Below are 72089 nucleotides of genomic sequence, written 5' to 3'. Positions count from 1 at the left end.
TTAGGTCCTGCTGTGTTTGATCCCTATGTCTGAGTGTGCAGGAGCTTAGGAGCACAGGAAGTCGAGCGGAAGACGCAGCTAGCGAGAAGGACGTCACGGGAAGGGAGCCGACGGGCTCGGTGCGTCCGAAGGACGAGAGAGCTGCGGAAGAGTACTCCGGTGGGCGTGAAGAGCGTGCGCGGCGTTCGAGGGACGTTAAGCCGGGACGGAAGGCTGCTCGAGGAGAAGACCGGGAATTGGGTTCGGGTGAGCCCTATTCCGGTTGGCCGCAATCACCCAAAAGATCGGAGCGTCGGAAGTCAAAGTGGAGCAAAGAAACAAGCTGGAATGTTGAGCTGCCAGCTTGGAGGCGCCTCCATCAGGCTTGGAGGCGCCTCCAGCTTGAAGGCGCCTCCAAGGGCGCCTTCAGGCTTGATGAAGGTACCTTCAACAGTCTGTTTTGACCGTTTGCGCTACGAATAAAGTTTTATCCCCTGACCGAGCTGGAGGCGCCTTGGACCCTCGGGATAGACTTTCCAGGAGCTATAAAAAGGCCCCTGGAGCTAGGAATTTACAGACAACTCAAGCAATCAATCTGTAATAAATTCCTAGCAACTAAGTGAGTGTTCTAAGTGTAAAAAGGTTTCTCCGCCTACAGTAAATGAGATTCTGATAGTAGAGCTTTTTCATCGCCCTGGATTAACAACCTCCTTGTTTGTAACCAGGTTAAATTCTGTTTCTGTTTCATTTTCTGTCTCTTTAATTTAGTTGTTATTTTATTGCTGATTTAAATTCTGAGTTGAAATCCGAGGAGGGTATAGTTTGTTTTTGTTTTCAGCAATTCACCCCCCTCTTGCCGGTCTCCGCTGCACCAACAGTTAGCACAAAACAACAGTAAATATGATAACATAATATAATGACAGTCTTCGGACTGTCCGGGTCTGACTCCGGATTTCCAACCGGAAACCCTAGGTCGACCCGACGCCTACTGTTCCCTCTGCGGGGAACGCGTCCTCACCTACTACACTCAGGAGATTTACCTGATGTCAGTCCGGTCCTTCAGACCGACTGACCTTTCCGCCTAGGGTTACCACCCCCTAGGACCTAGGGTTACCACCCCCTAGGACCTAGGGTTACCGCCCCTAGGGTTTTTCTCCACCTAGGGTTACCACCCCGTAGGACCTAAGGTTACCCCCCCTTAGGATTTCCTCCACCTAGGGTTACCACCCCTAGGACCTAAGGTTGCCGCCCCTTAGGGTTTTCCGCCACCTAGAGTTACCACCCCCTAGGACCTAAGGTTGTTGCCCCTTAGGGTTTTCCGCCACCTAGGGTTATCACCCCCTAGGACCTAAGGTTACCCCCCCCCCCCCCTCCCCTTAGGTTTTCACCTTGCCTAACCGCAGCTAGGACTTTTGCCTAAGCATCACTTAGGACTTTCCTGTAAGCTTCATGAACCTTGTTAGATAACACCACAGCTTAACTTTGAGCCCTATGACATAATCAAAACTCAGGTTCGATCATCTGGTGCTCACTGCACCAACAATCTCTCCCATTTTGATTATGGCAACCTTGGTTCAAAGTTAAGTAAAAATAACATTAAATAAAGGAATAAATAATGGAAGTTAACCATGAGCATCAATGCAATTTAAAGTTTATGCTCCACCTTTCATTATGTTTAATTTTTTGATTTCTTAACTTTGACTTTTCTCTTCCCCTTTTGACATAAAATCAAAAAGAATTAGCAAAAGAGAGAAATAGTCTATTTAATTTTAAGCTCCCCCTAAAGGGGTAGCATAGTTAAGTACTTAGACTTTGATAAAAAAAAATTTGGTTAAGTACTTAGCTTAATTTATAAGGCTTTTGAAAATAATAGTTTTGTCACGTATTTAGTCTTAAAAAGACTTAGCTTTTCAAAAAGAATTGTTTTGAAAAATACTTAGCTAAATTTGAAATGCTTAGCTATGTTTTCAGCTTAAAAATGATTGCGTTGAGAAAATATCTTGCCAAGTAGCTAAGTTTAGAAAATAATTTAACTAAGTTTAGTTAGAGAAAACTTAATTAAGTACTTAGCTTTGAAAACATTTAGCTTCTAGAGGAGTTATAATTTAAAAGTCAGGTCATAAATAATTTTAATTTTAAAGCTAAGTTAGAAATAACCTGAATTTTTGAAGATAAGGAAAAAATAGTTTTTAATTTTTTTAAGTCAAGTCAAAGATAATTTTTATTTTTAAAACCAAGTAAAAAAAATTTACTTTAATGAAAAACTAACTTGGAAAAACTAACTTTAAGACCAACTCAAAATCACTCCCCCTTAATTAATGCCTTAGGGTCCTAGAGTCCAAGCATGAGAGGTTAATAAACATAAATAATAAAATAATGTTCCTAATTTTCCATCTCACCTATTCTAGGTTGCCAATCATGTTCAGCTTATAAGTGAGTGTTAGATGGAGTTTACTTTTTTTTACAATATTGAAAATATAAGTTAGAATTCCAAATAAGTGACCATTTAATTATTTTGAAAAAATTAATTGAGTTTAGAATTTCAAAGAATTTAATAACTTCTGAAAAAGGGTTTTGAAATTAATTTTTCAAAGGATATTTCAAATGATTTTTCAAATAATTTTTCAAATGATTTTGAAATGATCATTTTTCAAATGATTTTACAAATAACTTTTGAAATAATTTTCTAAAGGATTTTTGAAATAATTTTGAAATTGAGTTTTAAAAGATTTTTAAAATAATTTTTTAAAAGATTTTTCAAATAATTTTAAAATTAAGTTATAATTTTGAAATTAAGTTTTAAAATATTTTTCAAATAATTTTGACTTTTAAAATATTTTTAAAATAATTTTGACTTTTAAAAGATTTTCCAAATAATTTTGAAATTAAATTTTTAAAAGATTTTTAAAATAATTTTTTAAAAGATTTTTCAAATAATTTTGAAATTAAGTTTTAAAAGATTTTTAAAATAATTTTTAAAAGATTTTTTAAAATAATTTTAATTAAAAAACATAATATTCATTACGAATTTAATTTTGAATTTGAATTTTAAATTCCTTAGTCATCTCACCCGATCTAAATTTTCAATCGGGGAATCCTATAATTTTTGTGAGATGAATTGAGGTTCAATTTTAGGGTTATGTTTAACTTTGTGTTAGATTCAGGTTTAGCTTTGGGTTCAACAAGTAAGCATTATTTGGATAAACTTCTAGGCTATGGTGAGTCACAAGGAACTCATTAAAGTAACTATGTCTTCGAGGTTTTTCAAATAGTCCTATCCATTGAACTTAATACTAAACCTTGGTCTAACTAGTTAGGATCCATTTAAGGGTAACTTCGGTCAGTTTCACTTTGCCAAATGCACTAGGTCGAAGCCATATCTTCCTAGACATGCGATGCCCAAGCTTCCCTAACGTACTATCATCCAAAAACTTCACCAGTACCGTGGGTCAAGTTAAACCTAGCCCCTTTTAATCTAACCCTATTTACCCTGCCGGGTAGGTAAAGTTCGGTTACCCTGTCGGGTAGATTAAGTTCGGTTACCCAGTCGGATAGATTAATTTCGGAGGTGTCAGCTATTCTGAATCCTCCTTCTATTTTTATTTAATTTAAGTTGAATTTTACTTTTAATTTTAAATTAATTTTGAATTCTTAATTGTATTTGTAATTTAATTTTGACTTTTTAATTGAATTTTGAATTTTGAATTTAATTTCAAATTTTTAATTGAATTTTGAATTTTTTAATTTAATTTCAAATTTTAATTGAATTTTGAATTTTGAAAATTTTAAATTTAATTTTAAATTTTTAATTGAATTTTGAATTTTGAATTTTTTTATTTAATTTTGAATTTTGAATTTAATTTGAATTTTTAATTATGTTCATTTTATTAATATCGTTTTTTTTTTGCTCCCCTTGGATCATAGCCTCGATAAGGTCTATCAAGGTAATATACTTGATCCTTGGGGACCCAATATTGACCAAGTCCAACTTGATTGACCAAGTTGGACTTAGGTACCCATGCTTGGACTACCTTTCTATTATTTCTATTTACTAATGATAAATACGATTTGTATTTTCTTTTAGTTTTAAATCTAGGTCTGGATTTGTTGTAAACGGCTCGCTGTTTTCCAAGAATCAAATCCAGATTCTTGGAACCCAAAGTAAACCGTTCCAACATGTTCTTGAGTTCTTTAACTTGAGTTTTCAAATTGAAATTTTCTTCCTCAAGTTGTTGGACTTGGGTTGAATTTCCAGTTTGAACTGGCTCAGTTAAAAGACTCAAGTTAGTCACTTCCTTAAGGGTTGTTACCTCCTTTTGGAGTGACTTGACTCGGACGTTGGATTTAGCCAACTTCTTTAGTAAGTAAAGAACTAAATTTTCTAAATTATCAAAGCTAATACAAGAAATTAAAGAACTTACAGTGGGTTTAGAACCTTCGGAAATGGATACGGATCCGTGGCTTCGCTCGGACTCTGTTCCATATTCGCTTTCGGTATCTGTCTCGTATTCGGACTCAATTTCCGCCACAGATGCTAGTACTGGTAGTGCGAGGAAGCTTGTCAGTTCTTCTTCGTCAGTCTCAGATTCGTCTGAAGATTCAAACCATGTTGCCTTCATCATCTGTTTCTTTCTAGCTTCCTCTGTCTTGCTTGTACCTGCAACCAACGTAATACCTTCCTCGACCGAAGTAGTATCATACTGTTCACCTAATTCAAATAAATCGTCTATTAAATTATGCATACTTACTTGGGTACCTTCGTATAACTGAATCAGATTCTCCCACAGCTCCCTGGCGCTTGAGAATGGGCCGGCGCGATTCAGCTCCTTATTCGTTAAGCCGCACTGAAGTGTATACGTTGCTTCTGCGTTTGCTTCTACCTTTTTGATAAGGTTCGCGTCCCAGTTCTCGTACGGTAGTGGCATGTCAGCGCTGCCAGTTGGTATTTCGAGCCCGGTCTTGGTGATTATCCAGACATCGAACTCGGTTTGTAGGTACGACTTCATTCGGCCTTTCCAGTAGCCGAAGTCTTCGCCGGAGAAGAGTGGTGGACGAGTGGTGCTATAGCCTTCTTGGAGAGCCATTGAATCTTGCACGAAAAAGTGAGCAAAAAAAACTTATCTCAGGACTTAATCCTGGATTAGTAGTGTGGTAGAAGGATAGAAATAGAAATTTACGAGTTTCGAGAAAAACTAATAAAATAATAAAATATTATTAAAAAATATTTTAAAAAGATTATTTCAAATTTTGTCAAATTCAATATTTTATCAATACTAATAAACCGTGAAAGGATGAAAATGAATTTTTCGAAAATAATTTTGGAGGGAAAAAACGAGCAACCCCACTCTGATTATGCTCGAACGGAAAAAAAATGCTCGAACGGTAGTTGTACCAATTCAGAGCAATCCCACTCTGATACCAATTGTTGGATCGAGACGCGCTAGAGGGGGGGTGAATAGCGCTCGCGACTATTTCGTTCGATTCATAAAACTATCGGAGTTAAAACACGCAGCGGAATAAAGAAACAAACACAGAGACACAGGAGAATTTACTTCGTTCGGAACCTAGATCGACTCCTACTCGAAGGCCCGCGATCCTTGATCGCTTTCCGTGGGCAACAACTATAAGCTCGTAAAAATGTACAATAAGATATTACAATTGAAAGCACTAAAACAAATTATACCGACAACAATAAAGTAGCAGAATCTGAAGCTTCGGGTTGTCGGGGGCTTGTAACAACACTTCTGGACATTTCTTGAGCAGCTTGTAGCGTAAGGGTTGCTTGGAGTTCGTTGTACTGAGCTGCTGGTTAAACCCTCTTATAAAGGGTGTTCAAGGCGCCTTGAAAGCCATCCAAGGCGCCTCCATGCTGGCCGAGTCATACGCTGAGATAGGGGCTGAACTGGTCGAACCTTATATGGTTCAAGGCGCCTTCATGCTTCCTCAAGGCGCCTTCATCCTCCAGTCCAAGGCGCCTTGAGCCTCCTTCAAGGCGCCTCCAAGCCTGCTTAGCAGCCAACTCATGTTTTGCACCCGAGACGCCTCCAAACTCCATGGAGGCGCCTCGGACACTGTTCATCCGAGGTAAACTTGTGCTCCTTTGCTCCTGCAAAAGTGTTAGTCCTAAACACATACACTACAACACAAAGTTAGCACAAAACAACAGTAAATATGATAACATAATATAATGACAGTCTCCAGACTGTACGGGTCTGACTTCGGATTTCCAACCGGAAACCCTAGGTCGACCCGACGCCTACTATTCCCTCTGCGAGGAACGCGTCCTCACCTACTCCACTCAGGAGATTTACCTGATGCCAGTCCGGTCCTCCAGACCGACTGGACTTTCCGCCTAGGGTTATCACCCCCTAGGACCTAGGGTTACCGCCCCTAGGGTTTTTCTCCACCTAGGGTTACCACCCCCTAGGACCTAAGGTTACCCCCCCTTAGGATTTTCCTCCACTTAGAGTTACCACCCCTAGGACCTAAGTTTGCCGCCCCTTAGGGTTTTCCGCCACCTAGGGTTACCACCCCCTAGGACCTAAGGTTACCCCCCCTTAGGTTTTCACCTTGCCTAACCGTAACTAGGACTTTTGTCTAAGCATCACTTAGGACTTTCCTGTAAGCTCCATGAACCTTGTTAGATAACACCACAGCTTAATTTTGAGCCCTTTGCCATAATCAAAACTCAGGTTCGATCATCTGGTGCTCACTTCACCAACAGTAATTACCGACGGAACACTATTTCCGTCGGTAACTCACGATTTAGGGCACGGAATGGCCGCTTTCCTCTTCGCGCGACCCTCTCTTTCCTCCGATTTTCCAGCGGCGGCGATTCTCCCGGCGATTTTCCGACGGCTCTCTCCAGCAATCTCGGCGCCCTCTCCTCTCGTTCACCCCGTTCCGGCGATCTCTCAGGTATGCTCTTGCTCTTCTCCTCTCTCGTTTTGGTTTTCACACGACCGGCAGCTGCGCCCTGCTCGCGGATCGCTGCCGGCAGACTGTTCGCGGCCGGTAGGGTGCTCGCGGGCGGCAGGATCACTACCGGCTGCCTGCTCGCGGCCGGTAGGGTTCTCGCGGCCAACAGCCTGCTCGTAATTGTAGCTGTGCTTTGCTACTGTTCGTAGCTGAGCACAATCAAAACCCTAGAAAATTTAAGTGTCGTGACATATTTTGATCCATTTCGCTATTGTACTTGCATGAAATCTAGTGGCCAACATATGTTTGATCGATGCTTCTTATATATGTATGATTATTTCATTTGATGATGCTATAAGGAACAACATGTTTATAATAATTTCATTTATTTGCTCTAGTGTAGAGGTGATTTTCGGTAATATGATATGATGATCGTGAGATGAAATTGTGCACATAATTCTTTATTTAAACTTATTTTAAGTGATACAACAAGTTTAATAATGTTTCAATTTATATTCTCTTTAGGTTATAACAATGTATATGAACAAAACTTGGATGTACAATCGATTAGACAATGGTTTTATCAGAGATGATTTTATTGCTGAAGTTGAACAGTTTGTGATTTTTGCTAAAAGTCATCCAGAATGTATGAATGGTGCTGAGTTACGGTGTCCGTGCAATCATAAAAAATGTCAAAATAGAGCATTTCGTGATGAGGATACTGTAAAAATGCACATATGTAGAAATGATTTTGTGCCAAATTACTACAATTGGTATTGTCACGGAAAGCCTTATTTATATGAACCAATTGGGTCATCTGGTGGTTCGTATTCTGGGACTACTGTTACAGCTCTTGAAGCATCAAATAATATTGATATTTCAATGCAATCAATGGTTCAAGATGTGATGAATGCAGTTGATTATTCGAATATAGATGAAATATCAACCCCTGAATATCAGCAACTATATGAAATGTTAAAGGCTAGTGAAAGAGAAGTATGGGAAGGCATTCCTTCTAGTCATTCACAACTATCAGCTACAGCAAGGTTATTGAATATGAAAGCAGAACATCATTTCTCAGAAAGATGTTACGATGACATTTGTCAATTGTTGTCAGAGTTGCTCCCTATTGATAACATAATGACTGATAGCTTCTATGAAACAAAGAAATTGATCAGAGGTTTAGGTTTGTCTGTAGAGAAGATTGATTGTTGTATAAACAATTGCATGATATTTTGGAATGAAGACAGTGATTTGAATGAATGTAAAATCTGTACTCACCCTCGTTTTAAGCATCGTAATCACATACCAGGGAAGAAGAGGAAAAATATTGCTTGGAAAGTGATGTATTATTTTCCGTTAACTGCTAGACTTCAACGCTTGTATGCATCTGCAGCTACAGCTAACCACATGTTATGGCATCATGAGCATGAGCATGAGCACGAAGGAGGTATAATGTGTCATCCTTGTGATTCTCCTGCATGGAAACATCTTGATACTGTGTTTTCCTCCTTTGCAATGGAACCACGAAATGTGAGATTGGGACTTTCTGCAGATGAATTTCAACCATTTGGTCAGTCGGGACAACAATATCATCTTGGCCAGTTATATTAACACCGTACAATTTACCACCATGGATGTGCATGAAAGATAAATTTATATTCCTTACCGTGCTTATTCCTGGTCCAGTCAATCCAAAAGATAAGATAGATATTTTCTTGCAACCTCTAATTGCCAAGCTTAATAAATTATGGAATGTAGGGGCGGTTACTTATGATATTGCAAGTAAAACTAATTTTACATTGCATGCGGCCTTATTATGGACGATCAATGATTTTTCAGCATACTCAATGTTGTCGGGATGGAGCACGGCTGGTAAATTAGCATGTTCACATTGCATGACAGAGTCCGATGCATTTTCATTACCTTGCAGTGGGAAGGTATCTTGGTTTGATAATCATCGTAAATTTCTACCACTGGATCACCCTTTTAGGCGAAATAAGAAAAATTTTCTAAAGAATGTTGTAGTCAGAAAACCCCCCTCAGCAGTCCATGCTTCAGGTGAATAAATCATTGAACAAATAGATAGTTATGGATTCCTCCCAGTATCTCAGCCTAATTCTGATGAGATAAATAAGTATCTTGTGAGGATGTGCAAGTGTGGTTGGAAGAAAAGGAGCATATTCTGGGAGTTGCCTTATTGGAAGTATCTACTCATTCGACACAATATAGATGTGATGCATGTTGAGAAAAATTTCTTTGATAATATCTTTAACACTATGATGAATGTCCCTGGAAGAAATAATGACACTACAAAATCACGTGAAGAATTAAAAGAACTAGTCAACAGACCAGAGTTGCATCAAAATGAAACAACCAATAAGTTTCCAAAAGCTTGTTATACATTGTACAAAGATGGTAAACAAGTTTTATGTAGTTGGTTAAAAGAAATCAAATTTCCAGATGGATATGCTTCGAATATGGCTCGATGCGTTGACATGAACAAATTAAAGATGTTTGGAATGAAGAGTCATGACTGTCATGTGTTCATGCAAAGACTTATTCCAATAGCTTTTCATGATTTACTTCCCAATAATGTTTGGCAAGCACTTACAGAGTTGAGTCTTTTTTTCAGAGATTTGACAGCGAGGTGTATTATGGCGGTTGATATGATTCAGCTAGAGACTGACATTCCTCTCATACTTTGTAAGTTGGAGTGCATATTTCCACCAAGTTTTTTTGATTCAATGGAACATCTACCAGTACATTTATCATATGAGGCATGAATAGCTGGTCTGTGCAGTACAGATGAATGTACCCATTTGAAAGGTTTTTGAGAAAATTAAAAAATAATGTTCGTAATAAAGCAAGAGTTGAAGGGTCAATATGTAATGCTTATCTGGTGGAGGAAACATCTTCTTTCTGCTCTTATTATTTTGCTGATAATGTTAAAACCAGACACCACAAATGTCCTAGAAATTCCGATGATACTCAAAATATAGATCCATCGATGCTTTCTATTTTCAAATTTTCTGGTAAACCAATGGGTGCATCTTGTAGGACCGTTGGGCCGGCTAGAAGGGGGGGTTGAATAGCCCTGCAGAAATCAAAACACAAACCAACCCTTCTCGAACTCTTAAACTGACACTTGTAAAATAATCAAAGCAATAAACTAAGATCAGAACAGAAAACGAGGCACCAGGTTTTGACTTGGTTACAACCGGGGAGGTTGTTAATCCAAGAAAGATGATCGCACTAGAATTTCTCCTTCAGGCGGAGAAGCCTCTTACAAAGTTGAAGCGCACAACAGAAGCTAACTACAGAAAGCGTACAAATGTTTGAAAGAAATGCGTGAGTTCTGAATTGATGAAAAGCTTCTGGACCAAGGCTATATTTATAGCCTTGGTCGGGGCGCCTGGAAGGGTTCCGGGCGCCCTGGGGGAGGATAAATTTTATCCCCCAACGTTCAGATCGAGTTTTGACTCGATCTGGTGAAAATACTGGGTCCGGGCGCCCGGAAGGGTTCCGGGCGCCCCGAGCTGCTCCGGGCGCCCCGGACTGTTCCGGGTGCCACGGAGCCCAAAGTCAACAGCCGTTGACTTTTTCGTCCAGGACCTCTTCTCTGGTTCAATCCCGCCTCGGTCCGGTTCTTCTCCTCCGGATCCGCTCACTTGGGTGATCTCTGCCATCCGGAAAAGGGCTCACCCGAACCCAACTTCCGGTCTTCTCGAGTGGGCTTCCCTCCGGATTCACGTCCCTCGGAATTGCCTCATGTTTCCTTCTCGTCCGCCAGCGTACTCATCCGCAGTCTTCGTCCCTCGGTCGTTGACCTTCTCGCTAGTTGCGTCTCTTGCTGCCCGAGCAATCTTCCGCTCCGGCTTTCGTCCCTCGGAACCACCACGCGCTTCCTTCTCGTCCGCCGGTGTACTCTTCCGCAGCACCTCGTCCCTCGGACTGCCGTCCTTCTCGCTAGCTGCGTCTTCCGCTCGACTACCTGTGTTCCTAAGCTCCTGCACACTTAGACACAAGGTTAGAAACACACAGGACCTAACTTAACATGTTGATCACACCAAACAACCTTGGGGTTCCATTACATCTGTTTCTAGATGGTTAACTCAACAAGAATATCATGCCGCAAGAACATACATACTCTTAAATTGTGATGAGGTCAAACCCTACATAAAGTAAGTTAACTTCTCTAATCAAACTTTTATTTCGTTGTAGTTAATTGCTTGATATCATAATTTTCTTATAATTACCTTCTTTCAAAGCTTGTATGAGCAACAATTACATCTTCAAAATCCATCAATGATTGCAAGTGAGGTTGTTGAAAAGTTAGAGACCGAATTTGCATTATGGTTTCAAATATATGTGAGTTAGAGAAATTTTCATAATTCTTTATTAAAATAAATTCGGTCCTAATTTTTCTTATTACTATTTTGATAGGTGAAAGACCGAAGAATATCTAATGTACAAGATGATAGAATATTGAATCTTGCATCTGGACCCCTACGCCAAATAATGGTCTATTCGGGTTACTATGTTAATGGTCTCAAATTCCATGTGAGACAACGAGATTCGCAGAGATTAACTTTTAATTCTGGTGTCTGCGTTAAAGGATCTATCGACACCAATAACACTGAGTTTGATTACTATGGTAGACTTGAGGAAATTATAGAGGTTGAGTATCCTGCATTACCGATAAAAAGGTGTGTGTTGTTCAAATGTTCATGGTATGATCCAACCCCAAGAACATGTACCAGAATACATCCAAATTATAATTTAGTAGAGGTTAATGCAAACAGAAGGTTCAATAAGTTTGAACCTTTCATTTTTGCAATACAAGCGGGTCAGGTTGTTTATCTTGAATATCCTACGAAGAGAAGAAGAGCTAATGAATGGTTGTCTATTTGTCGATTGAAGTATCGTTCTACCATAGAAATGCCGAATACTATTACTGCTCAAAATCATGATGCATTTCAAAATGACGAAGTAGAGAGACATTTGGTTGATTCACAACTCCAATCTACATCACAATTACTTGTAGATGGTAATGCCACTGACGAGGAGATAGATGATGGAGAGAAATCCAGCAGTGAGGATTTTGTTGAACTAACAGAGTCTAGCGACAACGACTTACAAACTGTTAATGTTGAGTAGAAATGCTTCCAGAGTCTAGCATTGATTAAATTTTAGCATTATTATTCATCTAGTAAGTTATGCTTTAATCATGTTTTGTTGCTTATTTATCATGTTATTAAAGACTTATTATGATGTGTTGTAATATGTTTTTGTAGATATAAGGTATCATGGCAGATCTTCTAGCACTACTCCGTGGGTCCACCGTCCTTAGGGTTGTTGGAGAGTCGTAAATATTTTTTTTATTATTAGTAATTCAAGTTCTTTATTTATAACATATATCTTATGTCTTAATATTGCTTATATGTAGGTTTACTCCCGACGACCATCGAGTATCCACATATATCACACGAAAATTTAAAGAAAGAGTCTGCATATCTGGGACTACATGGAGACATGTAGATACTGCAACTAAAGATTTCTATTATCAAAAATTTGTGGTAAGTAAATTGAATATGTACATTATATTTATCCTTTAATATACTAAAATTTTATTTCTAAATTGCAGAAAAAATATACATGGGAGGAGGGGCACGAGGTAGAATTTGCAAAAACTTGGAATATTTATTGTTCCAAGTTGTACAAAGACCTATTATACTATGTGAGAAAGGATGACACACGGCCTGCTTATGTATCCGACGAGATTTGGAGTGCATGGACGACCACTTGGTCTATAGAAAAATGGCAGACAAAGGCTCTAAAAGCTCGAGCGAATAAGAATACAGAGCAGGTGGCCGGAGTACTGGATCTGCTCGGCATACATCAGGATCTCGATCCATTGTTGAGCACGCGATGGATCTGGTGATTTTAATTTAAAGTTATATAAATTAAATTTTTATTTATTAATGAACTTGTATAATTTTAGCCAAACTTATTTATGCATGCAGGAGCGTTCTTTAGAAAGACAACCCACTTGCTTGGAGATCTTTCTCAAGACTCACCAGAGAAAGGATGACACATATGTTGATGATCGATCAAAGAACATTGGGGTTTGAATTATTAACTTGCAATTTATATTTAATCTTTAATAATGATTAATTAACTTTAATAATTGTGTATAAGATATAAATTGTATATTTTTTCTACACAGGAGGAAATGACAAGCAGGGTTGCTCAGACATCTCAGCCACCAGTATAGGGAGGGGAATCACAGGATCTATCCACCCAGGAAATAAACGAAATTTATTATGATGTTGTGGGTGGAAGGACAAAGAACTCCTCCCTCTACGACCTTGTCTCCCAAGCCAAGGTGGTATTTGATCGCTTGAGGACTCCTAGGGGTCGTGCAAGTTCTTCTTCTTCTTCTTCTGAGGTGGAGTCATTAAGAAAAGAAAACCAAGACTTGAAGACTCAGACGACTTCCATGGATCAGAAGTGGGTTGCACAGGAGCAGGCATTGGCCCAGATGCAAGCAATCATTGCACGATGGGACCCATCATAGCAGCCCCAGTCAGAGGAGACCCCAGACCCATCAGATCCAGACCCCGCTGATGATTAGATTTTTTTGAGGTATGTTTAACTATAACTTGATTTTTTTTAGAATTTTTTAGAAATTCATTAAGTCAAATATATTTATTGTATTGGGATATTATTAGATGCGTATCTTAAAGTGTTTTACATTTTTCAGGAGTTCATACTAATACATTCACCATCACCACTATTATTGGTTATCCAAAATATAATACAGGTATTTTTGTTTACAAGTAAAATTAGTTATATATAACAATGTTTGAGTTATATTACATTTGCATCAATTTATTTTAATCATAATCTATTGTATTTGACTTTTACAGGATTATATTCGGATATATGTATAGGTGATGTATCATGATATGTATTTTGGATATTTTGTATTTGTCGTTCAGTTATGTTTATGTATTTGTTGTATGTTGTATTTTGGAGATTGTGGATTGATTTATATTGTGATCTTGTTGTTGTATGTTGTTAATATATTGTGTGGTTGTGTTTGTGATGCCATCGCTTGTGATGGTTTGTATTTGTATTAAAATTGTATATGGGAAAAGAGCAAAACAGGGGCTGGATTCCAAATTTTTTTCAGTTTTTTACTGGCGGAATTATAGTTTCCGTCGGTAAAATATCGAAAGAACAGTTACTTTTTGCGATATATCGCCGACGAAATCACTGATTTCGTCGGTAAGTCCCGACGGAACCCCTAATTCCGTCGGGAATCTCCGTTTACCACCGTTTGATTTTTTACCGACGGGTAAAAAATGTAGTCGGTAATATACCAACGGAATATATAATTCCGTTGGTACTTACCGACGGAAATACTTTTCCGTCAGTAAAGTGAATGCCGACCAAAATACTTCCGATACCATGAATTCCGTCGGTAATAATAGTATTTTTTGTAGTGGCATAATAGAAAATTGAAACAATAGCTCATAAATACTAACCCGAATCCATCACAAAGACTAATGCTTCTTACTTGTCGCCAGAGTTCTTGCTAGTGCATAATAGTCTTCTATAGGAGTGAGGTGCATCAATCCTTAGTTCTCTCTCAATGAGGAAGAAAAAAGGTTGAAGAGGCTCTAGAACGTGCCTTGATTTATGAGCATATTCCTTTATATACCAAACTCATCCTATAGAAACTATCCAACTTAAAGTCCATCTATCATTAACAACTCATCAATGTTAATGAACAAGATTTTGAATTTACACATTGAATTCACATCTATTTAATCCAAAATCTCTTTATATGCTTAAACCATTAGATCACTTAATTGAGTTTAGTTACTTTAATAATAATTAGTTGTGTATGTGTATTAATCAAGTGTAGGTCCACCTTATGAAGATTAAGTCCACCCATATGGATTAAATTGGATCTAGTACACTCATGTGGACTTAATCATACACATTTTGATGTGTATAATTTTCATATTAAACTTGGAAGATATCTACTTTTTTTTTTAGTACAAACATGAGTAGGACTATTAAAACATCATTTGTTGTAGTGTTGTGTTTTCAACAATCATTTGTAATGCTTACAACATTGTTGTCGACTATTTGAATGGAAGATATGAAGGAGAAGGGAAAATTACACAGAGATGTAGATGACCAGCAAACCAAGCAAAATTGAACCCTCCACTGAATGAAACTTCTACTTGGTTATTTTTATTTTTTTAGTTGAGTATATTTAGCTTACACTGATTAATTATGGGATGATCAATTCAGTTTTATGAAAGTTTTTTATCGGTTATTAGAATAAATCGAGAAGCACTGGGAACGGATGACCCATCAATCTAATATTCTTAGGTCAACTGTCAATTAAGAAAAATTAATTTATTAATTTGTTAAAGTTGGAATTCAATTTTTAAATGTTTAAGAAACCGAGAAGGTATCTACGGTTGCACTATTGCTTTGAGGGCTTCTACTTAGCTATTTGAGATTAGGTAAGAAAACTTCAATTTAGCTATTTGATTGATTGATTTATTTATTTTGCGTCAGCCCACATGAGTAGGAGTTGTAGCAAGCCTAGTGGAGGCTTTTCTTTTTGAACTGAAATCAAATGTATATATTAGTCAAGTCAAGTCAAAGTTTATATTATTCATTTATTACTTTATTTAATAAGTGAGTTAAGTCAAATCTAAATTAAAATGAATTAAATCATTAAAATATTTGTTGAAACTCAACTTAGTTTTTTTTATAAACTTGAGGTTAGTTGAAGTTTGGTTAGCTCTTATTTGAGATTATTTGAAATTTTCATATTTATAATTTTTTTAGTTGGTTAATGAGATTGGTATTATAAACTTATTTGTTTATTTTGAGATCATGTTTGTCTACTTACAAGTTTGATAAAAAAAATTATTAATAAATATGATTTATAAACTTTATTCGTGAATATGGTTAATAAATATATCATAATTTATATTCATAAATATTAATGAACTAATTATATATATGTTTAAATTTATTTATTTAGTTTAATAAATTATTTTATTTAATTATCTTTCATATATTGAATAAACATAAATTAAATTTTATGAAGTTAGAACATTAGACTTATCACAGACGTTTAATTCACTTACTATCTTAGCTGAAAAAGGGGACTGGAGACTTCATTACTATCAAATTAGAAGTGCAATTCCATGAATTTAAGTTGTTGCCATGAATATTGCCTAATTGGTTGAGTCGCTGCGCATGAGTTGATCGGGTTGGCTACCATCAAGTTAGGTTTGATTTCCACCTTTAGGTCCAATTCCATTAGCACAATACGTATTATATCGACGGTCCTAAATTAGTCAGATTGTAAAAAGAGAGTCTTTCACTTCTATCCATTTGTAAGTCATATGTAAACTATTTGTAAAATAAGTTAAAATATTTACTCCAAGGCGTCTTTTAATTCTTGTAGCTTAGTTCTCATAAACTATGATATCAAAATCCGGTTGGATTATTTGATTTTAACTTCTTAATTTGTTATCAAAATTTAAATTATACTCTTAAACAATGACTTTTTTGTTTACCGTAATGACAGGATTAAAGTGGGATTGATCGTGACTGTTGGATTGAGGATGACCGGCCAGGATCAATCCCGTCCCTCTTCAATCGCACAGCTCCTGGGTTTCACGTGATTCTGCGGAAGTCCCTTCACGCCATCCGCGTCCCACCAGACGTGTAGGAAACGAACGATACTCTCGTATCTTTTTTTCCCCTAAATAGCAGTATAGTGAGTCCGCATAGTCGCAACGTTCCACCCATTTCCCCCGCTTATGCAAAGGAAGGGAAACCAAATTTCAAATGCCCTCTCCTTTTTAGAAATCCCGCGCTTTTAGTTCTCTTTAATCACTCAGGAAATTCCAGATCCTTCTTCCCCAAACCCTAACCGGCCCCTTCCCCCTTCCGGACCTCGATGGCGCTCGATCTCCCCTGCGATGGCGATGGCGTCTGCATGGTCTGCAAGGTGGCTCCCCCTGAGGCGGAGCTCGTGCTCTGCCGCACCTGCGTCTCGCCGTGGCACGCGCAGTGCCTCTCCAAGCCGCCTGAGTCCATGGCCGTCGTCGCGCAGTGGCTTTGCCCCGACTGTAACCCGCCCGAGGAGGGCCTCACCGCTGCTCCCGTTAGCGGCAACGCCGAACTCATCGCTGGAATAAGGGCTATTGACGCCGACCAAATGCTAACGGAGGCGGAGAAGGCCAGGCAGAGGCAGGCCCTCGTCGGTGGAGGTAAGGCCGCAGTAGCGGAGAGCGACGAGGAGGAAGAAGAGGACCAGAAGGCGAGTAGAGGGAAAGGGATTGGAAGTGTTCTCGATTTGCTCGACGAGAAGTTTAACTGCTCCTTCTGCATGCAGCTGCCCGAACGCCCTGTCACTGTGAGATATTATTCCTTTTACTTGTGTTAGAATGTGTCACTATGGTCAAATTTTATTGCCTATTCGTACATGCAGAACTAGTAAGCGATCTTAATCTGTTTCTTGATACTTCAAGATTTTCCGTGTGTAGCTTGTTACTCGAATCTTCTTATTTGATAGTATATTTTGCTCCTCTACTTAAATATTATACTGGTTCAAATATTGGTATTTTAACTAATATTATTTTACTCGTTTTGTTAATCTGATCAACTTTATTGTTTGTGTGCTTCTATTTCATATTTTTGAGAGTGCTAGGTTTTGTTTCAACATCCGTTATTTATTTTTCAAGAAAAATTATTGAGAATTGATCTCAACCTCTGCCCTTCTAATCTCTATTGGGTTTCTTGTTGTTGATGTTTTACTGTAACTTCAAACTATTCTAGAAACCGTACCATTTATAGTGATGGGCCAAAATGTTATAAACTTAACCAATTGAAATAAACTTCTATTTCTTCTTCTACTTACTATTTTTTTATTTTAATTATCACGTCTAATATCTACTAAGTATCAGGTCTTTGGTAATCATTTTAGATTTCTTTGTTTAAATTTTTTTTTTTTCAAAAGAACACTGTTATAATGTCTATGCTGGTAAAGTTTCTTACTTTATAAAATTTCACTTTAAGAAACTATTAAATTATTTTTTCCTTTCAAAAGCGCAATGCTATAATGTGTATGCTTGTAAAGTTTCTTGCCCTCTTATAATGTTTGTGCATGTAAAGTTTCTCGCCTAAAAAAATTTCATATTAAGAAACTATTTAATTATTTTTTCTTTCAAAAGCACACTGTTATAATATCTATGCTTGTAAAGTTACTTTATAAAATTTCACATTAAGAAACTCTTTAATTTTGAATTTTACATTCACTTTGTTAGAATTATTTGTAAAAATTTCTATCATTTTTATTGTGAATATTATATTTATTTGTTAGATTTATGAATGTACAGTCAAGATTAGGTTAAGATCTTATTCAGTTTATATGCAAGAATTCAACACAACAATACTAATCCTGATTTGTTGTAAAAATTATATTTTTGATGAATTTTTAATCTATTTTAGGCATTTGTTCATTTGATTAATATAACTAATAATTATTTTGGTCTAATGGAGATTGCTTGAATTGCATTTATAGTATATCAAACATAGAAGTGAATGTCTAACATTTATTTCATGTGTACATTTGAATTTTAAGGCCAAAGAACCATAATGATTTTATTTGACTCAATATGATTGATTATATATGCATTTTATTAAATGTGATTCTAAAGAAAAGAAAGAAAATTTTAAATTGAATCAGTAAAGTAAATCTAACTTGTTATACTATTAAATTAAATTGATTAGATCGAATTTAAGTCAAAGCTATTATAAAAAAAAACGAATTTCCTATCACAATAAGAGTAAATAGATTGGGTGATAGAATCTTAGAGTCAATGATAAAAGAGAGGAAAGCCTTGTCATGTTGAGACATCAACTGAATGACAACCAAGGCAGAGTTGACACCCAATAAGGGCTAAGAATAGTAAGTTTTGCAACACCCCAAGTTTAGTTCTACAATATAAATTGTATAACGAACTTTAATTTAATGTCAGAATTCACTATTAACTTGAGCTTAAACATTTGAGCCACTACTTGGGTTTGGAATACTAATGAATTGGTTCTCTTATTTAAGTGAGTCATACACTAGGTATTAAAGCTGTGCATGATGAGATGTTGGAATGGGCTCCATGTGTGATGGTATAATCACCATTGTGCCTTGCATGCTATTGATTAGGGGTTATTTTAGGCTATAAGTTGGAGCTTGGATTTTATGTTAAAACATAATGAGAGACATCGTGAAACCCCCATAATTAGTCCCACATTATAAATTATATTATAAGCTTAAGATTTAAGAGTTGTTATTAACTTGTAGTTAATATTTTAGGATTGTGGGTGAGTTTGGCAAGTCAATGAGACAATTAAAGAGGTCAGATCTCTTATCTAAGTAGGTAATAACATGTTACATTAAGATGTAACAATGAGGCTGATATCAAAGTTGACTAAGAAATCTTGCCATGTCAAAGTCCTCTTCCACTTCTCTTTTCGCCTATTATGGTTGTTGCATTATTCTTTCTCAATGCAATCATCTTGATATTATAGTAGACGATGTTTTTACAATAGCACAATGAAATATCTATTTGCTTGTTAAGGTAAGTATTTTATTACTCTCTAATTCTCAGGTTTAAAAATTACATTATCACATATGTAAACAATATGTGATTGACCCATTGTACAGCCTCTATGTACTTTACAAGAGTAAATTCAATATTTAATTCATTTTGTCTTTTTTCTTTCTTTAAATTTGTCTAACTTAATCAATTATTATTTTTTGTCTGCACATGCAAACCACATATATCATATCATATGTGGTCATATATGTCATTATACAATCCCTTTAAAAATTCATTTTGATGATCATATATGTAATCCAAATGGGGGCTTTTTAGAACCATGATCATTTTGCAAACTAAATATTGTGGTGTTGCAAGCATGCCCCATTTAGAGAATTATGCTTGTCAAGGTCATACTGATACATATCAATCGAGATGGATAATATTGGCAAAGGTTGTGTTATTCTTTCTCAAGAAATTGATTATTTCATAAAATTGTTAGAGAAGTTTTTTTTTTAAAAAGACAAAGATATTACTTAGAGAAATGAGTTTTATTTCATTGAAAAATAGATTAAAAATGATCAAAATCTAGTCAAAGTGAATGTCAAATTTTATCAAAGAAGATTTTGAAAGCTTGGGGATTGATTGAATTATTGGTTTATCCTTGTAAACATGTATGTGGGGTGCGCTTCTAAAATTTCATCTAAATTTCTCATTTTTGCCACCAATTGAGTTTGCCATGGGAGTGTTCATTTTTTCCTTGCTAATGCTCATAAATAGACATTTGTCAAACTGAATATTTCATCTCTCTCAAAGTTAATTGAGAGAAATTATTATTAATTTGGATAAATTTTATAAATCTAATTTGCATGTGTTTAGGTTGCAATTATCTCTTTATAATAGAAAATATGTAACTATAATATAGTATTATAATATTCTTAATACAATATTATCTTAATAATTTTGTAGTAATAAATATGATTTTTTGTTTATTGTAATACATTTTTGATTTTATTGTTTATCAGAACAAGTTTTCTTTATATATTGCTTTTATCCAATATTTACATTTATATTAGTAATTTTATTTTAAATTGATGATGATAAAAATTCATATATATATATAGAGAGATGATACACTGCCCACTCCCTTGTGTGCGCCCTTGTGCGCGACTAAGAGGGGATGTTCATGTGGCAGACCTTGGTTAGTCCTACAATGTGGGCATCCCTCCTCAGTCGTGCAAGGGGGAGGGTAACACATCCTCTTCTCTCTATATATAGAGTAATGTTATGTCACTAGACTTCTTGGGTGTGACTTTGTCCGTGATTAATTCACATTTCCTTGTGTCCAGATCAGCCTTGCACATTGAGTTGGGCATGGGAATTTGGCAACATATCAAAACTATATATATATATATATATATATATATATATATATATATCGCCTATGCGTGATGTGCATGGGCGACTGAGTGCATAGGGAGCTCAGAAGTAGTCTAGGCACCCCATGTGCATTGATTCTAGGTGCTCGGGTCACATCTAGGCTCCCCATGCACTTAGTTGCCCTTGTGTGTCACACAAGTGGGTGTGCAGGATATCAATTCTCTCTCTCACTCTATATATATAGGCACAAAAATATTACCCTACTTACCTTATGGTGCACACCCATGTGCATCAAGTTTTTTTTATGTTTAGAGTTTAGGGTATAATATTTAGGCTAAAGGAAGTGAAAAAAATGCACATGGTGTGCGCGCGCACACACGTTTTCTAATCATTTGATCTTGATACTAATGTTGATAGTGTTTAAATGACCATTCATAAATAGGTTAACTTGATTTTTTATAAATTGGTTTAATTTAATCAAGAAAATTTTTTCTAATTGCATATGCAAATTATATATGCCATTTACGACCATTATTTGTATCCTACCCATTAAATATTCATATAAACTCTTAAGATTGAAACCTATATCCACTCGTTAACTAAACAAATACTTGTTGAGTATCCAAATATGCCACATAATTGGGTGGTAGTTATTGGGTACTCTAATGAATGAATACTTGAATTTCATATTCAAGTAGACATCAATTAACACAAATATAACTATTAACAACTATTAATAAAATCATTAAATAGCATAAAGGGAAGTTTATGAATAAGATAAATATTGTCCTCACGGGGTATTTAGTTTATAGATTTGCTACAATGGGATAGACATCAATTCTTGGAGGGCATATGCCTTCAAAAAAAAACTCTTCTCATCCCCTTGCCACTTGGTTGACAGCTATAAGATGATCTTGTGATTTATCTCTCTTCACATAATCTTGGGATGGGTTGTGAGGGGTGCATAGAGTAAGCGTAATCATCTTTTGCTACAATGAATAAGATAGATATTATCATAGAACAATTTTTAGTAAATCAAATATAATTTTAAGATAAATTTTAAAATTATTATCTATAATTTAAATTAATATATATAATTTTATTTTGGTTACTCACTCATACCTAAACTTGTCTAACTACATGTGAATACTTGAATTATTAATATCTGAATCTGATCAACTAAAATAAAATAGGTACCAACCTCCATTTATTAATCAAGTACCGATGGGTACTTGATTAAAAGGGTATCAATTGCCATCCCTACTTATCATTGTTCTATAATCAAATATAATGGTAAAAAATCATCTATTTTTTTTTTCTTTAGTAGGAATTACTTTCTAGGATATTTTAGCTTTGAAGTACATTTTTTGTTTTTTTGATTAATTGGAAAGAGTAAGTTGTTATGCAATTTTCCATGATAAGTAAACAATTTCCAAATTTGTTATTAGAAGAAAAATAAAAAATATTGACAATTGTTACAAAGGAAACTATTTCTAAATTTGGCACTAGAAGAAAAAATGGTGAGGATTTTGATTAGAGAAGTTGTTCCTATGTTTGATCTCCTAAGAGAAAATTATGTAGAAAAATTAGGAGGCCTAATTTATACATGGATTTCGTAAGTTATTTTCATGTTATATATAATGACAATCCCATAAAAGAGCTAAGGGGTTTATTGTGTTGTGTAGTTAATTAGTTCTATCAATGATTGTAAAGGAACATAAAATAACAATATTTGATGCAGGGATAAAATCTATGTATGCTAAATAATTATTTAGGTTAACATGCTTTAATGATGAGGTAATTTGGATATATTAGGTTTTGCTTTAGATTTTTGCCAAATGAAATTGATGGACTTTGTGATGTGCAGATTAAAATGTAAAGGTATAAATATGACACTAAATATATAAGATATAATATTGTACTTTGTCTAATAGATGGATTTATATAAAAAATTTACATGTCTAAAGCAATATGTAGAATATGTTTTTAAAGGTATTTAAAGGTGGTTCAAGATAGTAGCCATCTTTCTCATTGCCTATGTCATGCCCTAGATTGAGTTCTCCTCCTATTCAAACCAATGGTGTAATTGTGTTTGAGAGGGCACAATCAAACATATTGCAAAGGGAAGTGCTTGAAGAAAATTTGGCAACATTTCAGTACATGCCAAGATTAAAAAATACACAATACAACAACCTATATAAACAATCAATATTAAACTTCCAAATTGAAATTAACAACTCGTTGAAAAGAACTTGAGCATCTTTTGTGTTTAAAAAATGAAACATCACAAGTCACAACCACAAATTGAAACAATCCCACATCCACGGTCTAAACACAACATAGTAACATTCTAAATAAAATGACCTAAATAAAGGTTTTTCTTAAAGTGAAGCCCAACCATACTAAAAATTGAGTGAGAATTGATTTGGTAATGTTGAGTCCTCTACGAGCAAATCATGGACATATTAACGATTCTAAATAAAATGACCTAAATAAAGGATTTTCTTAAAGTGAAGCCCAACCATACTAAAAATTGAGTGAGAATTGATTTGGTAATGTTGAGTCCTCTATGAGCAAATCATGGACATATCACATTCTTAATTTAGAAATCATCCATACAACAATGCAACCATGTCATCATGTGAACATTTTAAAAAAATGTACATTGGTATGTCGTGTATGCACTTTTTTGCTAATATCAAGTGTGACACACCTATGCGCGCTATAAGTCGACGTCATAATTTGTATGTTTTGTGGTTGACACCACTAAGAAATTTGGTCGATGCCAAAAATCTATACAATTTGGCTAACACTACTAAATTACTTTGGTCAACCCTAAGACTAAAGAGCTAAATCATAGTCTTAATATCATGCATGCAAATGAAATATATAAATAAATCAATAGGCTTATAGTTCGTATCTTTCAATTGGACTTACCTTATTAGCTTAGATTTGAAGCATCTTCGATTTGGTCCATGTGCCATATATAATGATGAATCCACTAACATCATGAGGCTTATCCTAGCATCCTCAATGACGATGAACCCACATCTAGACAAAAAATGGGCTCCCATCAAGAAGTAGTTTCTTCCTCTTGTCAACATTTCCATGAAAATCGCAAAGCCTTAACTCCACCTCGTGAAGTTTTTAGCCATTGTTGAGGAAGAAGATAGTGAAGAAGAAAAGAGAGATCCCACCACCCTACTTAGGTACTCTTCTAGCCTCAAAAAAATCTCCACCTAATAGGGATCTAGGTCTAGAGATTTGAGGAAAATGAATAGACTCATCTTTTCACTTGGGAAAAATTAATTTCTTAAGGACATTTCAAAAGAGACCTCTAGTTCCTATGTTTGTCTTTGAACTCTCGATCACCTTCCATTTGGAAAATAAGTTTCTATTGAATTCCTTAAATTTAAAAATGACTTAACTACTTGGTGCGATCTGAGAAATTGTGTAAACTTACGACAACTTGCCATCACATATAACCATGCGCCAATGATCTTGATAGTCATGTTTATCATGATTAAATATATAAGTGCTCAACTATAACTCATTGATCCAATGCAAAATAATTACATTAATCACTAACAATACAAAATATAAATAAAATGAATTTCTCGGGGTATTACAACCTAGCACCTATGTGGTAGGTAAACACCTACTCACTTGACATAAAATAATAGTAAAATAAAGAAGACAAATATATTAAATTAAGAATGATTAATGTTAATAAATATGTGTGTATATCTTAAACATGTTGCATTTAAATGATGAAAATTTAACAATGAATGAGAAAAACAATGTAAGAGAGGGAGAGAATACACCTAGGGAAGAGATAGAAGGAAAAAGATCAAAAATTAGTCTAGGTTGTAGATATCAGGTGAAAAAGGGGAGGTAGAGGTCGTGTAATTTGGGAGTTAGATGCGAACAAGATGGCTTAGGTGGGCTAATGGGAAAAACTAGGATTACTTTCTAATATTAAATGAATACACCTTATTAAAACCACTTAATCTTTTTTCCTTAGACCTGCCTAAATTGCTTGGACCATTTGTGCAATCTAGATTGCCTAGTTGACTTAAACTACATTTTAAAAGGGCCATCTAGCAACTAGGTGAAATGGTCACTTGAAACCGACTAGATGACCCTCTTTTAAAACAATGTGTTCTTTTATTTATTTAGTGAAATGTGTATAAATATACCAATGTTAACATGAGCATGATATGGAATCAATAAGATATAGATTGGTTTAGCTATATAATCCTTTAGTTGTAAATGAACTTCATAAGTTCCACAATGCATAAGCTTATGTGAATGCCTTCTAAAATAAGAGGTTTGATAGCCTACACATTTCATGGTGCACACCTTGTGAGCACCATGTGTAATTTTTTTTTAAAAAAAATCTTTAACATAAATATTATAACTTAAATCCTAAACCCTAAGCTCCAAAAAATTAAAGAAAAAAAACACTTCGTGCTTACAAGGTGTGCACCATGAGGTGTGTAGGCTAGCATTCTTGTCTAAAATAAAATATGCTAAAGCCCTTTAAGATAATATTAGAAAGGAATTATTTAATTATCTGAAAATTTTAATCACATACAATTTCCATGTGTGACTGAGTGCATTAATCTAATCTCACATCTTACATTTCATGTTTTGATACTTCTAAAATTGTAATTTGCAATGAGAAAAAAATCAGTCATTTCTTTGTATTTATATTCAAGAAGAAATGAAGATGATACATCATTATGGTATGAAATAATAGTTATTATAACTTAATGTTAAATGAAACTAAATTAAGCTATCGACCTATCGTAACCTTTCATATGTAAATTATACAGATTCAACACTATCTGTTTGAAACCTTTGAGGTTTGAGACCCTTGAAAAGATGGATTAGGTTCATAAACATCATAACTAGACAATTTATCAGCATAAACAAGATCATGCAATCACGAAATTTTAATATTGTAAATTAAAGAGGAACATTATTCTTCAAGAGAGGTGAGAAGCTTGAAAACATAGGCTGATAGAGATAAATTGGTGTTAACTTTTATCATGTGTTAATATTATTTGACTATGATGTTATACCATTTTGAGCTTCTTAGATAGAAATCCCAAATTCATAGGAGTTCTTTTTTGTCAATTTTGATGGGAACATAAGAGCTTCATGAACAAGTGTGGTTTAAAGATGGCTTAACTTCCTGCTCTTATTGTGCTGCATGTGTGGGAACCTAGCTTTACTTTATAGGTATTAGTCCAAGGTCTTTAAGGTGATTATAAAATAAGCAGTATTAAAATGCGTAAGTGCATAGTTATGGAGTCTATCCCTTGTGGTCGATAAAAAAGGATTTTGTGCTCAAATGTGCTTCTTTTTAACATTAATGATGGTATCTATGTGGATAGTATCTGGATTCTTGTAAAACCAAGAATAGAATATCGTGCTCTTTAGTTCCTATGATATCAAAATTGAAACAATGGACATTAATACAATGTTTGGCTTATGAATTAAGTCAAGTTGTTATAGAAGTTTAAATGTAATTAAAAAATAGCTATCTATAAGTTTTTAGATTCACAGTTATATTATTTGGAGATCACATGCATTTTCCTTTTATATTCATCATTTTAGACGTATAGTTACAATTTTATATATGCTAAAAGAATATTTTTGGTAATACTTTTCAAGTTTATATAGTTATGAATTTATTACATATATTTTGTTTTTAATTTTATTAATATTATTCACATTTTCTTTTCTATTAAGTGTATTGCCAAGTGGTATTGGTTTGTGGTTAATTCCTTCAGCCATTTTACAATTGGACTTGGGAGACATTGTGGTTAGATTCTGAAAATTTTTTCCACTCAAATTGTGAATGAAATTAGATGATCTTATCTGAACCATGCAACTCATTGTTGTACATTCCCTTTCTTGACATTATTTTATATGTTGTCAATTTCACCCTTGAAAATTTGAGGTATTTGCACTACTATGAAAAGGTACTAATTGAATAAGTTGCTCAGCTTGCATTTCACTGAACTTTAGTGCACAGTTAATAAAGTTGAACACTTTTGTTAGTGCTTAATGGTTGCCTTAGATGGAAAGATTTTGAAGTTAGTTTGTTCCCAAGTGGTGGGATAATATCTTGAACTTAGGCATACCGATTCAGAAAGAATTGGTTCCATATGGAAAATTGAAGGAACTTTTGACTTGTTTTTATTGAAAATGAATCAGTCAAAACAGTTCAGCAAGAATGGATAACATATATGGTTTAAAACTATCACCCAGTAGTATATTCTTCTTACCTTAATCAATTGTGAAAGGAATACTCTGGCATTGTGTTGATTATTATATTTCCTTGTGTAAAAACAAGATGGGCATCACACATGATCAAGACAATATTATGTTGTATGTTAAGAAATTTCTCTGAGTTTGTTTACTCCTATTAGTTCTTATATAGAGGTTATATGGTGTGCATGTGCATTTCCATAGTGGTCTCATAGTTCGATTAGTATGTTCCTTTAAGTGGTCTATCATGAAGAAGCTTTGTGATGAGTGAGTTAGTCTTAGTTAGTTATCCTTATTGAGGCCATCCATTCCAACTTTTTTACTTTGCTGTTTTGGTTTTCATTTTGTTGAAGCATAGCAAAGTGGTTATATCAATGTTAAATTGTTAAGAAATTGTAGTCTGATATACTCACAAACTCAGTTTTATATTTTTAGATATCACTAGTTTTTGTTCCCAGTGTAATTGAATGTTTATTCTTGAACATTTTCCTTGCAGACACCATGTGGTCATAATTTCTGTTTAAAATGCTTCCAAAGATGGGTTGGTCAGGGTAAACTCACTTGTGCAAAGTGTCGTTCTCCAATCCCGTCCAAAATGGCAGAACAACCTAGAATCAACTCTGCTGTTGTTGCAGCAATTCGTATGGCAAAGGCTGCAAAATGCAATATGTCTGCTGGTCCAACAGCTGTATATCATTTCATACGAAATGAGAACAGACCTGAAAAAGCATTTACCACTGAACGAGCTAAGAGAGCTGGGAAAGCCAATGCTTGTAGTGGACAAATCTTTGTTACTGTTCCTCCTGATCATTTTGGCCCTATACTCGCAGAAAATGATCCGAAAAGAAGCCAAGGTGTTTTGGTTGGTGAGATATGGGAAGATAGAATGGAATGCAGACAATGGGGTGCTCATTTACCCCATGTGGCAGGTATTGCTGGCCAGTCTGATTATGGTGCTCAGTCAGTTGCACTTTCTGGTGGATACAAAGATGATGAAGATCATGGAGAATGGTTCCTTTATACCGGCAGGTGACATTTTGCCCACTTGTTTCTGAAACATTCTTAGCTAACATTTTTCATAATTGTATAGAGCTAGTCTTTATACTCACTCACAAGATTAAAAAATAAATCTGTTGCTCTTTTTGAAGAATGCTTTCTAAAGTGATATTTAGACACACTGGCTACATTGATGCTATGTTGTTTTTTGATTAAATTTGAGGTATGATGTAATTAACAGACTTATTCTTCTAGTATACAAATGCCAAATTTGTACTGTCTAGACAAAATCTAATTAATTATGCATTTCTCATTATTGGTTATTATTCATTCAGTCAATACTACCGAATCCCAGTTTGATTCTGTCCTTACAAAATATTGGCAACAAACAAATGCAGTATATTCTTCGCTTTGTTTTAGGTGTTTTAATTATTCAAAAGTATGTTTCTCAAAATTTCAAAAGATGTGTTAATTCACAAACAAATAATTCCTTTATTTTACTGTCTTTGTTCAATTGCTATGAATGCTTGTGATCTTATAATCACCACCTAAAAATTGGCAGTGGCGGAAGAGATTTAAGTGGAAACAAACGCACAAACAAGGAACAGGCCTTTGATCAGAAATTTGAGAAACTCAATGCAGCATTAAAAGCTAGTTGCCTCAAAGGATATCCTGTTCGAGTGGTGAGGTAATGATTTCATTCATATAATTCTTCTTTAGTATCCCCTTGCATGCCTAAATGCGGAAATGAGTCGAGATAGATTCTTCCTTAACATTGCTTCCTTGAGTTGGATTTATCTTAGAGAAAAGTAGCAATGTAATATAGAGTGATTTATTTCATTTGAACATTACTAGTGATATAGCTTTGCATAAAGTTAAATGGAGAAATAAATTTATTTACCAATCCTAAATAGTAATTATGATTTGTCTTTGGATATATTGAAGATCAAATTTCATTCATGAGGAATTGATTAAACTGTCATTGCAATAATTATGATGCAAGTTAATTAAAAATGGAGATTTAAGTAGTCTAATAAAAAATAATTGATTTAGAAATTTATCACTTTTGGTGTGTTTGGAAATTCAATTGTTTTTCTAAATGAAATTCATTTTATCCAAATCTTATTGTTTGATACTAGATAATGTTTTTTGACCCAAACAGTAAGTTATTTTTTATACATATATGTAGTTATTAGCTAAATATGAGAAGATAAGGCTACTAGTTGTGCATTTTATTAATTGCAAATTTATTTAAAAAAACTTATTAAGAATTACATAGCGAGCTCATTTCATTTGGTTCATACTTCAAGTTTGTCCCTTCTTTTCTATTGAATCCATTTTCTATGCTTACATGAAATGCCATGGAGAGTGTTCTAAAAAGGTTGCTCATGTGGCCTCGTAATTCTTTTAGACAAGAAACAACATTAAATATGTGATCTGTCATTCCTTTAGGCACTTTGAGTGCCCATGCAGGCTAGGTGTGTGCATAGGTTTGAAAGGCAAATCAAAAAATCGGTTCATGGTTCATTTGATATTCAAGAACCCAATAAGGATTTTTGTGAAAATTTTCCAACATTAAAAAAGTCTAATTTATGTGATTGTAAAACACTAAACTAAGTTTTTGAATCTTTAGTATGTGATTTGCAAGTTTAACTTAAACATTAGTATTGCAAGTGATAGATCCCTTTAGTTATTAATTGTATGTGTTAATAATGATAGTGTTTTTACGTACACGACATTCATTTTCTTGATATAGACTTATCAATTGGATGGATTGATCAGTATTCTTTGTTGTTTATATGTCGGTCATTTTCATTAATATAGATAACATTTTTTTAATAACCTATTGCATATGCCCTTGCATATTGTATATGTAGTGGGTTGACTGTTACTTTTAAAAATCCTTGTGATGCTGAAGCGTTGTTTTATTTTGGAAGGTCTCACAAGGAAAAGCGCTCGTCGTATGCTCCTGAGATTGGTGTTCGCTATGATGGGATATACAGGATTGAAAAGTGTTGGAGGAAGGTTGGAGTTCAGGTAGACTTTATGTGTGATGAGTATATCTCTCTAGTGCTGAAGCGTTGTCTGAAAAGATTGCCTTCTACTCTGGTCGCACATATTTTGCAGTTCAGCTTATATTATTTTCGTCTTCTCACAGGGTTTCAAGGTATGCAGGTATCTTTTTGTTCGATGCGATAATGAACCTGCGCCATGGACAAGGTCTTGCTTATGTTATGCTGTTTTTTTCAGTATCAGAAATTATTATTATTTTATAATCTGACAATTCTTTGAATCTAGTGATGATCATGGTGATCGGCCTCGTCCTTTGCCTCTCATTAAAGAACTAAAGAATGCAACTGATGTCATAGAAAGGAAGGAAAGTCCAGCATGGGATTATAATGTATGTGTCTGCTCTCTGTCATTTGCTGGTCAATTAAGTGTTTATTTGGGTTTGTCGATCACTTGTAATCCATTACAACTTTTTTTTAGTTGGTCCAAGAAGCTTTTCCTTTTTAATTTTTGATAACTTGTTTGGTTTTCATTTTTGATTGGTTATCAAAGGATTGTACCTTTTTGCTCGGGCTACAAAGGTTTATTTGATAACTTGAATATCTCGCTAGCTCTTTTGTATACTGTATTAACACTTTGTTTTGTGTCAAGCAATAAAAGTCAAAAAGGATTTTCCTTCCTCTGAATATGGGATTTTCTGAATATGTTGTGAAACTTATATGTATCCTCTTAAATTAATAATGGGACATTTTCCATTATATATACATTTAATTATATAGACATAAGAAAGTGATAGGTGGAGATTTTGACATTGAAAGTAGAGATGTCAATGAATTATGTTTGGTTTAGGTGTGTGCTGACCCTTGATAAGTTGTTGAGCTTGGCCTGGATCAATTCAAGCTTGTCGGCCATAGCTTGAATTGGCTGGGATTCGGCCCAACACAAACCTGGACCTATCATGTCAGGTCCAATATTAATAACTAATTTAATATTTTTATGTAAAAATGTGGTAGGTTAGACTTGACCCATGAGCTAGAAGATCTTGTTGAGCATATAATGTTAATTATATTCCTAATATCTAATCAGTATAAATTTATTTCTTGTTGTTTAATTGCTTATCTATTAGGAGAAACATGGATGGAAATGGATGAAACCTCCACCAGTCAGTAGAAAACCTATAACCACTGGAAATCTAGATGAAAGCAAGTCTGTAAAGAAAGCAAGAAAGGTAGCACAGAATATGTCTGTAAAAGAGATGGTTTTGAAAGGTGAGTCCAATTGTTAGATGCAATTTTTTTTTTAATTTTATATAATTTACCAAGTTTTCAAAGTTTTTATATTTCCCTATGGTTGTTTTTCTTAGAGATTCGCCCTTTGTTGCAGAGTTTAGTTGCCTACTGTGTCGGAAAGTTATGAGTCTGCCACTTACCACTCCTTGTGGGCATAACTTTTGCAAGTCTTGCTTGCTTGATGCATATACTGATAAGTCATTTGTTCGAGAAAGGACTCGTGAAGGTGGCCGTACCCTCAGAGCACAGAAAATTGTCAAAAAGTGTCCCTTTTGTCCCTCTGATATATCTGAATTTTTGCAAAATCCTCAGGTAATCAATTCAACAATAAATCACCATAGTTTGATCATTGCAATACAACTATTATTTAGTGTAGAAAGGAATTTTTGAAGACCTCAGTGGCCAAATTTGGCATTTCCAGGTAAATAGGGAGTTGATGCAGTTGATTGAATCACTTCAACAAAAGACCGAGGCACAAGAGGATGAAAATAGTGAGGTTGCTGAAATGTCTAGTGAAGATGGCCTCGAAGTCATTGAGGAAAAGAATCCTGTCGAGTCTGTTGATGGCAATTCAGATGTTAATCCGGCCAACTCTGAAACTGAAGCTAGCATAGCAATTCAAACATCACGAAAGCGAAAATGTTCAGTTCTATCAGTTGTTGCTGAGGTCCTTAACGAAGAAATCACCAGTGTGGATGCGTAAGTAATGTGGCCTTGAGTAATAATTCTTAACGGAATCTATTTTGCAGATATGAACTTCCATTCTATGGATATATACTTGGATTTAAAATTAGAATGTTGTTTCTGAGAAATTCTATTTGAAGATGCCTTATTGAAGATTTGGCATCTCTTTAGCTGTTTAAACATTAGTTTTTAAACTAGTGCTATGATTAACATATCTATTCTGTTCTTTTGCCTACTATATCTGCTTAAGCTTCTAAGTACAGTTGTTTTTTATATGAATAATATTATACAACTAATAACCAGCAATGCCAGTGTCTTATGCTCATGTATCTACCCCATCGTAGCCTAGCCATTCTTCTATAGTTTTTCACATAGGGATCATTTTTTTATTTCAACTATTAAAATCGAATTCGAGTTCTTTATGAATTGACTTATGTGTGTTTATTTTGATTTTCCACTACCAAAATTATATTAAGTTATTTCTAGATCAATTTAAGTTGATGAGGGTTACTAGTATTTGTACTCAATTTTCATCATCAGTGTAATGTAGGATTATAATTTGCTAATAGAGATGAATTTAAAATATGTGATGATGCATATATATATTCGTGTTTTACTTTCTGACAATAATAATAAAAAAACATAAAAAATAGCTTGGTTGAAAAATTTAAAAGGTATCCTTATTATTGTTTTTGTTAAATAGATATTTTTTTGAAATATTAAAATAACATCTTATCATATTCTTTATTTTAAAAATATCTTTTATTTGAAAATATAGGATATTATTATATTAAAATATTTTGATCAAAATTATTTAAATTTAATTAAAATCATTTTAATTTGATAAAAATCACTTTAAGATTTTTATAGCAGTTGATAAAAATATTTTCGGATATTAATATACTATATATAGTCAGTTTGATTATAATGTAACATTATATTCTACTGTTATAACAGTAAGGGAAATAAGTATATTTATATAATTATATTTTCGGAATAAAATATGTGAAGGAGTGTCATTAAATAAGTATATTTATATAATTATATTTTCGGAATAAAATATGTGATGGAGTGTCATTAAATAAGTATATTTATATAATTATATTTTCGGAATAAAATATGTGATGGAGTGTCATTAAATAAGTATATTTATATAATTATATTTTCGGAATAAAATATATGATGGAGTGTCATTTGACAATTTTATTTTTACCTTTTCTCGTTGCTCACCAAATAATCAAAATTTCAAATTATTTATTTTATTAAAACAAAGTAATTCAATCCGGCCTTCGTTTCCACCTAACAATGTTTAATGAATATTAAAAATAGATTAGCACGAAATAATACCAACACCTTTTCATTTCTCATGAAAATGATCATCAGTGTTTTTTTAAAATTTTTTTTAGTAAAATAAATTAATCCCGCAGGATTAGTGAAATTTAAAAATAACAAAATACTCCGTCCTTCATTTCCCATAAATAATCATTAGTAAGATTTCACTTTATGTTTTATTTAAATGAGTAATTTTTAAATGTTAAATTCTAAATCTTGTTTGGTATTTGACTTTTCTTGTAAGACTACTGTATTAGATAAAACATTTTATAATTTATTTATTTATTTATATTTTATTATAACATCGATTATAAAAACTGTTTGAGATGGAAATGATATACTCGAGAGTAAATTGATAAATAGCTTCATTGTATAAATGATGGGACATTTGTTAAAAGATGAGATTCCAACTTCCAAGTGATAAAACCAGAAAAAAAAAACCATAAACATACTGTCATTTGTATTAATTTATTATTGTTGTTATTTTCTTTTATAAAAAATTAGTTAAAAAAACTTAATTTTGTTTTGCAACTTTTCTTTACTTGATCTAACAAACTTTTCTAATAAAATTATCTCGAAATTAAAATGATTTTTTAACAAATAAAAAACTCTACAATATTATATTTTCTTATATTTTTAAAATATAATATAAATTATCAAATATTTCAACTTTTATGATATTTTTTAAAATATATATCATAGTATACCATAGAATACTAAAGGGTATGATAATATCAAAATAAAAAAAATCGAATTAAAATTTTTAATATATTCTGTGAATTTGACATGATGTCACGTCATTAATTAAATTAGGGATTATAGACGTCGCTTCAACAATTTATTAATTGAAAAGATATGAAAATAAAATAGATGTAAAACAAATTGAACATTACTAAATTCACAAACGTCCAATCATTGTATTAAATTATTATTTATTTTCTTTCAAAAAAAAAAAAAAAACAAGAGCGCGGCGAACAATTTATGCTGGGCCGGCGTCGTTTAACGATAGTATCATCTAATTCATAATCTGCGCTATCGACGTACGAAATTTCAACACGTACGCAGTATGATGCGAACGAACCCTTTCTAGCAGCTACAGAAGCCCGTTTTTGTTTTGCTAAATCCAGCAAATCACACTAGTCTTTGTTCCGAGCTGGACCTTATCCATAACTAATCACCCCACTCGCACAGCCATACGCTACTCCCTCGACAACCCCACGAACTCGTTAATCCATCCACGTGTCTTTGAATTATTGGGTAGCCGATTGGTTTATTGTATAATTACCATGTTCCTGCGGAACTATCAAATCGCCGGGAGAACTCTCGTTAGTCTAGAGTCTGTGGTCGGTGAGCTAGATCGTGGACTGTAAGATTCGTGCAAGAACCTATCCAACGGATGAGAAGCGCGAAACAACGTACCGCCCGCCTCTATCAAGGCCTCCACGAGCCCACATCCTTCTGTTGGCAGAGCTCGCTCTCTCGCTGCTGCTCGCCGGAATCCATGGCGATCGATCGTGATCCTTTCTGTTCTCTGGTGTTTCTCGCATTCTTAGCTGTATCGTTTTCGGTGGGGGATTCGGAGTACATTGCTTACAATACTACGCCGAGCATCGTCCCAGACAAGCTCAATGTCCACATCGTCGCGCATACCCACGACGACGTTGGGTGGCTCAAGACCGTCGACCAGTACTACGTTGGCTCCAACAATTCCATCCAGGTATTTTACTCCCGATTTATGGTGGATCGGAGTGGGGTTTTTGAAGTGATATCAGTAAGGAGACTTTGATGTTTGTTTGGTCGACAGGGAGCATGTGTTCAGAACGTTCTTGATTCGATCATTCCTGCACTGTTGGCGGACGAGAATCGCAGGTTCATCTATGTGGAACAAGTGGGTGGTTAATTCGTTGACTTGGGTGGGGTTTGATTTGGGATTTTGGGGTTGAGCGGTATACTTATATTTGTGATGGAATACAGGCGTTCTTTCAGCGATGGTGGAGGCAGCAGAGTGATGCGATTAAGAAGACAGTGAAGGAGCTCCTCAGCTCTGGCCAATTGGAACTCATGTAAAGACTCGACCCTTTCATAATTTGATCAGTAGCAATATTATTTCATATTCCAACAAGTTTGTCTATTTCATTTCATAAGAATTAGATGAACTCGAGATATGATCCCGCAGTTAGTTAACCCTGCATTCCAAACTTCTTCAGTTTTTCATACTGAGGTTTTCTTCTTTTCGTTCATTCTTTTTTGGAAGAAATGGAGGCATGTGCATGCATGATGAAGCTACGGTTCACTATATTGATATGATCGATCAGACAACCCTTGGGCACCGATATATCAAGCAAGAATTTGGGATCATACCAAGGATTGGTTGGCAGATAGATCCTTTTGGACATTCAGCAGTGCAAGCTTACTTACTTTCTGCTGAGGTAATGTCTTGGCTACTGTTGCTGCATGATAATGAATTTTCACTGGTATTATGAGTTCCCAACTCAATCTGTTTGCCTCTCCAAATGAATAATTTTTAAGTTTGTATTATACTCACAAGTTGCATCCAGTATATAGTATCTCTAGTGGACCTTTGGTCACTGATTTTATGAGAATAAAGTGATTCTTAACATGCTCTGATGTATATGGTTTCTTTTGGATTTTGCTGATGTGTACAATTTTTTATCCTTTCAAGTAATTTAAAATCAACGTTTTATACTTTAATTTTCCATTTTTTGTTCATCAATAGATTGGAATTTTAAGGCGTGCTTGCATGCAAATGCAGATCCTTTTTTTTCTTCGTTTTTTAAGCAAAATAGTAAGTTAAATTTTCATGATGGAAAAATCGATGTAACAATTGTAATTTATAAAAGCACTCTACATAAAAGAAGCTTTATAAGCTTAGTTGAAATTAACTAATATTAATTTGAAACTTCAACATTTTGGGCAATACTTAGATTTGACAATTAGTGTATCCAAGCGGGTTGTGACAAACTCAACTTGCCATGTGGGACTAAAATGAGGGTGTAACAATTTTCCCTCCTTAAGGCTTGATGTCCTAAGCAACCCCTAAAGTCCAACTCATAGCTTAGAACCATTTCTAATCCACAACAGATGAGGTCCAATGGTGGCTATATCATTATGTAGGATTAGGCCCACTTTGATACTAGTTGTCGCGACTTAGTACCCATTAATTTATTAGGGCCAACCACTGGGCTTAAGTATGATAGTTGTGATCAACAACTTGGATTTGTGGGCGCTCATCTTACACTAGAGCTTCAATAGTAGTAAGTAAATTGTCTTGACGACAATCTTTATACTATGAAATTACATACATGTCACAATGCTTCAACTAGGCTATTAACCTCCCTTGGAAGATTGAAAAATTCTTCATCGAGGAACCAACATGGTTTTGTTTCAATTTCTCTATAAATGTGAAGCTTTTGCCAAGTCTTTGAGGTCAAGCCTTTTATTGCATCAATAAGACGATAACCATTGCTGAATCCAAACTTAGTTGCAACTATTAATTCCCAAGTAATCACTTTTAATCCTCTGCTTATTGTCATTAGTTCATGTAACACAAAGTGCCTTTGGATTCTGTACATGATGATGATGACTTATAACACAAATTTCTGCATGCATTGAAGTATTATGTCATGTACAATCTCACGTATTTTGATTGAGGCATGAGGCATTTGTATTGTGCAAATTCTGTCCCATATCTTGAGGAGACACCCATCTATACCAGACAACTTTGGGTAAATAGATTTACTAACCAATGAAAGAAATTGTGTGTAAATGTTGTATGATGTTTTGATCTTGCTCATGGGATCCTAACTTTGTTTCATCTTTGGTGAAAATGCTACAATTAGCTAAAATACTGTTGGAAATTGAGATAATCTCATTTGATCAATTTTCTTTGACCTAAACTACACCAAAACAATGCCATTCTACATTATTGCTTATTTCAAAATTATTACCAAATTAACACTTTTGTACTGTTGGTGATCTCCTTATCTGAACACTACACAACTAAGATGCCTAATGAAAAAAGCACTACACAGAAAATTAGAAACATTGAAGTCGAGTTAGTGAACTCCTCGTTTATCTTTCAACATTTTGCTGTGGGTGCAAAAGATCTGTTGTCTATCTATATTATTCAATCTGCTCAATGGCATTGTTGCCTAAAGAAATATGAGCAATCCTACAGGTTGGATTTGATGCTCTTTACTTTTTTCGGATGGACTACCAAGACAAGGAAAAGAGGAAAGAGTTAAAGAGGCTTGAGGTTGTGTGGCGGGGTTCTAAGTCGCTTGGCTCAACTACAGAAGTGAGTCTGTTGTTTTTCATTTGTTTTTTAATATTTCATCATAAGTTCACTATTTTCAGATGTATTTTGAATCATTATCCTGTTGCCTTCATTTAGATATTCGCTGGTATATTTCCAAAGAACTATGAACCTCCCCCTGGTGGTTTTTACTTTGAAGTGAATGATGATTCTCCTGTTGTTCAGGTAATTTTGTTTTTCCTTTTTTACAGTTCTTAAATGTTCAGGATTTTTCAGAGGACCTGACTATTATATTGATATCTGATGAAGGATGATCCTCTTTTGTTTGATTACAATGTTCAAGAGCGTGTGAATGATTTTGTGGCTGCAGCTATATCACAGGTAGGCTAATCAACCTAATGGTTGCATCTTATGCCTCTTGTGTCTTTTGGTTTGCGATCCTTGGGTAGCTGAACTTTTTCTATGAACTACATAATTACATCTGCAGAACCAAATTTGTAGTCAATCAATTTGTTACTTTCCAGTTAGATTTTGATTCTGTCATGTGTGTGTTGCAGCAGTTTTTATTCTCTGTGACTTTGTTTTTCTTTACAGAATATGTCCAATCAGTTATGGACCAAATATTAATGTTCTGAAAACTAGATTGGAGATTAAACCAACAAGACTGTTCAATGCTTCAATTGGTCAAATTGGTTGACACAGGCAATGGCATCATAAATATGCTATAACATATTTAAAAATAAAAGCTTATATATAATTGCTAAGAATATAAATGTATAAATTAGTAATTGGTCCCTTCCTATCAGCTTGAGCTTTTGGTATAAGTGGTTAACCACTTAACTCTAACACGGTATCAAAGTGGTCAGAGGTCAAATCCCACCAAAAAATTAATCAATTTATGTGTTCGGAGGTTGGAACTAACCAACTAATCAAGTCAAATACTCTGCCCACACATGAAGAGTGATGTCACCCACACATATAGGGAGTAATGAAGGGGTCTGTTAAAAATATAAATATATAAATTGGTAATTGGTTTCTTTCTTAACATCATGAGTTTTTGAAATAAGTAGTGAGTCACTCAACTTTAACAATAATAAAATATATCAAAATAAACTAAATTCTTGTTTAAAATCTAAAGTATTATCAGAATCTACTCGTATGATAAATTAGTTCATTTTTATACTATGCATACATATAAAATGTTGATAAACTTATTATATCACTAAAAAATATTAAATAAATTGAATTTTAGCATAGCATATCTTGTTTTTTTAAACAAAAACAATGAGAAACATAACTTGAAAACATAATAGTCTTATTGGGTCTTCAAGTTAAGATCAATAGCCTCATTGAATGGTCTCAACCACTGCATTGATACAGTGGATCTGCAACTTTGGTTTAAGATGCAGTTATAAAAGAACCCACCAGTTTGATATATATCAAACCAGATTGGATCAGGGTCTAATTCCCTGGTTAATTGTTTGAACCAATTGTTCGTGTCCAAGTTTAATTACACTGTAGTTTGCATCGCGGCTTGGTTATCTTTCCCCTTTGCCACCACATTTTCTGCATGCTATTCTTTTGAAGATTTGAGTTTCCACCATATCTAGCATATAAGGCTGGGAATGTTTGCATGAGTAATTGCTGCATGGATACTTTCAGTTTTAGCTGTATGCACATACCTGATATGCGAACCGGATCATATCTAATGAACATTTGTTTTTGGTTGCTGCGTCTTCAGAAACTATGCAAGATTCAATGTTTTGCACAAACCTTTTCTAAATAAGAAATTATCCACAAACTTATTAAGTGCTTTCTTTCATTCAAATGCATTTCATATGTATTATTTCTTGACTCAATAACAAGGAGTACACACTCCATGCTGTGCCTTTGTTATCTAACGGTTCCTGTGCCTTGTCACATTTCAATTTTGGTACATGTATTTGTTATTTTCCAACTCTTACTGATGATAAATTGTTTCCTATTCTCAGGCAAATATTACCAGGACAAATCATATAATGTTTACAATGGGGACAGATTTCAAGTATCAATATGCAAATTCATGGTTTAGGCAGATGGATAAATTCATTCATTATGTCAACAAAGTATATTCTTTCTAGTTGTCTCTGATATTACCGTGCTGCAGAAGATTGCTTACATTGTTTTTCATCCTTCAAAACCATTCCTTTGCTAAAGTTTTGTGATGCCATGACCTAAAGTGGCTCTAATTTCTTTTTTTTTTGAAAAAAAAAATCCCGGACTTTAATTTCTACTATTATTTTAAGCAACCATGAACTTCATCAATACAACAACCAACAACAACTAAACCTTATCCCACTAAGTGGGGTTGGCTAACCATGAACTTCAACAATATAAAGTATATTCTACACCAATTTCAATTCGCTTGAAAATCTTCAAAGGCCTCCTTTTTTTTTATTTACATAATTACATCACAAATACTTTACATCCAATGCAAACCTTCCATTACTTGTCTCTAAGTTTCAACTGGGTCTAGTCATGGGAGTGTCTTGTTCTATTCTCCCTTCAGAAAATGTGAAACACTAAGTGTTTTTGACTTTTTCTAGGATGGGCGGGTCAATGCCTTGTATTCTACACCTTCCATCTATACTGATGCAAAGTACGCATCTAAGGAATCCTGGCCTTTGAAGACTGATGACTTCTTTCCGTGAGTGAACTCAATATCATTTTTTGCAGATACTATTGTGCCTATTAGCTTTAGGTCTTTCATTCAAATTTGTTTCTGCACATTAGTTATGCAGATAATCCAAATGCATACTGGACTGGTTACTTCACAAGTAGGCCAGCCTTAAAAGGTTATGTGAGACTGATGAGTGGCTATTATCTGGTAATCTTCTTGCTCCATGAAGCTAGAAAGCTTGAAATTTCTCCTTGTCATTGTACATTATACCAATGGTCTCTTGTCAATTTTCTCTGTTGGTGAGAAGAAAATTCTTAAAACTTATTGGAACACAATCAGGCTGCAAGGCAATTAGAATTTCTCAAAGGACGAAATAGTTTTGGCCATACAACGGACAGTCTGGCTGATGCTTTAGCTATTGCTCAACATCATGATGCTGTCACTGGAACAGAAAAGCAACACGTAGCAAATGATTATGCCAAACGACTATCTATAGGCTATTCACAGGTTGCAAAATTAACTCATTTTAAGATGCAGTCTGTTAATATTACCATTGACAAATTGGAAGTTACTCTATATTGAATGGATCTTTCAGGCGGAGAAGCTAGTTGGAACTTCTCTTGCTTGCTTAACAGAGTTGAACTCAACTTCAGATTGCGACAACATTACAACAAAATTTGAACAGGTGAATTCACTGCTCCTTTTAATTTCCTTTCCTGCTTTTTCATTCTGCTCTTACTATATACAAGTGTCTCATGTATTCTTCTGGTTCCTTGTGTTGGAAATATAAACTCAAATATTTTAGTTGTTCTAGATATGCATATGAATTGAGTAGAATACATTCATTGTATCTAGAATACATTCATCGTATCTAGGAAATTGATGTTCATTAATCTAGAGGAGTGTCTAGCTTTTCCTCTTGTATCACATTCATCATATGTAGAGATTAATGTATAGATTAATATGCATTAATCTAGAGGAGTGTCTAGATTGTTCTCTTGTATTTATAAATAGTTTGAGATATAAAGAAAAAAAATTATTTCCTCTTCCTCTCCAACATCTTGATGATTTTAGTTATAGATACTTGTGGATGACAGTATGACACAACATTACTTGAGCTGCTTGTTGATTTATCCGATAACAGATATAATCAGACAGTAGTCCTTGTTCCTTGATAAGATAAACATACCCAACCTGATGTAAACCTTGTGAATGTTTAGTGCTATGCTCTTGATACATTATCTAATTTATTTTACTTATTCAGCTAAATTCATGCATTTATTTGGTTGATATTGAATATTTTTCCCTGATTCTTGATCTATCATGTTGGAATAGTTTGAAAAATTGAAATCCACTGATTTCGTTTTAGGATCTTTGATAGCTTGTATCACTGGCCTTATAAGAGAACACTGTTATAGAAAATCTTCTTGGATTCACAACTTAAGAACCTTGTCTTGTAGAAATATAGGACAATGATGAAGTCAATGGGAAGGTGAGCATTCTTATGTTTCCTCCCATTTCTACATAGTTCATATTTGATAATTAGGCAGTGTGAGTAGCATACTCCAAGAACTCATTTGGTATCTATTAAGAGTATAGTTATGTTCAAATAGAACTGCAGTATGTATAATTTGGAGTCCTGTGGATCATTTATAACATTCTTATCTGTCATGACCTGAGTTATTCAATTATTTGTATTCATAATTATGTTTCATCATCACAAAGATAAAAATAATTAGTCAAGCAATGAATACAATATTCAATTTATGATCTATATCTTTCTTAGATCTTGCTATGACCCAAATGGGTCTCCATGCCCATTGGCATGGCATGGAACTTATGATAATTGCATGACAATTTTGTCAATACTTGATGTACAAGCTACATTCGGACAAACAAAACATAGGGTACCAAAATACATACTAATAAGCACCACCATTAATACGAAATCATGATATAAGAAAAAACCATTAAACAAATTTTAACTATAAAAGACAACCGTAAAATTATTTTTACAGATTGCAAAGCACAAGAAAAACATGACAAATCCAACAAGACAACCATAAATGAAGTTCTACAATGCAAAACAAAAGAAACTATGAGAGAAATTACAAAAATGCACGAAGTGTCCTCAAAGCAATCCTAACTAAAATAGACTCTAACTCACCAAGGAACTAGATATCCTTTTTTCAGAGTCATGGAGTAGCAAGACCAGAAAGTTAACTAGCAGGTAGAAGAACTAAGCAACTCAAGCAATATGGTGAAGCAACTCGAGCAATATGGTGAATGAACATAAGGTAAACAACAAAATTAATATCATGCTATGAACTCTAAAATAAATAATTAGTAACCGCCAAACAGACAATATATCACTGGCTGCAACCCATATACAAATTGCAAACCACTTTGATGAGCTAGTGTGAACCCACCCAATGGGCATGTACCCCTACACTCTCCCTTTCTGTGATAGATGCCTGTGCACGCTCCAACACAAGCATGACTATTGAATCTTATGAGCACACCCAATTATAAACTCTTCTTCATGCTCTATCAATCAAGTGTAAGACTCAAATCAAGTCCCAACCCCAACTCTACCTATGCTTTGAGGAACTTGCAAAGCCAACATAATGAAATCAGTTGAAAATCGCAAACATCCATATAAAGTATCTTAATTATACTAGAATTCCACAACAACAACAAAAAATCCAAAAATGAAAATTTGAATTCGCCATCTGACACCCGCTAAAAACAAATCGATCAATTAAAACACAAAAGAAGACCAAAAGATATCTTTATGAAAAGGACCTGCTTTGTTTCCAATTAAACTGTTACACGCGTAACACCTTTAGGAGGTAGAATTCAAAAAAAGATGCAAGTAAATTGCAGTGAGGTAGTAGAAAGATGAATACTACTAATTAGTTTAAAAGCTTATTTCTAAATAATAAATGATTCTAAGTAGAAAAACATTTTTAATAGTAAATCTAAAAAAAACACCATTTTCATAATAGTCGTTGCAGTGGCCAATGTGGCATGCACCTCAGGTTTGAATCTAGATGCCACCATTTACATATTTCTTTCTTCTCTATCAATGAATTAGATTTGCAATGAAAGTTTAAAGGACCCACCATCTATCATGGTGGTGGAGGAACTTGGTTGATGCCGTGCACACTCAATTTGCACCAACCGGTGAGCCTGCACCTCACCAATTGCTTAAGCTGGGACTACGATTGATGCTAGTGGTCAACCTCCATCTTACCGCACAATGCAGGGTTGTGACCTGTCCACACACTCAGGCAATTGATGCCATTGCTTGGGCGACCTCGTGAGTTGTCGACGGTGGCCTATACAACAACAATATCAACATGGGCTATCGACTGACAGCCATATTGATTTTGCCATGATTTAAGAAATAATGTTGCTCTGATACCAATGTTGGAATAAACAATTTGAAAAATTGAAATTCATTGATTTCTTCTGTGTAGGAAGAAACTTTTGATTACTGTATCATTAGTCTAAAAAGATATCAATAATGTGGAAAATTTTCTTGGATTTGTAACCTAAGTATTATCACTTGTAGAGATCATAGGAAGAAGATGGAAACAATGGGGAAGAAGAGGGATCTTATGTTCCGAGCCTTGACTCCTATTTAGATATATTATCCACATGAAAATAACTGCTATGTAGCTATTCTAACTACTCGAAGTTGAGTCGTCATGTGCAAACCTGACCCTATCTATTTATTCCATCACATCATGACATCATATAAAATGAACTCATTTTGTCATTTTGATTATTTGCTAGATAGGGTGCTTACTCGTTCACCTAGTCTCTCGTTTGTTCTGATGCAATAGAAACATGAATAATGAATTTCGTACAGTATTTTTGGATGCTCATAGATGACTTTTCTTTCTTAGTGTCCTCTTTTGAACATAACCTATTGCCCTCCATCTGAAGTGGATTTGTCTCATGGAAAAACATTGGTAAGATATCGGATGTGCTCTATAATACATCATATGAAAATAATTCTTATATTGGTTCACACATTTAATAAATTTATTATTTTGTAGATTATTCTTGTCTACAATTCTCTTGGTTGGAAACGGGCCGACGTTATCCGTATACCTGTAAGTAAGCTTCATCATATCCCTTTTAAATAGCAGATATTTTGTTTGCTCTTTGGGTGTCTTCAAGGTAATATAATTTGCAAAGCAGAGAAGACACAGGTTTGTTGCCATGCAAATGCTATCTGGGGTGGGTGGGTGGGGTCCGTTTAAGTTCTTCACTGCTTATCGTTGTACCTGCAAGTAGATTCTTGACTTACAAGAATACCATTGTATTGCACATTGCACACTCTTATACTCCCTTATAGCAGAGATATTGATGTAGCACAATAGACGAACAAGGACACAAAGCATACACAAAGGTGAGAGGAATAATTCTCACATGACAAATTGAAAAATAGATCAATTCAAAGCTGATAAAATTATAGGACTTTGGACTTCTTTTATAGGCTCAACTTAATAGTAAACACAAAAATAAATAATAATGTCGTTCCGAGGAAGACGCCTAATTGTGGTCGCCAACGGTGATCGTGTGATTGGGAGAGAGCAAGTGAGTTTAGCTGATGTATGGAGGTGCCAAATTTGGGGGTGGTTGTTGATCTGTGGGTTGAGAAGGTAGTGACGTATGCAGTGAGTGATGATTAGAGATTGTGCTTGTGCTTGTTGTATATTCGTGTGAGGGAGCCACGGTGTGAGGCTCGATTGGAGAAGCGGGCATTGTGAGGAAGTTCTCTCAGATAAGAAGGCGGCATTGGCTGCATCTTCTTCGATGAAGGTGGCAGATAGTGTTGTTGTAATGGGAGGTAACGGTGTTTTTGGACAATGCAAGTGACACTGTCATAGTAAGCCACTAGGACATAGCGAAGGGAGGCCGGCCTCCTTTCCTCCATAGAGAGTTGTCTCACGAGTGGTGTAGGTGGATGGTGAACAAGGAATTAGTGGTCGAACAATAATGATGGAAGATGACAGCAAATATGCAATGGAGGTGGTGGATGAAATTGGATGATGAGGAATGGAGAGGGTACATGTTTTAGCTTCAATATCGCTTGATGTAGCACATTGGACACCAGAATAGGAACCTCACCTAGAAAAACAACACTCACACAAAGAACACAAATTGGAAATTATATTAGTTTAAAGCTAAAAAAATTACAAGACCGTGGACTTTTTTTATATACTCAACTCAATAATACATGTGAAAACAAATATTCTAAATAAGAAAAATTTGTGAGACTTAATTGGTTTGTAATGATTCCCTCATAATTAGCAAAATAGAAAATGCTAATTGACTCCAAGTTACCAAACGAAAAAAAAATCAAATTTAAAATTTGTTATGGAAATGCCAATCCCAAATACTTTCCAATTTGTTTCCTTTTAGTGTGGATGCATCATTCTTGAATTAATCTTTAGTTTATTTTCTTCAATTATTTTTTTTTCAGCATCAATTTATTTATTTCTTTATTTTTTGCTAGATACACAATTTCTCAAAATATATTTTATTTAATTCTTTTTATTCACAATGGAATTGTAGTGTGAGGAATAGGGGATAAAAGGAAATTTATTTGATATGACTATGGAAGGATGCCAAGAAAAAGCATAAGCCGAAAGTTGTAGTTTTCAGCATAAACCAATTCTACACAACAATGGAAGTGTAGTGTGAGGAATAGGGACTAAAAGGAAATTTCTTTTGTATGACTATGGAAGGAGGCTGAGAAAAATTTTAAGTTAAAAATAATTGTTTTCAGCATAAACTAGTTCTACAGTCTAATTCATAGTTGTACTTGCTGCAGGTTATCAGTGAATCTGCTGTTTATGATTCTAAGGGAAATGAGATTGAATCACAGCTTTTGCCAATATCAGATGCTTCAGTTAACTTCAGAAATAACCATGTTAAGGCATATACAGGCTTTTCTCCTAGTACCACACCCAAATTTTGGCTTGCCTTTCCAGTTTCTGTACAGCCACTTGGCTTCAATACGTATTTTGTAAAAAGTGCAATTGGGAAAGGTTTACTGATCTTTTTTGCTTAGCCTTTTTTCGTCTTGTGGTTAACTACTTGTCACAAATGTTTGATATGCTATAATGAATAAAAATTCCAGGGTCAATTTCTGTAACATCGACCTTTTATTCATCACAACAAAGTACAAATGGAAATATTGAAGTTGGGCAAGGAAATCTAAAGCTTCTACATAATGTGGATGATGGAACTCTGACTCATATTTTGAATACACGAAATCTGGTATTTCGCTATCAGCAATTTTAGCTTTAACTTTTCTTTTTCTATGCTAATTGAAAATTTTCTTTTTATCTAAAACGTGGTACGAATTATGATCACTTTCTTGTAACTCTTCCTTTATGAAGGTTATATCTTGTCCTGTTCTAATATGTAATTGTATATTTCCTTTGATCTGTTTTTTTTTCTTCTAAAACCTTTAATGTGTAAGATGGTGATTTATTCAAGGTAAAAACTACTATGGAACTTTCATACAGTTACTATGCTGGAGACAGTGGACGTGGTAGCGACCCTCAGGTTCAAATCCGATAGATGTTTGTAGAAAATTGTTAGACAATCAGTTTATTCTAAAGGTAGCCATTGTGGATAACTTATACCTAGAGTTTGTCTCAATTGTTAAAGGCATCTGGAGCATACATATTTCGGCCAAATGGTACATTTCCTATAGCACTGAAAGAGGAGGTATTTTTTGTTTGTCATTTGAATTATTCATTTAACAGGAGCTAATAAGGTAAAATTGTTCTAAATATTTTCAGCATTAACCCAGTTTTAACTTTTTGTCAAGGCACCAGTGACAATTGTACAAGGACCCATATTAGATGAAATACATCAGCAGATAAGTCCATGGATATATCAGGTAAACCTTCTTAGTTCCTAATAGTCAGGAAATCCCTATACAAACATTACAAAAACCACATTAAGACTCTATACTGAGTGGATCTATAGTCTCTCTAAACTTCTGCTAGCTCTTCTGTTGTCATGTTCACATGCCTGCTACTAGTACAAATTGCTGCAATGAGGCTCACAGAAACCTTCTTACTTGTCAGTGTTTTTGTCTTATTTTTCTGTTTGTGAGAAATTCAATGTTGTGCAATCAGTGGGTTATCAATCAATATGCTCCAGTCTATGAAGTGTGTGTGAATGTCTCACATGGTTTTTTTATTAGTTATCATTTGATGATTATATATCAATTCCTTTTCTACTACTAATATAATGACTTACTTCATCAGAAGTCATTGCACAGGTGCCTTAGTATCCTTTCAAAAGTTCTTTGAGATGCTTTTGATGTTTCAAATTAGTCATACAAAGAGTAGAATATTTAGTAGAGTTCAATTTAAAAATCTCAATTTACCAAGAAACTTGCAAGATTCTGGTTTTGATATATAACTTGCTCGTGTTCCTTTTTCCTCGAACAACTAAATTGGTATCTGTTTTTTCCATTGCCTGCACTATGATCCCATGGATTCTTTTCTTCCTGTCAAAGAGTCACCAGATTCCAATGGCTGTAAATGTTACACTTAAATATTAAACTTAGTGATTAGTTAGAATTGGGATTAATTTTAAATATACAAACCTTAGGGGCGTAAATGTTAAATGACAATAATAATGTAGGCACAATAGCATTTACATACTTAAGGACATAGTATTTCATATATTTACCCCTTCATATTTTAATTTTGCAAGCACTCAATTATAAAATTTAAAATCTTGCTTAAATACCATTATTGATTATTTCTTTCTTAAAATAGTAAGAAAACAATATTAATTTGATGATATTTCCCGTTAACTTCGGTACATACATAAAGTTTTTGACTTTAATCATTTATTAATATTTTGATGAAACTTTTTGTTATATTATATTTAATATTTTGTAATGACATTTATCTTAGAATAATATTTGAATGTGGAAAATAATTAAAAATAAATAAGATGTAAAATGAACAAAATAAAAATAGCTATTTAATGGTCACTTTTGCCCCTTTTTTCATTTTTTTAGTCACTCAAGTTGTTTAGTGAAATAGGTTCATTCTTGAATTAAGCTGCTTGGTGAAATAATGGAAGCCATTTTGATCGAGTTGGAAGAGCTTGATTGGGCATTCTCAATTAAAGGGCTCAATTAGGGCATTGTCCAATATTAGGCATCTGAGTTGGGTAATTGTTCTAACAACGTTCCCCACTTTAACAGTTTGTAAATTAGCGTAGTGAGTGAGACAACTACAGTTAGTCATTTAGGATGACTTTGATGAATTGTATTAGTTCATTGATATGTTGTGGTTTTGCATACAAAGATATCTTGTTATGCTGTCTTTGCAGGAGAGAAATCAAACGAGCTTCTCTTATTCTGGTTGTAGTTGTCTTGGAAAAATTTAAATAGTTTAGTGACATTCAACCAAGCAAAGATTCATAATCAGTTTTCAATTTTGTCTCACCTTGTGCAGATTTCCCGGGTTTACAAGGGAAAGGAGCATATAGAAGTCGAATTTACTGTAAGAACCGTGATTAAAAGAGTTTTCATAATTTGCCCTATTTTTGCAGAGAGGTCTTTATACTAATATATTTTTCTACTTAGGTTGGGCCAATACCAGTGGATGATGAAATTGGAAAGGAAATAGTGACCAAAATTACAACAGGCATGCTGACAAACAAAACTTTCTACACAGATTCTAATGGAAGAGATTTTCTGAGAAGGGTATGTTGTATATTAGTTTGTGATTGGGTATTTATCTTATAAATGACGTTATGATAGACTTAAATTATAATTTGTTGTGGCTTTTTGTTGAATGATATGGACCAGTTTCTTCATATTTGATTTCTAGTGGAACATCTATCTGATACTATCATAGCAAATGTTTGAAATCTCAAGTCGTTTTGGTGTTTTAGTCTTCGATTGAAATGATCGGGTCGGTAGTTGATTGGGTCGCTTATTGATCGGGTAAACCAAAGGGTGTCAGTTGTTGATTTGGGGTGGAAAAGCGGAATGACCATAGATACGTCTGACATAGGTGAAAATCGATGGAAAAGTCAGTAGCTTTTCCACGCTTGATGAGCAAGCAATAAAATTGCGACCACATAGTAAAGTTTGAAGGGGGCCAAGGTGGACCTCAGTGAAACTCCTTTGACGCTCAAGTCGGACATAGGAAGAAGATGAAAACTCAACAAAACTGTGTAGTTAGATAGTAGAGAAAAAGTATCGTATACCTCTGCTCGCCTATACGAGTGGTCTTTTATACCAGGTTGAGGGAGAGTGGGAAAGGACCTCACCGTGCACTTTCCGCACATCCGCCTACGTTCTCAAAACATGTCCTAGCCACTCTCCCATTTGCCCGTCCACCCAGTTGAACTCCCTCCCTCTTTGTGGTCAGTCAGGTCGAACAGTAGTTGCATGACTCCGCCCTGAGATCTGACGACATGACCCAAGCTCTTCGTTGGGTTGGATCGAGATGACTTTACTTTGACTGGGTCTCACCCCTGCCATGTGGCCCCTGCTTTCCCCACATCACTTAAGATTTTGTTTTGGGTCCTATCCTAGTTCTCCTATACAGCTCCTAGATAAGGTCTTGAATTCTTAATCCCAACATTTTTATCAACTTAAAGGGAATATGCTTGCATTCACATTGTTATGGTTGTAATCACAATTAACAAAAGTACTATCCAAAATTATATTAATAATAAGGTTTAGACCACATTGTAGGATCAAGCTCAAATGAGTAAAAGTGAAGAATGTTCTAAGGTTGATGACTCTCTGTGGGCTTTGGTTCTAGTTTTAAGAGTTTAGCTTGGGCAGGAGGTGAGACTTGTCTTCAATTGGTGGTTTTAGCTGGAATGAGGGTTGGCTCGAGGTAGGATGATTCCTCACCATTGCTTGAAGTGGCTTAGGTTTTGTTGAGATTTATTCAAAGTGAGAGATATATGCTTTGCTCAGTTTGAAAGGTCGAGGACTTGTTGCTCCTCTTGTTTTTTCTGCAATAGGTGCATGTTTGGCATGCAGCACACTTATCTTCTTCTTCATGTTTAAGATTTACGTCCACTTATGTTGAGGGTATCTTTTTTATTTTGATATTACCTGTTTAGTGATGGTACTTTACGGCTGATGATGCATGCTTTATGCTTGTCTTTAAATAATCATGATATTTATCTAGAGATTTCTATTGTTATAGACAGATTAACATGTCATATGCGAGCACGTTACCTTAACAAGAATAAGCTAAGATATAATTGTTAGAGCATGAGATGGGTTACGATAGGATGGGAAGGGGGACTTGTATTTTGGACTCCTCTAGTGCCTTCATGCGTCGATGACAGGGCGCATGATGGGTAGTGCTACTGATGTCTTACTAGGGATTATGTAACATCAAGGGGGGTGCTTGGCCTTTCAAGTCGTTGATGCCTAACTAGAGTCTTGCAAGACGATGAATATTAATGGGCACGTGATGGATTTGGTTATTGATGTTTGACCAAAAGATTGACTTGACTTTATGGATATGGAGGATGTATCATAGGTAGGACTGTTGATGCTTAACTGGGGGATCACATGATCTAATTATAGTTTTATGTTGGAGACATCCCTTTGGGTTGACATAGGTGTTTTGCCCCTATATGATAATGATGAATTGCTTGTATGGAGCATGGAGTAATACATGATGATGTGGGTTAGATGTTGCACAGTTATAATGATGGTTAAATTGTATATTTTGGAGCATCTATATTTACCTTTCCTATTTTGCTCTTGTCCAACCTTGACTTCTTGTGAGACTCTCCTACCAGTTCTATTGACATCCCTCATATATGCTTGCCCCCGTAACAAACTAAGGTGGGTAGTAAGTGTGTTGAGTCAGGTTGTTAAGCTTGCTCCTATAACATATTTGTGTGTGTGGGATGCTCTTACCCTTTGACAGCTGTGTGTGGAGGTGCTATGAGCATTGTTTAGTGTCTTGGTGGCACAATCTGTTGACTAACACAAAGGATGTGTTGATGGAATTGTATGTCATTGGAGCGAGTGTTCCTAGCCTCGGGAAGTGGGCTCGGTTAGGGCATAATATATATTCTTTTAAATTGTAGGATATTATAGTCTTTCATTCTGAAGCATTGATTCCACTAACGTTTATTTTCTGGTTATGAGAATCAAAACTCACAATGCCAATTTCAATAATAATCTTTATTATGCCACCTGCAAAATAACCATGTCAACGTATGAAAACCTTACATCACGTGCAGGTCCGAGATTACAGATCAGACTGGGACATTCAAGTCAACCAACCTGTCGCTGGAAATTACTATCCTGTAAGATTCTTCAATTACAACTTTATTTTACTCCTCTGAAACCTGAATGTAGAGTGCAAGATATACTTAATTAAACTCTAATCTATTTCATAAAAGTAAACAGGAGAACCTTTAAAATAATGAGTCACATGTTGCGTTCATCTATTCTTCAATGGACAGGGTTATTATTCTTATTTGTATCTAACAGATAGTCATTTTATTTTTGTGTGCACATAATGCATGTTGTTATTACAGATCAATTTGGGAATTTACATTCAAGATAATAATACAGAACTTTCTGTTCTGGTAGACCGTGCTGTTGGTGGTTCTAGCATTGTGGATGGACAAATTGAGCTGATGCTTCATAGGTAAGTTCTTGCAAGTGAAATCTCAAAAGACTAATTACATCATCTGAAAATGGATTAAATTAATTTTCTTTATGTTTCACTTAGTGCATAATAAATTACTTTTATGTTTTCCTATGCTACAGGAGGCTGCTACATGATGATGGTCGTGGTGTAGGAGAGGCACTTAATGAAACAGTTTGTGTTGATGATGAATGTGAAGGACTAACTGTAAGTAAACATTTGCCACTTTGATGTTTAGTTTGTAACCAGAGTCACTTTCATCTGAGGGACTAACTGTAAGGCATGCTGACAGAATTTCAGGGTCAATAATTCGAATATGACAATACTTTTCTTGATCAAATTCTGATCTCCTAGATTATCGAAAGAACTTGTTTATGTAATGTATTACACCTTTGTGAACAAAATCTCCATTATTTTGGGGAGGAATGCCTGATCATACTATCTATCTAAATAGAGATATGTCAAGTAACTAAGTAGAAGCTGATTGTCAAATATTGACAGGTTCGAGGTAAATTCTACATAAGAATTGATCCTCTTGGAGAAGGATCTAAATGGCGCAGGAGCTTTGGCCAGGAGATATATTCTCCACTCCTCCTAGCATTCTCAGAACAGGTATTGTGTTAGCTTGCTAAAGTTTTTGAATTCATGTTTACAAATTTTCTTTTCTTCAGGATGGTGGTAACTGGACAAGCTCACATATTACAGAATTCTCAGCATTTGACCCCTCCTACAGTTTACCAGATAATGTTGCTCTCGTAACTCTCCAGGTCTGTCAATGAAGAACATCTAGTTCTGATAAAAAAGGACATACGGTTGTTTTTCTGTGCTCTCTCTGCACTCCTTTATTTGCATATTAGTGCATATTTCTAAGCTAATCCTGTACTTTTAGGTGATAATTTTTGTAGAAATTTTCAATGTTTAGGAAAATCAATGACACTATTCAGTAAAAAGTGAAATCCATCACTCTAGAAGCCCCCCATGACTGCCACACCATTGGGAGGGAGTTAATCAGGAAATTGTAAATGGTCCCCACGGGAGAGGGTATGGTCACACGCCTTGCACCATTCAACAATTCTACCTCGTGGTTACCATCTCAACTCTGCCCAAGGGCAGAAAATCAATGACACTAGGACCTTGTTCTTGTTGTCTAAGTTTTGAGATTGATTGATGCTTGTTGTTTTCTAATTGATGAAGTGAAGATTGGTAATGATTGCAGAAGATAAAAGAGTTATTTCGAGTAATGATTAAAACTCAATAAGGATTTCATATCAAATTCAACTTCATGAAACTGGATACAAAGAATTATAGATTTGAGTAAAATTACCAACTAATCATAGTATGGGTACTACTTGTACTTTGAGATTGTAAACGGTGGCAATAGAATGAGATTAAATAGTTGTGCACTAAGCCTGACCAATGAGAATTTTATGTGTCTGGAATTAAAACAGCTTGGAAATGCAAAAGCCAAATCAATACATGGCTTATCGTTAGATATACACTGGACCATCAGAATTCATACTTCCATTCAATGCTAATGCAACTTTGAGTGCACCATCTTTAGTTGCCTCACAGAATTAAATAGTTTTTTTCCTGTCCAAACGATTAGAAGCAATTTGGAAACTTAGACCGTATCTCTGTGCAAAGCTAATACAACTTGCTTCTATTTATTTTTTTAGTTTTTCTTGTTATGCTGTTCAATCAAAATTGATGTAATCTTAGGCACTTGAAGATGGAAATGTTCTCCTCCGTTTGGCACACCTTTATGAGGTATTGCTTAATAATTCAATTCTATTTCCTTTGTCATTTGATTCAATGAGTTCCGCAAACATACTTGAATGCTTTGTTATCTGATAAAACAAAAGGTCAGAGAAGACAAGGACCTCTCATCTATTGCCTATGTGAAGCTTACGAAGATGTTCCCTGGGAAAAAGGTAGAGAGATTATTGCAAAATTGGTTTCCTAACAAAGTGAAACCTTTACCTTTCCTGTGATTCTGCTATTTCAGATCACCAACATAATAGAGACAAACTTGTCTGCTAATCAAGAGAGGTCTGAGATGGAGAAGAAAAGACTGAAGTGGCCAGTTGAGGGTTCTACTAGAGCTGAAACCATCGTCAGGGGAGGACCTGTTGATGCTTCCAAACTGGTCGTGGAGCTTGCTCCTATGGAGATTCGCACTTTTTTGATAAAATTTGATTACATTACCTTTGGCAAAATAGGGGATCGCTGAAAATGTTTAACTCATACCTAGTTCCACTTGTTATGTGAATGTTTCTTTCTAATAATGGTGGAAAAAAACTTCCATTTCACCGTAACTCTAGTTCATCTTCCTTTTTTTAGAGCGATTGCTTGCATTTGACTTTTTATTCCATGTTAGTCAACAATGATCTTAGCCCCTTTTTTCCTTATACTCCCGGTTGTGTTGGTTATGGTGCGATTTTGACTTGTACATCTTTCAATTATCATGGTTTAGTTAGAGCTCAAAGCTTACCTTGAAGTTTCTATTTATGTTTCCTCAATGATCTTAGGCTATATCCAAATATTTAAATAAAGTAATTTGGTGTAAATTATATTCTTACCTCTAATAATTGTTTTCTGCATCTAAAGTGGTTTGCGTAGGTTGAATGGGTTGGATATTGGGTTTTAAAATGTCCAATACGATTTTGCAAGAAAAAATCGAGGTGATATCAATAGATGAAAGTCAGAATTAATTTTTAAATCGAAATCTATGTTTCGTGTAGATGAATCTAGATTATTAAGTTGTTCAAAATTGATTACGGGTGAATAAGAAATTAATTATTTAAAGCTAAGTCTAAAATAACGTTAAGGAAGTAGACGGGGAATTGTCCTACATTTGTAAATTTCAAGAGTGATTATTTCCTTATAAGTATTGCTGTGTTAATGGAGTTAACACAAAAAGCATAGGTGCTCTCTTCCCATGAGCGAGCAAGTGCTCCCACCTGGGAGCCCGTCGGTCATATTCATGTACGTGTGCAATGGGTGCTTTGATTCAGATGTTAACGATTGTTTTTTATCAAAAATACCCTTGAATAATAGAAAAATATGATAAAAAACGTAAAGAACAAAAATGAAAAATAAATAAAATAAAATAAAAAAACTTAAGAAAAAAAAGACGTAAAAAAATAAAAATAGAAAAAACATAAAAAAAATAATAAAAAACATAAAAAATAATAAAATAATAAAAATGGGAAAAAATGATAAATAAATAAAAAACACACATAAAAATAAAGAAAAATATGAAAAAGTAAAAGTAAAAAAATGTAAAGTTTAAATAATAATAATAATAATAATATTATTATGTATGATTGATATATAACCGAAGATAATATAGTAAAATATTAAATTAGGTTATTTATTAAAATCTTTAAATAAATAAGTTTTTGTTGCATTATTTAGGTTGAACAAAATAATATTTGGTTATGTTTTATTCCCCATAATTTTGATCATGTGATTACCAAGTAATCACATAATCAAAATTATACATTATACCTTAAACTAAATGCACCCTAAGGATCTAACACAAGGTAAACCCAAAGACAATGAAGAACAACAATTAATGTTGAAGACCTAAAAACTGAGTTGTGAGAGATTACAAGTGATTGTAATCTTGAGGTCTCACTTTTGAGTATCATTATTGGCATGATGGACTATGATTAGGTTGTAGTTTAGATTACTTAGGGGTGTCAATTTGGATGGGTCGGGTTGAATTTTTTTTTTTTTTTATTCAACCCGAATCTGATCCAAACCCGAGTTCAACCCAAAACATTTAAACTCGAACCCGAACCCGACCAACCCGATCAACCCGAACCCAACCCATATAACTCGAAAATCCGATTCAAATCGACTTTTTTTGGGCTATTTTCCCTATAATTCTTCACTTTTATCTCAATACTCCATCATTATCATACAAACATGATATTAATATACATTAAAAACATCTAAATTTTTAAAATAAAATTTGATTTAACCCCCCAAAAAAACCCACAAAATCGTATATTTAAATCAATCCGGGTCAACCTAAACCCGACCCAACCCGAAAATTTTTAACTCTCCAACCCTCCAACCCGAACCTGAAAATGCCCAACACAAACCTGATTTTTTTCGGGTCGACTTGGATTAGGTTGTCGGGTCGAGTTCATTTTTGATACCCTTAAGATTACTTAGTGGTTTAAGGAAGTCTTCACCCAAGGGGCAATAAGTTTTTGATTGTAATTAATGGTTAAGCTCAATGTTGAGCTTTGCATAGGCTTACAAGGGTGTAAATCAAATGAAGTCGGGATGTCTAAGTAGATTTAGTCAATTAGAAGTGAGCCTCAGTCGATTTAGGAGTCGATTGAATGCAAGAGTTCAAAGATAAAATATTTATGTTCCTATTTTAGTCGTCTAAAAGCTTGAGCAGTGGAGTGGACCGGATAAAATTTTCAATTGACAGGTAAATTAGATGTTGGTTGCCCAACGGCTATTTGTGCTTGATCAGTTGATTAAAGGTTCTTTATAGTAGGTTGAAGGTAAAAAAATAGTCATTGAACCCTCTCTTATATAAATCATGGTTCAAATCACTTGTGGTAACGGGCCGCCCCTCATGGTCCGGATTTATTTGATGGTCGGTGAAAAATTTTCGTGAAATCAACTAACCTTAAATAGAAATATCTTATTCCTATGGAGATTGTTTTGTTTTGTGGGGCACGAAATTGTTTGAAGTTTTGTTAACACCAAGTGCTCAAGTTGATTAATGTCCAAGGGCAAGGATTTTCTCTAAAGCTCGTGGTAAATCTTCTTTTCGTAGTTAATTGTTTCATTTGTTAATTGTTCCATTTGGAGAGAAGATATACATTGTACAAGGATTCATCTGCTTTTGATATGCTCTAAAAGGATTCATCTGCTTGGGTAAAGGAGTTAATAATAATGAATTTTATGGGAATGATTTATTTGGCAAATCTATATATAGTATGTGAATAATTGAAACTACATATAAATCCTCAACATTAGGGGTGTAATTGAATTGAGCCAAGTCATATTTAAACTTGGCTCAGTTGGTTTTTTCATAACTCCAGCTTGACTTGAAAATAATTTGTTTAAAAGTTAAACGGACTTAGTTTAAATTTAATTCGTTAACATATTATTTTCAGATCGTTAAATAAGCTCGAGTTTTACCATGTTAGCCACATAATCGAGTTCGAGTTAACGATCATGTTTTCTTTTAAGTTTTAATTATTAAAATATTATTAAATTTATAATTCATGTGATATATATATAAATATATATACCCTAAGGACCTTATACTACATCCCGTGTATACCTAAATAATTTTTTCGATTTGAATTTTTTTATACTTGAAGGGGAGTTTTGGTGTAATGGTAAAGTTGTTGCTTTTGTGACCAAAAGGTCACAAGTTCGAATTGTTTGAATTAAGCATCGGAAACCTTAATTCAACTTTCACACCATATGCATAACACTTGGATTTTACTTGTATTCACCTCCTTAAGGTGACTACTAAGGATCTACTCCTAACTCACAACTTTCACTAAAAACTTCCTTCTTCTCGGAACCCTTCCAGAGGCGGAGAAGACTCTTACAAACTTGAACACAAGAATACAATAAGAAACAAGAAAGACAAATATAATTGAAAACAACTTTACAATCAAACCTTGCTTGCTTGATCTTTTGTAATTTGGAAATATCTCTTGTTGGTGATACTATCCTCCAAAACCCTCAATAATTGGCAGCGAAAAACTCCTTGAGACATCTCCTTTAAAGTCTTTAAGTCAGGGATGATTTCTGCTTATTAGTCGACTGATCTTACTTATCAGTTGATTGATATGATCTTTAACTGTTGAACAACCTTTGAACTTTCTGTAATCTGTCTAATTTTATCAATAATTCGAACATTAGTTGACTGATATAACCATCGGTCGACTGATTGAATCAGTTGAATTGAACAAGTGAATCTGACCCGCTTCTGTTCAATTCTGATTGGCATCAATCGACTAGTATCAACCATATTGATGTCATCAGTTAAGTCTAACAACCGAATCAACTTATTTTTATTCGATTTCAAAAACCATCAGTCGACTGATTCCATCAGTTGAGTCTAGCAATCAAATCAATTTACTTTTGTTCAATTTCTAAAGTCATCAGTCGACTGATTAAATCCATTAGTCAACTGATATCTGAGTTTGATAAACATAGATTTTTGAACGAGTTTCGTTTTACAATGAAAATCACCTCATTTGATATCTGATTCAAAAGTTTTGACCGCCAAATGTTCGGTTAAACGTGATCTACTTGAACTTTCAGTCTCGTGCCAAGTGTTCAGCTCCAGCTGCCCTACTTTGGAGTTAACCTAATTTTCAACTAGGTTTGTCTAGTTCTCAACTAGTAGGGGTGTAATCGAGCCGAGCCGAGCCGAACTCTTGAATGTTTGAGCTTGACTCGTTTATTATCGAGCCAAGCTCGAGCTTTATTTAACAAATATATTCATGGCTCACGAGCTTATTCGAGCTTTTATCGAGCCTAAACGACCTTAATAAATAAATCATAAATTTAAATATTCATTAAAAACTAAATTATATATTTAGAGAAAATTATAATAATATTATTAAAATTTATAATTTTATTCTAATAAATAAATTTAATATATTTATCTATATTTTTCATAAGTAGAGTGTAAAATCTATAAATTCAATATCAAAACTATTATTTTTTTATTTAAAAATTACTTAATGAGCTTAACGAACATGTTCACGAGCTAACAAGACGAATACTGCGAAGCTTGAGCTTGGTTTGTTTATCTTAACGAGCCTCATTCATAGTTTGTAGAATCGCGATCCTACACAAAATCGATTTAGGGTCAGGATCAGATCGGTTATGATCGGATCGTAGAATCGTACGATCCTACCAAAACCCTTAAAATCTTATCATACATGATTAATAATTAGAAAAAAATACCTAAAAAACTCATTTACATATAAATAAATAACTAATTTTGTATATATATAAAATCATATACACTCATATATACAAATTTAAATTAACTTGTAACTCAACTATCATTCTCGCATAGTAATAATATTTATATTTTCATATCATAAAATGAAAGAATATAAAATTTCTATTAACACAATAATAATAACACATTCAATGTCAAAAATATTTCCTTGATTTATAAGATAATTCAATTTAAAGACCAACAAAGCACCTAACGTATATAACAGAAGCTATCGAATCCTTTGATTCAAATATGAACGCCGGAAATAATCTTCTAAAGACTGGTTGATATCACACAATACTAGACAATAGACATTCAAAAATTCATTATTTTGGAGAAAAGAAAATGACAGGATATTATTGATAAAAAACTAACTCAAAAATAATTAAATATATGTTTAACTAATTTAAACCCCTATAAGATGAAAAAAAAGATAATAAAAAAAAAAATATTCTAGACATCCGAAAAGGATTTAAATGATATTTTTTGGGGTTGAAATAGCATGGTTAAGGATAAACTTTGAAATTTATTAAAGATCTCTGAACAAGCTTTGATTTGATATATTATAGGTCTGTGGTTTAATCTGAGTCAAAAGTTATGACCTCTCAAAGGTTCCATCGATTCTGCTCCGATTCTGCTCCGATCCTGCTCCGATACTGCTTTGATCCTACCGATTCTGTTCCGATCCTACCGATCCGACTGCGATCCTACTGCAAAAACGATTCTGCACGATCCTGGATCGATTTTGGGTTTCCGGATCGTAGGATCGTACGATCCTACGATCCGGATCATAATTTTGCAAACTATGGTCTCATTAAACGAGCTCAAACGAGCTTTTATCGAATCGAGCTTCGAATAGCTCGCGAGCGGTTTGATTCATTTACATCCCTACCAACTAGGTCTTCCACCATCTAGTCCTACTAGGACTTCCATTGTTTAGTTCTCAACTAGGACTTCTATTGCATAGTTTTCAACTAGGTCTTCGATCGCCTAGCCCTGCTAGATCTTCCATTATCTAATTTCCAACTAGGTATTTCATTATCTAACCTCGTTAGGACTTTTATTGCCTAGTCCCACTAGGACTTTTACCGTCTAATCTCATTAGGACTTGCACTGCTTATTGATCAAATATTGAAATCTCAATTCGAGTCAATTCGAGTTTGGTCAAATTGATCAACCCTAACCAAAGATCGATTGCATCAATATTGTTAATTGAATCAAACAAATTTGAACGAACTATTTTTTAAACCGAGATCCGAACAGTTCACAAGCGGTTTGACTAATGAGTTTGAATTATTTTTTGTGTTATAAGGTTTTTATTTTTAGGTTATCACCTATTCACCCTTCCTCTTTGGTTGATCGGAGTCATCGTCACAACGGATCTTACAGTTGGAACACAACCCAAGAGTCATGGTTGAAATTTGAACAAAAAAACTCTTTTCAACAATGTTCATCAAAATTGTTATATAGCCTCAAAAATCTTGAACAATAAAACTAACGGTATATGATGACTTAGAGGCTCTAGGGAACAATGAAAGGCTTTTGTGAAATTTATGCAGTTTTTACTAAAACTAATTCATTGATTTTAATCGATTAAATTTGATGATTCAAGAATACAATAGGGGCTCCGAGGAGCATTATTTTTCTTTTAAAAAAACAAAAGTAGGTAGTTTGAGTCCATTTAACACTTTTAATAAAAATTACTAGATGAATCTAAATTGATTAAAAGTTTTTAAAAATATATAGAATGGTTCTTGGAGTTTTAGGGAACAAAACATATGATTTTATTCTATCAAATTAAAAAAAAATAAAGGCATAAAATGATTAAAGAGGTTTTTCAATCTTTTAATAATTCTTTTTAAAAAAAGAGGGATGAATTTTTTTTAAAAATTATTATTATTATTATTATTATTATCTTTCAGGCTTTGACGAGGCTCGGGCAGTTGCGTTGGTAATTTGACGCGGCGGTGCAATTACCGCTGAACCTTTTTCGTCGGCCTTAAATATCCACCCCCACCCTCGACGGTCCCCTTCGACTGTTCCCTCAGCATCGTCTCCCGTGCCCTCGCAGCTGTTTCATGTCCATCAACCCCTCCGACGCCCAAAGGTCCGCAGCTTCTCTTCCGTTGCCATCCTACCCGAACGCTTCTTCTCGTCATGGCACTCGCCGGGAATCACCCCGCAGCCTCGCCTCCTGGTCCGAGGGACTCCCCTGCGGCCGTGCCGCTGACGCCGCCTCTGGATCTGCGGCTGCCTATGCTTTCGATAACTCTTCCCCTTCCTCCGCGGAGAATCATGGTGAGTACCCCCCTCGATTGATGCACTGGATGGATAGAGACGTCGATCTGGAATCTAGGGTTCGTTGGTCTGCGTCAGCCTGATTGATGCGTTGGGGGGGGGGGCGGGCGGGGGGATTCGTTTTTTTTTTCTGTGTCGGCGTTTGATCAGTCGGTATTGACACTATCTCAGTTGAGTGGAATTTGATTTGGTGGTTTTTGGATTGGCGTTACTTTGCTTAATGCAGATTCGGGAATGTATAATATATAAGAATAAATGATTCGGGTTTGATTGGTGGATATAGCCATTAAGTTTCTGTTAAAATTCTCTATTTTTTATGCCTATAATACTCTGGCTAATATCCATTCATTATGTTTCTTATTTAAATTAAAATTTTGCCATTGTTTTTGATTGAAGAAATAAAATCTCAATTAGATCCCTAGGAATCATTGAGATGTTTAGGGTGCACTGAACTAGCACAAGCTCTGTTTGCTAGAGACAGTGAGACTCTGGTAATTTCATGCTACCTCATAAAGTTTATCAACTTGGAACGTAAAGATTAAACCAGTAAGCTTTATCTGGAGAGAAATCCTTATGGTTTGATTCTGGGTTTTTAAATTATGGGAAATGACCTGCATGCCTTTACTCATTTAAATACTTCTCTTAGTGGATCACATTTGAACATTTATGCCAGTATATCCCTCTTCCAACAAATTTGAAATTTATATATTTAACTATACATTGCAGAATCAGCTATTGCTGCAGGTGGAAATTCTCACAATTTGCCCAAGAAGGTAAGAATTTTTTCGTTGATATTATTTTCATCTTATAATGATCTAAGATATATTCTCTCCTTTACTTTGACATTTTTATTCTGATATATTATTTGTTATCATGTTCTAATTGGTTAACCCCATGTTTTAACCTCCGCTGACACAATTGTCAGTTGCTATTGTGCTAATTTTGAGCACATGTTATTTAGTGGCAACATATTAGCTTGTAAATTGTAGATATTTTATCATGTAATATTGTCAATGTAGATACTAATATGAAAGAATAGACTAATAGACCTAAGGTTCACTACTTTTGCCAAAAGTATAACTGTTATTCTAGCTCTTTCTTGATAAATTTAAGTTGATGTAAGAATCTGAAGCCATTTATATATACAAAAAAACATTGATTGCGCGACACAGGTAGTTTCTCTTCATCTCCTTTTGATGATTCTAATGTCATGGAATTTATCTACCTTTGTTGTTTATGCAGAGTAGTTTGTTCAATGTGTTTCAAAACAAAAATAATAATAAAAAGAAGAATGTAATGCAAATCTTTTCAAAATCTGAACTTTACATCTAGATCTAGTATTTTATTTTTTGTTCAACTAAGTCACATCATCCCACTAAGTTTACTCTCTCTCTCCCTCCCTCTCCCTCTCTCTCTCTCTCTCTCTCTCTATATATATATATATATATATATATATTTTGGTAGAATTTACATCAAGTGATTTTTTTTTCTCCTGGGTTCTTTTCATCTCTCTCTCCTTCCTTTTTGTTTGTCCTGCACCAGTTTGGTGCTGAGCACTCCATTTTTTTTCATCAAAGTATGTCTAATGTGAAGAGCAATTATGTTTGTTCCATATAAATGGCAGATAAGTGCCTAATTGCATACCTACAGATCCAATGCAGTATAAGTATGCATTGTGTGTGTGTGGAAATAAATAGGAGATGCCCATATCCTCCCTTCCAAGTTAATAAAAGCTAATAAGTACCATACATTTTCTGAAAGTCTTTATGATGGAAAATATTTGCCAATCATGGGATTTACTGGTAAGCTAGATTCTTCATTTCTTTTTGTGGAGTTGAGTTTTACTCGGGACAATAACAAGTTACATATCTCTGCCAATATTTGCAATGAAGAGTGATTTCCCCCCTAAAAGCTAGTGACAATTACATAACGATTTAATGTTTATCATTGCTAAGGAAGTACTGTTTCTAATTAGCAAACTTGTAGATATTTGAGGCATGACAAGAGGTCTATGAAAAAAAATACAAGTGCCTTGCTCTATGGCTCAGGATCAATTTAATATTCTTCTTTCAGGTGAACCGGCACAGAGTGAATGATTTCAAGAAAAGCCAATTTGGCAAAAAACGAGGCACAAATGTCGAGCATCAGTCTACAGTGGGAGAAGAAGTGCCTCCATATTGCAAAGCCAATCAATTTGTACATGTTGTAGAGAATGAACGGCCTTTTGTAAATGTAAATCTTGTCCATTCTTCTGGGCCTAGCAGTTTCCAAGGGAATGGTAGTCAGTCATCTACAAGAAGGAACAACGCAATCAATGCCAATCATTTGCTCAATTTCTACTATGATCCAATTTCTCGTCCTGAACCCAGGGCTCCTCCTCCCAGAAGGCAACGCAAGGTAAAACCTTATAACAAAGACTTGTTTCTACAAGCAAATTACAGATTTGTGGTTTTGAATAGAGAAAGCTCTGAAGTTGAATCCATAGATCCTGATAAAATGTTAAATTGGGAAGATGTGGTATGTGTCAGATACTCTACTCCTTTTACAGTGCAATGCCCAATTTGTTTGGAGACTCCTCTTTGCCCACAAATAACTACATGTGGGCATATTTACTGTTTTCCTTGTATACTGAGGTACTTGCTTATGGGAGAGGAGAATCACAAAGGGGTATGCTGGAAGAAATGCCCCCTTTGTTTTATGGTGATATCAATCAAAGATTTATATTCTGTTCTTATTGAGAATGTTAAGAACTTCAGTGTTGGAGATCATGCACACTTTACACTTTTAACCAGATCCAAGGATTCAGTATTTCCTGTACCAAAATCTAAGCAAGTTGAAAGTACTCTATCAAGTAGTGCAGATGACCTTTGTGATACATTCTCTAAGTTTATTGTAACTTCGGATGTGGGATTGTCTGTCAGAAAAGGAAAATCTGATCTCACTTTTTGGCTACATAAAGCAGATTCTGGTCTAGTTGATGACTTAGAAAAGCTTCCGTATGTCTGTGCTGCACTTGAACAATTGGAGGAAAGGATGAAAATGTGGAGAGAATTACATACTTACAATGTTAATACTCAAAACAGAGATAATTTATCGAGTTTGGCTACAAATTTGGCAAGTGACAAGTTGTGTACAGATGAACCCCAATGTGTGATCCCATCTTACATTCCAGATGAAGATGGATTTTCCATAGAAATTGTGTCTAAAGTATTTCCAGTGGCTGCTGAATATGAACATGTGGATAGCCCCAAACAAGTTCCTCCTTCACATAATGGAAGTGAGAAATTGCAACATGATGACATATCTTCACAGAAAAATTCTGTTAGCAACAATGAGGTAACTGAGAGAGATTCATACAGTTTCTACCAGGTAACGTTTGATCTTTGGTTCATCTTGTAGGCAAATATGCAATAAATATATGAATAATTTTTCATTTCATAACGAAGCTTTTTATAAACCATTACATGTAATATCTGTACATATCGGAAAGGAAATTTTCACGATCATTCTACCAAAGGTTCTTACATGATCTCCAATACTCCGCTCATGCCCTTTCAAGCACAGTGTCACTTGGTACATGCATGCTTCTATTTGAAAAGAGATGATTAACCACACAATAAGTACCACAACTACCATGTGATCCTCTACTTCATGACACATGTAAATGATTGCTCCTAACACATACCATCCTTATACAAGATGACGAAGAGTTATTTTCATTCAATAAAATTATCGAATAAACAATAAGTCTCATAACATATAAATGGACATCATGAAATGTATTGAATTCCATATACTACCTCACACTAGTGTTCCTTACAGATAGCCTAGTATATTTTAGTGCCTACAGACCTAGGCTTTGATACCATTAATTTGTCCCCACCCGTAGTATAGAGCATAATAGAATGTTGCGGTTTTGCTAAACAAATTAGCTTGTACACAAGGCAACAGATATATTGAAAAAGATTTTCATTTCATAACTAAACATTCTAGAAGATGTTACATGTAAGATTTCTCTACATATCAAAAAAGATATATACAAGATAAACTAATACCTGGATCTGAACACCTCACTCAAGTCCCTTATAGCCAGTGTCCTTGGTACATGCATGATGTTATTCGCCACATAGATTTATAAATCCAGTAAGGGCCAAAGTATCAAATAAATAATAATTAATATATTGTAGATTTGCTTTTATCTTGTACACAAGGCAACAAATATATTGAAAAAGATTTTCATTTCATAACTAAACTTTCTATAAACTGTTACATATAAGATTTCTCTACATATCTAAAAAGTTATTTACAAGATAAACTTCTACCTGGATCTGAACACCTCACTCAAAGTCCCTTCTAGCCAGTGTCACTTGGTAAATGCATGATGTTATTAGCCACATTGATACATACATCCAGTGAGGGTCAAAGTATCAAATAAATAATAATTAATATATTGTAGATTTTATCTTTGAAGTTTACAGATTCAAATCAGCGGTCTAATAAACCACATCAAATATTCAGTCCAATCAATTAAAATTGTCTTAGGTTAAGGTTATATTCACAATTAGTCTTGGTGGTACTAGTCACTTTGATGTTTGACATTTAGGTAATCCTCGCAGTTTGGATTGTTCCATATGACAATTCACTGTCATGTTGACATGACCAGAATATAACCCTCTTTGGTGGTTCACTTTCATTCCATTGCCGTTGCATTGAGACTTTTCCAAGCTTTCTTTCAATATAAAATTAGCATTTCATTAATAACACAATAATTCCAATAGATAATTATTTGATAACAACTAGGTGGGGTTAGCTATATGGATCGTTTACGACATTGAGCTCTATTTCCTACTGTATCAAGATCTATACTTAAATTTTATCTTATTTTATTGTTACTAACCAAGTCTTTTATGGTCTTCCTCATTTGATATACATGTTTGTCATAGTGAGTATTTATTGGTCATTTAAGTACATGTCTGTACCATCTTAAATGTGTCTCTTAGAGTTTTCCCTCAATAGATGTAACTCCGACTTTCTCTCTAATGCTCTCATTCGTATTCTGTCCATTCTCGTATGTCATAGCCCAAGTCATGCGCTCAAGTCATAACCCAACATTCAGCTCCATATAACTTAGCATGTCTAACTGCAATTTTGTAGAATTTTTCTTTAAGTTTTAGAGATACTTTACGATCACATAAAACATCCGACGCTCTCTTCTATTTCAGCCATCCTGCTTGTATTCTATGTAAGATATGTCTCTCAATCCCTCCATCATTTTGCAAAAATGATCCTAAATATCTAAAGTTCTATGTTCCAAGTAACTCGTCATCTTTTATCTTAATAATTGTCTCATTATGTCTAATATTGCTAAACTTAAATTTCATATATTCTGTTTTTATTCTACTAAGCTTAAAACCTTTCCTTTTAGTACTTTCTGCCCAGATTCTAGTTTAACATTTACTCCTTCACGTGTTTTATCTACCAAAATAATATCATCGGCAAACAATATGCACCTATCTTGAATGTCTTGAATGTGTGCAATGAGTTCGTCCATAATTATCTTTATTGGAAATGCTTCAGTTATTTCGCCTTACGTCTTTATTCTTATCGGAGAAAATTACGTTTTTAGTCCTGTAACTTACACTTTTTTCAATTTTAGTCCTGTTACGAGTCAATTTACATTTTTAGTCCTTTAACTTGTAATATTTTCCAATTTCAACCCTTTTTCCTTTAAAATTGAAATTTTTCAACGGAAAATGATGAGTTGTAAATTGAATTTGGGGATTTTGATTTTTTATGACCCATGTGCTTTTTATATTCCAACCACAAACTAGATATTTTTCGTTGAAAAATTTTAATTTTGGAGGAAAAATGACTGAAATTGAAAAATATTACAAGTTACAGGACTAAGAACGTAAATTAACTCATAACAGGACTAAAATTGAAAAAGATGCAAGTTACAGGACTGAAAATGTAATTTTCTCTTCTTATCGTTACATGCTTATATTTATTTTTAATTAGTTCAATATATGTTACGCTAACACATCTCTTTTTTAGAATTCTCTATATAATTTCTCTTGCGACTATTATAAACTTTTTTTAAGTCAATGAATACTATGTGCAGATTTTATTTTTGCTTCCGATACTTGTCAATTAATTGTCTAAGAAGATGTATAACTTCTATTGTCAACCTTCCGGGCATGAACCCAAATTGATTTTCGGTTGCTGGTCTCTTTCTTTAATTTTTTTCTATTATTTTTTTTCCAAAGTTTCATGGTATGACTTATTAGTTTAATACCCTTATAGTTTGTACAATTTTATACGTCTCATTTGTTCTTATATAAAGGGAACTAGAGTATTTATGCCCCATTGATCAGACATTTTTTTCATTTTCAATATCATGTTAAATAATTTTGTAAGTCATTCAATACCTTGACTTCTATATCTCTATCGGAATATCATTTGGTCTAATGACTTTTCCATTGTGCATTCCATTTAAAGCTTGTTCTACTTCTGAAGTTTGAATTCTACGATAAAAGTTTAAATTTCTATGCTCATTTGACCTATTTAAATTATCTAAGTTAAGTTGATCACCTGAACCTTCATTAAAAAGTTGATGAAAATACCTCTACCGCCGCTCTTTTATTTCTCCATCGTTTACTAGTACCTGTTACATTCATCTTTAATACATTTTATTTTGATAAGATCTTTTGTATTCCTTTCTCTCTATTCTATAAATATCTTTTTCCCTTTCTTTTGTATCCAATTTTTGATATAATCATTCAAAAGTTTTATTCTTTGCTTCATTCAGTACTCTCTTAGCTTCTTTCTTGGCTATTGTATATTTTTTAAAATTTTTCTCATTTTTACAAATATATAATTCCTTATAAGATATTCGTTTTTTCTTCACTTTCTCTTGTACTTTCTCATTCTACCGCCAAGATTTCTTATTTAATGGTGCATGTTCTTTTGACTCAGTACACTCTTAGTAACTATTTTTAACTTTGATACCATCTTATCCTATGTCGTATCAGAATCATCGTATATTTTACCTAATGTTTGTACTCTTACCTTCTCCTTAAATATATTTTATTTTTCATCCTTTAACTTTCACCACTTAATTTTAGGAGTCGTATATATTTTCTTTCTATTGATGCTATGTTTGAGGTATATATCCAACACTAATAACCTATGTTGGGTAGTTAAGCTTTCTTCAGGGATGATCTTGTAATCTTTACAAATTTTTTATCTTTCTTCCTAACTATAAGAAAGTCAATTTGCGATTTATTATTTCCACTTTTGAACGTGACTAAGTGTTCTTCTCTTTTCTAAAAAAATGTATTCGCTAATATAAGGTCATATGTTATCTTAAAATCTAATATAGTTTCCCTTACTCATTTCTCATTCCAAACACATAACCCCTGTACTCTTATATTTTTTTATTTTTCACTCAAACATGCCTATTTAGATCACCTTCTATTAAAATTATTTCATTTGGCAGAATGTTTTGTAATATTTCATTTAAGTCATCCCAAAATCTTAATTTGGTTGCTTCGTCTAATCCTATTTACGGTGTATATACGCTAATTATGTTCATAGTTTTTTTCGCCACTATTATCTTAAGGACTATAATTCTATCCTTTTTTTAACTACTCGTATACTTCATCCTTTAACGAATTATCTACAATAATACTCACTCCATTTCTTGCTTTACTCTTTCTTGTGTACCACAATTTTAAACTCGAGTTCTCTATTGGTTTTGCCTTCTCACCTACCCATTTTGTCTCTTGTACACATCAAATATTAATTTTTCTCCTAATTATCGTATCTACTACCTGCATCGATTTACTAGTGAAGGTTGCTATGTTCCATGTTTCAAATCTTAGATTATTAGTTTTCCTATCATATTTGTTCTTATCCATCTTATGGTGTGAGAACTCTTGTTTATTTAACACTACACCCAAGTTCTTATGGAGATCTAGCGATCCTTGTCGATATGTTACAGTCGGACTTTGCAACGCGAACTCTTGCATATTTAGCAGTACACCTGAGCTGTCTTTGCCGAGACGTTATAGTCGGACCCTGCAACATGTTCCTTCTGGGGAACAACCTAGCATTAGTACAATAGTTAATGGATCCGTTCATTTAATATTTGTCATAGTTTTAACACTGGTTGGTAACTTAACGCAACCCTCCTCCTTTATTCGGGTTTGGGACCAGTCATGATTGGTTCGTCATATTTGATAATTTATGTAAATTATAAACAATTAAAATGGATATCAATTAAAATATGATATTATACTACAGTAGATTCTTACCTTATGCAACATGTTTCTTCTTCAAGATGTTCTAGTTTGGAACCCAAACTCATCTTTCAAATTTGGCCTACAAATAAATTCACTATACTAACAAGAATTAGGAAAAACCTTGGTCTCTTGATGAATCAAAGATGGGTTAGAGAGCTTAAAAATGGATGATCAACTATTCTGTTTTCCCTCAATCCATTTCTCTTTTCCTAATTTTCTTCTTTCCTTTGCTGTTCACTATTCCATAGCTAGATCTCCTCTCCCTCTCTTATTTTTCCTCTTTGTTTCTCCCTCTCTTCTTTTCCAATCAAAACAATCCTCTTTTTCTTGCTCTGCTGATCGCAGCTTTTATCCTCCTCATGAAGATGAATGTTGTCCTCATCTTTCCTTTTTTAGATACGGGCTAAAATGGTCTGGGCTTCACAAATCGCCCATAGAACAATTTTGGTATGCATAGGCTTTGTATACTAATTTGACCATCAGATTTATGCCTCATAAATTATTACTTTTTATCTGTACATGTATGTATAATTCTAGCATTTTAAATTGCCATTTCATATTGGCAGGCAACTGATGGTCAGCTTCTCATTCTTCATCCATTAAATATGAAGTGTCTCCTTCATCACTTTGGTAGCTATGATATGCTTCCTTCAAGGTGCATAAACTTATTTATGCAGAGAAATTTAGACACATAATTTTTAGTTTTTACTTAGTTGCAATGATTTATGTGTTCTTTATGCTTTTTGTTCCTTGAGCTTACTTTTGTGCCATCTGAACTGCTTAACTTTATGATTGCTGGATGTGTTGTAATTTATAGGGTTCACTTGTCTATTGAACTCATTGTGCACTTGATACCTCAACCTCTTCCTCTTTTGAATCGCCTCAGCCAATATATTTTGGTGCTTCCCTGAACAAGGAGAGTTCTTCTAGCTCCTTCGTAGCACTAAAGGGACATCAGTTCCATCAAGTAGGTGGCGAGGGTCTAGTGAGAAGCGATCCATCTTTGCTCCTTATCACTCATGAGAATGCTAAAACTAGCGCATATGAGCTAGTACACCCCTTATGTTGTTGGATCCTATCACCAACAGCAAAGCCATGCACCCTATGACACCAAAAATCAGTGACTTGCCCCCAATGTGAAATTGCCCCACATGGCCACATGCGAAAAGAAATTTGCCTCAGAGCCTCATTCTCTGCCTCATACAGCTGAATTACCTCTTCCCTATCTACATCTCACGGCAAATAAGTGACTCACCTCAAGATCTTGAGCATATGAGCTGAAGTGAAGATAGGGCTTCATGAATGGGGAGAAACAATGGGCACCAAATTGGAATATCAACAAATGAGGAAAATAATATTATTAAATTGGAAGATAAATCAATCTAAGAGATCTCTTTAGACATTTATAGACTAGGATTATGACTTAACCTTTGTAAATAAGATAATTAAAACACGACTAGGTTATCCCAAAACTCTTAACAAATGTAAACAACTCTTTTAAAATTAAATAACAAAATTTAAATAATTGAATTGGTAAAAACTAAACTTATTGAAACCCAAAAATCTATAATGATGATTAAAACTCTAACTATGCCAAGGAACTGGTAGGAATACATTGTCATTTGATTTTATATCTTAGATATAGTTTGAAATCTTCTTGCTCAATACAAGTCAAAATTAGTATTTGTTTGCCTGATATTGGTGATATATGGGTTGATATCAAGTGGTATGGAACATTCAAGTTTTGCTTGTGCCATCTAGTTTTAGCATTGGATCACAAGTAGGAACAGTGCTTTTTTTCCTTACCTACTGAAATTTGAAACCGTCTAAGCAAATTAATAGTTACAAGAGATTATTGATGGCTAAGTTTTACACTACTGTGGTTCCCATAGATGTGGCATCATTTTGACACTGAATATCCATTGAGGTGATACTGATTAGGATTTCTAAATCCTGTTAGTGCAGGAGGCTCCTATCTATGCAGGTGGTTAACATGCTCAATGCTGATGTGAGGGTTTACATATTCGGTATTTGTTTAACTCAGAAATTTGAATTCGGAGAGGATGTTTATCCTAGAGGTGGTTGGTGGGAACTAACATGGGAAACAGGCATATGGTGGGAGGATTAGTGCAAAAGTCAAATGTCTATTTTGCTACAGTTGGGAGGAAAATAATCTCTTACTCAAACTCAAGTACAAATATTCAACATAATTATCAATTCAAGTGTCTAACATGGCTGTTTCTTAAAGTTTATAAATGTGATCGCTAGGGATATTAAGTTTCCACTTTGATTATTGGTGTTTGATGTTAGTATTCAACACAAATT

General features: G+C 34.3%; 3 protein-coding genes across 3 annotated transcripts in view; all 3 read left to right on the top strand.

Moving 5' to 3' along the window:
* The first annotated feature begins 16828 nt into the window (after window positions 1–16828).
* Window positions 16829–32425, top strand: LOC121986118 (E3 ubiquitin-protein ligase ORTHRUS 2-like). The gene is made up of 9 exons (XM_042539931.1): window positions 16829–17362; window positions 27703–28235; window positions 28765–28890; window positions 30140–30239; window positions 30361–30422; window positions 30501–30603; window positions 31339–31480; window positions 31596–31813; window positions 31923–32425. Exons 1-9 carry the CDS (start codon window positions 16904–16906, stop codon window positions 32202–32204), a joined length of 2025 nt encoding a protein of 674 aa, XP_042395865.1. The 5' UTR covers window positions 16829–16903; the 3' UTR covers window positions 32205–32425.
* A 2539-nt stretch (window positions 32426–34964) lies between these two features.
* Window positions 34965–54469, top strand: LOC121986117 (alpha-mannosidase At3g26720-like). The gene is made up of 29 exons (XM_042539929.1): window positions 34965–35234; window positions 35322–35405; window positions 35492–35580; window positions 35772–35946; window positions 37716–37835; window positions 37932–38018; window positions 38103–38174; window positions 39785–39898; window positions 40379–40479; window positions 40566–40659; window positions 40792–40959; window positions 41048–41137; window positions 44367–44432; window positions 44520–44576; window positions 46304–46520; window positions 46613–46752; window positions 46975–47043; window positions 47149–47208; window positions 47312–47383; window positions 48966–49013; window positions 49097–49216; window positions 51742–51807; window positions 52042–52154; window positions 52277–52361; window positions 52656–52766; window positions 52826–52921; window positions 53874–53921; window positions 54017–54085; window positions 54160–54469. Exons 1-29 carry the CDS (start codon window positions 35019–35021, stop codon window positions 54382–54384), a joined length of 3072 nt encoding a protein of 1023 aa, XP_042395863.1. The 5' UTR covers window positions 34965–35018; the 3' UTR covers window positions 54385–54469.
* A 6707-nt stretch (window positions 54470–61176) lies between these two features.
* The window catches only part of LOC121986115 (RING finger protein 10-like), a 15202-nt gene continuing 4289 nt past the window's right edge, over window positions 61177–72089 (top strand). The window contains exons 1-4 of the mRNA XM_042539927.1: window positions 61177–61461; window positions 62188–62234; window positions 63535–64830; window positions 70331–70419. Of these exons, the coding sequence (XP_042395861.1) occupies window positions 61242–61461; window positions 62188–62234; window positions 63535–64830; window positions 70331–70419 (1652 nt within the window). The 5' untranslated portion in view covers window positions 61177–61241. The remainder of the gene's footprint in view (window positions 61462–62187; window positions 62235–63534; window positions 64831–70330; window positions 70420–72089) is intronic.

The sequence above is a fragment of the Zingiber officinale genome, chromosome 5B (genome assembly GCF_018446385.1).
Source record: "Zingiber officinale cultivar Zhangliang chromosome 5B, Zo_v1.1, whole genome shotgun sequence".
Taxonomy (NCBI): domain Eukaryota; kingdom Viridiplantae; phylum Streptophyta; class Magnoliopsida; order Zingiberales; family Zingiberaceae; genus Zingiber; species Zingiber officinale.
The sequence above is the reverse complement of the archived record's forward strand: the minus strand, read 5'-3'. Positions and strand labels throughout refer to the sequence as shown.

Excerpts from the sequence above, each read along its gene's own strand:
- LOC121986117 (XM_042539929.1), top strand. The coding sequence starts at position 35,019 with ATGGCGATCGATCGTGATCCTTTCTGTTCTCTGGTGTTTCTCGCATTC. Across the intron at positions 40,660-40,791 it reads TGATGAGTGGCTATTATCTG|GCTGCAAGGCAATTAGAATT; the intron begins GTAATCTTCTTG and ends GAACACAATCAG. Across the intron at positions 44,577-46,303 it reads CCGACGTTATCCGTATACCT|GTTATCAGTGAATCTGCTGT; the intron begins GTAAGTAAGCTT and ends TACTTGCTGCAG.
- LOC121986118 (XM_042539931.1), top strand. The coding sequence starts at position 16,904 with ATGGCGCTCGATCTCCCCTGCGATGGCGATGGCGTCTGCATGGTCTGC. Across the intron at positions 28,236-28,764 it reads TGGTTCCTTTATACCGGCAG|TGGCGGAAGAGATTTAAGTG; the intron begins GTGACATTTTGC and ends AAAAATTGGCAG. Across the intron at positions 30,240-30,360 it reads GGAGGAAGGTTGGAGTTCAG|GGTTTCAAGGTATGCAGGTA; the intron begins GTAGACTTTATG and ends GTCTTCTCACAG.